Source organism: Myodes glareolus, chromosome 24, assembly GCF_982192425.1.
Source record: "Myodes glareolus chromosome 24, mMyoGla1.1, whole genome shotgun sequence".
Lineage (NCBI taxonomy): Eukaryota > Metazoa > Chordata > Mammalia > Rodentia > Cricetidae > Myodes > Myodes glareolus.
In genome coordinates this window covers 12,290,548-12,362,636 of record NC_142049.1, presented here as the reverse complement: position 1 = coordinate 12,362,636, position 72,089 = coordinate 12,290,548, and the positions used below count along the sequence as shown (strand labels likewise).

Genomic DNA, 72,089 nt, shown 5'->3' with positions numbered 1-72,089 from the left:
CATTGGTACATTGGGAAACTGAGTTGTCATTTCTTTAGTTTACATTAATGAAATAGTTTATGAAGTTATATTTTATTTTCATCTTTGACTGCATACAGGGGTTGAATATATTTTTCTGAATCATAACAAGAAACTAAAATGTGACTCTTGTGTCATAGAATTATTTTAAAGTTTGCATAAAATTAATTAGCTGTGCAATCCCATTGTTAGGTTGATAGTAATGTGCATAGTCTCTCTTCAGTTCTTATTATCATGACTCCCCAAGGATATTCAGGAGTAGTATAAACTACGTACTAACCGCTCATTTGAGTCTTACATTCAAGTGGTGAGTTTGCTTTTACCTACTGATGTAACTTGGTGGTCAGGTCATTTGCTTTAACTTGCTGAATTCTTTTTAATGGCAACGTGACCTACTTTTAAAGCAAAATTTGCCTATTTCACTAATGTTGCTGCAATAAATCAAATGCAGTTTTAATTATGCTAAGTTTTGAGACTTATATTTTATTTTTTGCTTAATTAACAACTAATTGTTTTCTCTCTATAACGGAAGCTTGGATATTTTCTGAAGAGAAAAGCTTCATGTAGCTGGCATTTACTATATTAAAACTGGTAAGGGAGACTAATAGTAAGAAAGTGTAAATTCTGGGATGTTTCTAACAGATTGTGAACACTACCTATACATGCCAATTCCCATTAATAATCATACATTGTACCATGAACCAATTAAAGCACATGGAGTGTATTTCATTCTTGATTCCCAGAATCTCTGGTTTAAAAATTACTCTTCTGTCCATTGTGTGCTGCATAAACTCTTCTTGAGAAACGTACGATGGGAAACATGTCACACTTCTAATTCATTCAAAAATGCTTAATATTTATTTATTCATGTTTGAATTTGGAAGAGGAGGTTGTTTTGATGAATACAAGCACTGTCTAAACATGAACAAGTTCTGTACTGTATATATTAAGTCCATGTGTTTCATTGAATATTTTCAAAAAGTTAAGTGTAAAATGAAGGGACGATGTGATTTCAGGTACAATGGGCATAAATTTATCATATAATTTTGGAACCAATGGAGTATATTGATTAATAAGAATGCTATTGATGAATCTATTATAGCCCTTTTTAAAAGGTCAATTTTAATGTGAGGGAAAATAGAGGTAATTAATTGTATAAATTAGAATTTACTCTTAAGACATTACTCTTGTGAAATAGGTTTCATCTTTATATACTTACATCTTCTTGCTGTTCTCAGAGACTAATTGTACTCAGTTGTGAACAGTTTAGCATTCTTGCAGGGTGGTGTGCATTTGGGAGCTTAAGAACTAATATGGCACAGTTTTGTTTTAACCTTTGTTATTCGCTCATTAACTATCCTTCAGTTGCATAATGGTATATACATCTATTTATTGTTATAGTAAATTTCTTTGTTATATTTTATGATTTTAATAGATAATTAGTTAAAATTATTTTATTCAAAAATTTTCCATAACTGCTCTTGCTTCATTAGAAAAAAAAGTTATTCCTTCAGAGCTTATTCTTAGCTTGCTTTGTTTTGAAGCAAGGCCTTGCTTTGTAGTTCAGGGTGGCTTCAAATTCAAATTGCCCTTGTCTTAGCCTCTTGATATAGGAATTAAAGTCACATAGCACTATGACTACTTTGTTAGGCACTCCCAGAAATCTTAATAGTCTTTATTTACATGTTACCTAGGAAAATTCTTCAATGCCTTTGTGAATAAAAATCATTACATACAACTCGCATTATTTACCTTATGCATTTTCATTGACCAAAGAAAATATTTATTGTTTTTAATCAAAAAATGGGCAGGATAGTAGAATATTCCTCTTTATTTTATTTTAATCAGGTTTTATATAAGAATTTCCAAAAAATGACGCTAAAGAAAAAACTGTTTCAAAGTGCCAACATTTTGCATTTGCAGTGCTTCACACTGTTATTGTGAATCCAATTAAGTTAATGCTAGTGACTGTATCTTACACATACGAACTTTAAAGTCATAAGAAGATTTCTGTATTTATTACTTCCAAGTAGAGATACTTGGTTTAAGGAAGAAATTGTCATTCATTTATATTCTTTACCCCATTATTGACTTAATTTTCCACATATCTATTAACTCCTAGTATTTAATAATGTTTATGTATAGGAAATCTTTGTTATGATAATTATATAATAACAATGAAATATACAATGAGTGTTTGACACACCTTTTTCTGTGCTCTATTAACTTAACTTGAAAGTGAGCCTAAAATTACGGATACTAAGGTGAGACTAAATGAAATAAATATCTATGGGGATGTGAGAAATGCATCAGCTTTCATGAACAAAATCACATAATTGAAGGTTGCTAATGTCTATAATGGAAATATACTTTTATGTTCTTATTAATGCCTCAGAGGACTTTCTAAAGGTTAGGAACAAAAGATAAGTATTTTAAGAAAGAGTATGTATGACTAGTTCAATTTTAGGCAGAAATTTTAAGAAATTAAAACCTTAATTATTAATTCATTATTAATTATTAATTCATCATTAGTCTGATATTTCTATTGTCTATGAGTTCCCTGCTATTTACCCTAATCTGAGTTTTTTCTTTCATTTCCCTTAGAAACTGCCTTTAAGAGAGAGGACATGGATGTCTACAATCTTACCACAGTGACACAGTTCATCCTCACAGGGCTCTCCGACCTCCCTGAGGTGCGTTATCCCCTCTTTGTGGCCTTTGTCATTATCTATCAGATGACTTTGCTGGGAAACGGGGCCATCCTCTTGGCCATAGTGACTGAGAGAAAGCTTCAGACTCCCATGTATTACCTGTTGGCAAATCTGTCCGTGCTAGACATATTCTGTCCATCAGCCACTGTCCCCAAGATGCTCAAGAATCTCTTGACTGATGATCACAGCATTTCTTTCGTTGGGTGTGCTTTGCAGCTCTATTTCCTGATAGCCCTAGCTGGGACTGAAGTTTTCTTGCTGGCTGTGATGGCTTATGACCGGTATGTGGCCATATGCTTCCCTCTCCGTTATTCCCTCATCATGACCAAGGTTCGCTGTGTGCAGATGTTGGTGGGGACCTGGGCAGCTGGGTTTCTGAATTCTTTCATGCATACAATGACAACCTTCAGCTTATCTTTCTGCAAGTCCAATCGAGTTAACCAGTACTACTGTGATATCCCCCCTGTGGTGGCCCTGTCCTGCTCATCTACCTTCATTGCAGAACTGCTTATTTTATTGATGGGCAGTATTTTTGGTGTTGGTGCTTTTCTGATCACTTTGATCTCCTACATATACATCGTGTCCACCATCCTAAAGATCCAATCAGTAGAAGGGAAGTGCAAAGCCTTCTCCACCTGTGCTTCCCATCTTCTTGTAGTCTTCTTGTTCTATGGCACAACAATATTTACCTATATCCGCCCCTCCTCCAGTCAACACTCTCCTGCCAGAGACAGACTCATCTCTATGCTGTATGGGGTCATTACCCCCATGTTAAACCCCATTATCTACAGCCTGAGAAACACAGAAGTCAAAGGAGCACTCAGAAAAGTTTTACATCTTAGGATATGTTCACAGAAAACATGATGTAAGAATTGTCACAGTCTCCCTAGAACAAATGCATAGAAGCATGTACTAAATAGAATATGTACACAAACAGGAATTGATCTTATATACATGTAACTGCAAATATAATTTTTCATACATCTGTATATACTAGAAATTAAAATTTGATTTTAAAGATTTTTTTATTTTGCCATTATTTTTACGATTGTTTTTCCTGCGCATGTTCTTGTACACAACTCGTGTTCTTGATACCTGTGGAGACATTAAGCGAATGTTGGATCTCCTAGACCTGGAGTTACAGATGTTTGTGAACTGCCATGTGGATGCTGGAATCAGAATTTTCTTTCTTTGTAAGGGCAGCAAGCACTCTTTACTGTAACCCATCTGTCTAGTCTGAGAAGCAAAAATTTGTAATCCAAAATTAAAAATTTTGGAGATTGAATACATTTATTGGGCCATCTGAAATAACTTTACATCTATTGCTGCTTTTTCTCTATCAATATCCATATGTACATGCATGCCTACAGCTGTATTTACAAGTATCTTCTTATATATTCCTTTTTATTTTTGTTTGAAATCTACATTTATTCATGTAGCTACAGATCCTTATTTGAAAAATTTGCTCCTTTTATTTTGACAATTATAAAGATTTAAGTGAGACAACATAGTGTTATTGTTCATTAACACTTTCCATATAATTAAGTAATGCTAATCAGCATTATCCTAGTGAGAATTCCTGAGATTTATATAATTTAAACTAAGAAATACACATGTATTATCATGTACTGCATTCAACATACTTTGAAATAAATCTTATTGAAGAAAAATACTGTTTCTCCTGAGAATATGAATATTTATGCTCTCAGGTCCCCAATTACCTCTTGTCTCCACATCCCTACATTCTGATAATTAAATTCTTTTGTCTCCAGTGCAATTTCCTCTAATTCCATGTGTAAGTTATAGCTTTTAGTATTGATCCTTCTGTTATCAGTATACTTTATTGAGTTTAATCATCTGCACCCATTCATGTTGAAACATATGATATTTATATGTTTAAAGTAGAACCTGTTCCATGGCACATTTATGTCAATGAATCTTTAGTATTCATCTGTTAAACACACAATTTGATCTCATCATTTGACTTTTGTATTATATCTTGCTCAATATTAAACGTGGACATTTATTCTTCTTTAATTTCAAGTACTTTTACTAAATACTTATATATGAGATTTTTAATTATATAATTGTTCCATTTTGGTTATTTAAGAACACCACTGAATAAAGAGTATCCAAATTAACAAACCTTGTATAAATGCCCCTTTTTCTGAACATCTTCAAAAGCAATTACATGTAGTATTTAATTTTTGTTTGTTTTCTTTTTTAAATTTATTTTTATCCTTATGCACACTGGTGTTTTGCCTGTATGTTTGTCTGTATGAGTGTATTGGATCACAGCCATATGGGTGCTAGGAATCCAACCAAGGTCGTCTGGGAGAATGGTTCATGTTTCTAACCACTGTGCCATCTCTCCAGCCCCTTTTTCCTTTATTCTGCTCTCATGTAATACATCTCAATCACAATTTCCGCTCCTAGTTCTCTTCCAATATCTATTCCACCTCCATTTCCCTTTAGAAAAGAACAGTCCTCCCAGGGATATAAACTGAACACAGTGACACTAGTTACAATAAGACTAAGTGCAAACCCTGATATCAGAGCTGATCGAGGCAACCCAGCTTGAAGAAAAGGGTCCCAAGAGCATATAGAAGAGTCAGGGACATCCCTACTCCCACTGTTAGGATTCTCACAAAACACCAAGCTAAGAAACATAACATATGTGCAGAAGACCTAGTATAAACTCATACAGGCTCCATGATTACCATTTCAGTCTCTGTGAGCCACTAAGAGCCCAGCTTAGTTGATGCTATTGATTGTGTTCTCCTGGTAGCCTAACCCCTTTGGCTTCTACAGTCCTTACTCCCTCATGTTCAGGAGTGTTCCCTGAGTTCCTCCTAATGTTTGGTCATGGGTCTCTGCATCTACTCCAGTCATTTTCTGGATGAGGCCTCTCTGATGATGATAGGACTAGGCAATGATCTAAAAATATGTCAGAATATCAGTAGAAATAATTTTACTGACGTTTTCCCAGTCATATTTGTCTCTATACTAGGTGTCTGGGTTATCCAGCCTCTATTTCAGTGTTGAGAATGGGATATCTCTGTGAATTCAGCCTCAAGTTAAACAAGTTATTGTTTAACTACTTCTACAAATTCTTCACCACCATCACTCCAGCATGTCTTGCATACAGGACAAATTGTAGTCCAAAGGTTATATGACCTGGTTGATGTCCATGTCCCATCACTGGAAGCCTTGCTTGGTTACAGAAAAAGGCTGGTTCAGGCTCAATATGTTGCATTACTAGGGGTCATGAATAGGGTCATCCTTGTAGATTCCAGGGAGTTTTCATGGCATTAGGTTCCCAGATCACCCTCCAAATGCCCCCAGTTCCAGTCATCTCTTCCCATACTCTCTCCCTCTTTTGTTCCCCCAACATGATCCCTCCTCTTTTAATACCCACACATCTCCAATTCCACTGGAAAAATCTATTCTATTTTCCTTTCACGGGGGATCCATGTACCTCCCTCCTTTTGAGCCCCTCTTGTTATTTTGTCTCTGTATGTCTGTGTGTATCATGCCTACTTTTTTTCTATTTCTAATGGATTTAAAAATTATTATTATTTAATAGTAATTCTTCTTATTCTTTACATCATGACTGTCGTTTTCTATCCTCACCCCTCTCAGACACCTTTTTCAGCAGGGCAGGTCACATCCTGCTTCTTTGGTGATCTGGGCAGGACTGGGGAAAGAGTTTTCTTTTTTCCCAGAATACTCCTATTCTCATTGCCCCACCTTTACTTCCTGTCTGATTTTCCTGCCTATACTTCCTGCCTGGCTATCAGCCAATCACTGTTGATTTAAAATATAATTGAAAGAATATAGAATTGTCCTACAACATTGCCCCCCCCTTTTTTTTAGAAAACAAGAACATCCATAGTCCATTTTTTGGGAACGTGGGTGTAATTTTTCAGGCTACTTCCGGTTTGTTGGGGGGTGCTGATAATCTTATGGGGACCTAAATAAAATTTAGAATTATGATCAAGTCCTGATTGAAGTATCCTGTGAGGCTTGATCATCTCAGGCAGCAGTGTTGAATCTGTTTTGGATGAAGAACTCTCACATCTGAGCCATCTGTTCCTACTGACGTGGTCTTCCTTGATCAAACCTGATTTTTCTTAACTCAGAATGAATCCACAGCCTCTCATTTCCTGCAGAAACAAAAAATCTCTTCTCCAAAGTAACATACCTTCTGACTTCAATTTTGAAGTCAAGGCATATTCAAAATACCTATTTTGTATTAATTCAGCAGCATTTATAAATAAATGTATTTTAGCAGCTGTTGCTCCTTCCTAAGCATTCAAACAATTCAAAGAGAATATAATAATATACAGTATCAAGATTCTCTGTGTGTCTTCCATCTTTATGCAGCTTTATTTTAAACTCTATTTCTTTTATTTTTAATTTTTATCTTCTTGAGACAGGGTTTCTGGAACTCACCCTCTAGACCAGACTGTCCTTGAACTCACAGAGCTCTGCCTGTCTCTGCCTCCCCAGTGCTGGGATTAAAGGTGTATGCTACCACACCTTGAACTCACAGACATTAGCTGTCTCTGCCTCCCAGGCATTGGGATTAAAGGTGTGTTCTATCATACCTTGAAGTCACAGAGGTCAGTCTACCTCTGTCTCGCAAGTGTTGGGATTAGAGGTGTGTACCACCACACCCAACTACTCTTTTTCTTTCTTTTTTATTTTAAGGCTTTAACCTTTTTTTTAAAGCCTGCATATATTTTTAACACATTATAAATCATTTAGAGATTTTCTTCATCTTTGAATCTCTCTTTACTGTATATCTCTCTTTTTTTGATCACAAGTCTTTACTTTGCAAAGCAATATGGAGAGGATTAAAGCTCTGGCTTTGACAGCCAGCCCATTTCTTAGCTTTCTGAGATTTCAGCCTCATGACAGAGGTACCGTATGGAGCCATGTTTATTGCCACATCTCTATGGCATTTCAAGGTCCTTGCCAGCAAGCAAACTGCAACAGTATGTCCACAAACAACACTCAAATGCTCTCTCTGTAGCCAGACCTCCTGCCTCAAAGAGTCAGAGTTTTTACTGGCAGGACAGGCCAGAAAGCTGGCATTTTAAAATGATACAGCTTTTTTTCTGCTACAGCTGACATCCAAAAAGTACGCATTCTGCTTTTCATCAACACCATTTAAGTGTTTTGTGGCAGGACCTCTTAAAATAGCTGCAAGGTTTTACAGCTAAAGCTGAGTCAGAATAATGGGAGAGGGAAGAACAAGAAAAGGAAGAGAGGAAGATGTCAGGGAGCAGCCATCCAGCTACACAGATATGAAACAAAAAGAAAAGATACACAGAAATACAATAATACAAAAGCCCAGAGGCAAAAGTTAAACAGGAAAATTTAATCTAAGCAAAGGTAGTTAGAAACAATCTAAGTTCAGGAATTTATAAGACAGAATAGGACTCCATGTGATTATTTGGGATCAGGATGGTAGATCAACAACGGAATAAGAACAAAAATCAAAGAGAAAAATTAATACCTTTAAATCCTTACTTACAGATATCTGCAACTTTCTATTTCCCCTCTGTCATGACCTGACTATACTTGGTTTACAAATGGAAGCTCATCTCTCAGGTCCACTGTCTCCTACAAAGCAGACAATGCCATAGTCTTCTCTGGCCAGGTTGTATGATCTTCCCTCTATCATCAGGAAATATTCATCCCCCTCACTAGAGCCCTCACCTTAGCATGAGACAAAAACATCAACATATAAAAAGACTGTATTTATACTTTCAACAAGCACCATGATTTGACTTTTCAAGAGTGAAGTTTTCTCTCCACTAGAGTACCATCAACTACCAATGGCTCTCAACTTCTAAAGCTTCTTGAAGTCTTTTATCTCACCAGGAATGCCATAATTATTTATTGCTGTGATCACAAGACCCTTACTAATAATATAATTCTGTAAAAGACTTTTACTGACAAGACTGATAAATAAGAAGGCCAATATTCCTACTTTTCTTCCTCTACTTTCCTCCTGAACCCTTCAAACATAATCTATACCTGCTTTGAGTCCCAGTGACAGGCTGTGCATGCTATGGGAGCTATCATGGGTCCTTGGTGGTGTTTTCTTCTCTGAACTGATACTGCCTCCCAAACCCTCAATCAAAGTCCTCCCTGATGGCTATTCTCAAGTCTTTTCACATCAGAGTTGAACTTCTGTCCTGATTCCTATAACTCCACTTCTTCCACCCAACCTTTTGGCCTTCCTTAGGGCTATCACCCTGAAACCCTCCATCTGTATTTAATTTTCCATATGTGGGTCTTGCAACCCCACTTCTCTTTACCCACACCAAGTTCCTGGTAGTCTTTCATGGGAAAACTGATACACAGAGTTCACACACATCTCCTAAAAACTACATGAATGTCTTACTATAGTAGACACTTTCGCAGGTTGGGTTAACGTTTTCTAAACAAGGGCTGAGACTGCAGATGTTGTTTGTTCTCACCTCACAAGGATATTTTATCGAGATTTGGACTTTATAGATTTATGCCACCAGATGAATGCCCCTGAATTCATTTTTTTTAATTTTCTAAGTGTTTATTTTTATTAAATTTTTTAAAATTTTTTTCCTGTTTTTTTTCCTTATTTATTTATTTATTTATTTAAAGAATTTCCACTTCCTCCCCTCCTCCCAATATCCTCCCGCTCCCTCCACTCCCTCTACTCCTCCCTCACCATTCCCAAGAGCAGTCAGGGTTTCCTGCCCTGTGGGAAATCCAAGTTCCTCCCCCCTCCCTCCAGGTCCAGGAAGGTGAGCATCCAAACAGGCCAGGATCCCAAAAAGCCAGTCCATGCAGACGAAACAAGACCCAGTGTCATTGTCAATGGCTTCTCAGTAAGCTCCCATGTCAGCCACATTCAGAGAATCCGGTTTGATCACATGCTGGCTCAGTCCCAGCCCAGCTGGCCTTGGTGAGCTCTTATTCGATCAGTCCCCTTGAATCAGTGAGTGAACGCACCCTTCGCGGTCCTGACTTCCTTTTTCATGTTTTCCTTCCTTCTGCTCTTCATTTGGACCTTGGGGGCTCAGTCCAGTGCTCCAATGTGGGTCTCCGTCTCTATCTCCCTCCATCGTCGGATGAAGGCCCCCTCTGATTTTGCTTTTCTTGCTCACGATCTCCCTCCCTCTGCTTCTCATTTGGACCTAGGGAGTTAAGTCCAGGGTTCCAATATGTGTCTCTGTCTCTATCTCCATCCATCGCCATATGAAGGTTCTGTGGTGACATGCAAAGTATTCATCAGTATGGTTATGGGCCAAGGCCAGTTCAGGCACCCTCTGCTCTGCTGCCCAGAGTACAATCTGGGGACCTCTCCTTGGGCCTGGGAACCCCTCCAGAATCAAGCCTCTTGCAAACCCTAAAATGGCTCCCTTAGTTGAGATATAAACTTCCCTGCTCCCATAACCATCTTTCTTCCCTCCCCCCTCCCATTCCCCCAAGCCATCCCCAATCCTCCCCCTCTCCCCTCTCCCTAACCATCTCCCCTTACTTCCACCCCCCCACCCCCCACCCCCGTGCACCCAAGTTTGCCTGGCAATCTTGTCTACTTCTAATATCCAGGAGGATGACTATATGATTTTCTTCAGGTTCACCTACTTATTCAGCTTCTCTAGGATCACAAATTATAGACTCAAAGACCTTTAACTATGGCTAGAATCCACTTATGAGTGAGTGCATACCATATTCCTCCTTTTGGGTCTGGGTTACCTCACTCAGTAAAGCGTTTTCTATTTCCATCCATTTGCATGCAAAATTCAAGATGTCATTGTTTTTTACCGCTGAGTAAAACTCTAATGTGTTACTTAGTATCAAGAACCTTAGGGGCATGTTACATATCAACCTCAGTCCTTGGGAAAGATAGAAAGGGATAATGGACCTATTAAGAGTCTTTTACCAAACCTGTCTTCTTTTCTTTTAATTTATAAAAGTTTATTAATTTATAAAAGTTTCCATTTCTGCCCCTCCTCCCAACACCCTCCCACTCCCCCCACTCCCTCTCCTCCTCCCTCTCCATCCCTAAGAGCAGTCAGGGTTTCTTGCCCTGTGGGAAGTTCAAGTTCCTCCCCACTTCCTCCAGGTCCAGGAAAGTGAGCATCCAAACAGACTGGATCCCAAAAATCCAGTATATGCAGAGGAAACAAGTCCCAGTGTCATTGTCAATGGCTTCTCAGAAAGACCCCGTGCCAGCCACATTCAGAGAATCTGGCCACACTCAGAGAATCTGGTTGGATCCCGTGCTCATTCAGTCCCAGTCCAACTGGCCTTGGTGAACTCTCATTAGATCAGTCCCCTTGTATCAGTGGGTGAACGCACTTCTGAAGGTCCTGCCTTTCTTGTTTATGTTCTCCCTCCTTCCGCTCCTCATTTAGACCTTGGGGGCTCAGTCCAGTGCTCCAATGTGGGTCTCTGTCTCAATCTCCATCCATCAAAGGGTGAAGGTTCCCTCTGATCTTGCCTTCTTTGCTCACGTTCCCTTTCCTTCTGCTTCTCGTTTGGACCTAGGGAGTTAAGTCCAGTGTTCCAATGTGGGTCTCCATCCATCGCCAGATGAAGGTTCTATGGTGATATGCAAAATATTCATCAGTATGGTTATGGGCCAAGGCCGGTTCAGGCACCCTCTCCTCTGTCCAGAGAACAATCTGGGGATCTCTCCTTGGACCTGGGATCCCCTCTATAATCAAGTCTCTTGTAAACCCTAAAATGACTCCCTTAGTTGAGATATATACTTCCCTGCTGCCCTATCCATCCTTTCTCCCTCCCCCCATCCCAATCCCCCGAGCTTTCCCCATTCCTCCCCTACTCCCTTCTCTCTAACCCTCTCCCCTTCCAACACCCCCCCCCCCCATGCATCCAAGGTTGCCTGGCACTCTTGTCTACTTTCAATCTCCAGGAGGATAACGACACGATTTTCTTCAGGTTCACCTTTTTATTTAGCTTCTCTAAGATCACGAATTATAGACTCAAAGACCTTTAATTATGGCTAGAATCCACTTATGAGTAAATACATACCATATTCCTCTTTTTGGGTCTGGCTTACCTCACTCAGTAAAGCGTTTTCTATTTCCATCCATTTGCATGCAAAATTCAAGATGTCATTGTTTTTTACCGCTGAGTAAAACTCTATTGTATATATGTTCCACACCATTTTTAACCATTCTTCTATTGAGGGGCACCTAGGTTGTTTCCAGGTTCTGGCTATTACAAATAGTGCTGCTATGAACATAGTTGAACAAATGCTTTTTTTAGTATGATAGGGCATCTCTTGGGTAAATTCCCAAGAGTGGAATTGCTGGGTCCTGAGGGAGGTTGACTCCTAGTTTCCTGAGAAACCGCCACACTGATTTCCACAGTGGCTGCACAAGTTTGCATTCCCACCAACAAAGGATGAGTGTTCCCCTCTCTCCACATCCTCTCCAGCATAGGCTATCATTGCTGTTTTTGACTCTAGCTAATCTGACCGGTGTAAAATGATATCTCATAGTTGTTTTGATTTGCATTTCCCTGATCGCTAAGGATGTTGAGCATGACCTTAAGTGTCTTTTGGCCATTCGAAGTTCTTCTGTTGAGAATTCTCTGTTCAGATCAGCACCCCATTTTTTAATTGGGTTAATTAGAGTTTTAATGTCTAGTTTCTTGAGTTCTTTGTGTATTTTGGAGATTAGGCCTTTATCTGATGAGGGGTTGGTGAAGATCTTCTCCCAGTCAGAAGGTAGCCTTTTTGTCTTACTGACAGTGTCTTTTGCTTTACAGAAGCTTCTCAGTTTCAGGAGGTCCCATTTATTCATTGTTTCTCTTATTGTCTGTGCTACTGGGGTTCTACCTAGGAAGTGGTCTCCTGTGCCTATGTCTTGTAGACTACTTCCCACTTTCTCTTCTATCTGGTTCAAAGTGGTCAAATTAATGTTGAGGTCTTTAATCCATTTGGACTTGATTTTTGTGCATGGTGATAGATACGAATCTACTTTCATTCTTCTACAGGTTGACATCCAGTTATGCCAGCACCATTTCTTAAAGATGCTTTCCTTCTTCCATTGCATACCTTTAGCTCCCTTGTCGAAAATCAAGTGTTCATAGGTTTGTGGGTTGATATCTGGGTCTTCTATTCGATTCCATAGGTCGACTTCTCTGTTCTTATGCCAGTACCAAGCTGTTTTCAATACTGTAGCTCTGTAATAGAGTTTGAAGTCAGGGATGGTTATACCTCCAGAAGTTCCTTTATTATATAAGATTGTTTTGGCTATCCTGGGTTTTTTGTTTTTCCATACAAAATTGATTATTATTCTCTCAAGGTCTGTGAAAAAGTTTGATGGGATTTTGATGGGGATTGCATTGAATCTATAGATTGTTTTAGGTAGAGTTGCCATTTTTACTATGTTGATTCTCCCAATCCAAGAGCAGGGGAGATCTTTCCATTTTCTGGTATTCTCCTCAATTTCTTTCTTCAAAGACTTAAAGTTCTTGTCAAATAGGTCTTTCACTTCCTTGGTCAGAGTTATCCCAAGATATTTTATGCTATTCGTGGTATCGTGAAAGGTGATGTTTCTCTGATTTCCCTCTCTGCTTCTTTATCCTTTGTGTATAGGAGGGCAACTGATTTTTTGGAGTTGATCTTGTACCCTGCCACATTACTAAAGGTGTTTATCAGCTGTAGGACTTCTTTGGTAGAGTTTTTGGGATCACTCATGTATACTATCATATCGTCTGCAAATAACGAGAATTTAACTTCTTCCTTTCCAATATGAATCCCCTTGATCCCCTTATGTTGTCTTATTGTTATTGCTAGAACTTCAAGCACTATATTGAAGAGGTATGGGGAGAGTGAAGAGCCTTGTCGTGTTCCTGATTTTAGTGGAATGGCTTTGAGTTTCTCTCCATTCAATTTGATGTTAGCTGTCGGTTTGCTGTAAATAGCTTTTATTATATTTAGGTATGATCCTTGTATCCCCAATCGCTCCAACACCTTTATCATAAAGGGATGTTGAATTTTGTCAAATGCTTTTTCAGCATCTAATGAAATGATCATATGTTTTTTTTCTTTCAGTTTATTTATATGATGGATTACATTGATAGATTTGCGTATGTTGAACCAGCCCTGCATCTCTGGGATGAAGCCTACTTGATCATAATGGATAATTTTTCTAATGTGTTCTTGGATTCGGTTTGCCAGGATTTTGTTGAGAATTTTTGCGTCGATGTTAATGAGTGAGATTGACCTGTAATTCTCTTTCTTGTTTGTGTCTTTATGTGGTTTTGGTATTAGAGTAACTGTAGTTTCATAAAAAGAGTTTGGCAATAACTCTTCTGTTTCTATTTTGTGAAACACATTAAGGAGTATAGGTATCAGCTCTTCTTGGAAGTTCTGGTAGAATTCTGCATTGAAACCATCTGGCCCTGGGCTTTTTTTGGTCGGGAGGTTTTTGATAACAGCTTCTAATTCTTCGCGACTCACAGGTCTATTTAGATTGTTCACCTGGTCTTGATTTAACTTTAGTAAATGGTATTTATCTAAAAACCAATCCATTTCTTGTACATTTTCCAACTTTGTGGCATATAAACTTTCGTAGCAAGATCTAATGATTCTCTGAATTTCCTCTGTGTCTGCTGTTATGTCCCCCTTTTCATTTCTGATCTTATTAATTTGAGTGTTCTCTCTCTGCCGTTTGATTAGTTTGGCTAGGGGTTTGTCAATCTTGTTGATTTTCTCCAAGAACCAACTTTTTGTTTCGTTGATTCTTTGGATTGTTTTCTGTGTTTCTATTTTGTTGATTTCAGCCCTCAGTTTGATTATTTCCAGTCTTCTACTCCTCCTGGGTGAGTCTGATTTTTTTTCCATAGCTTTCAGATGTGCTGTTAAGTCTCCAAAGTGTGCTTTCTCCGTTTTCTTTAATTGGGCACTTAGTGCTATGAACTTTCCTCTTAGCATTGATTTCATAGTGTCCCATAGGTTTGAGTATGTTGTGTCTTTATTTTCATTAAATTCAAGGAAGACTTTAATTTCTTTCTTTATTTCTTCCTTGACCCAGGGATGATTCAGTAGTTGACTGTTCAACTTCCACGCATTTGTAGGCTTTCTGGTGTTCGAATTGTTATTGAATTCTAACTTTCTTCCATGGTGATCTGACAAGATACAGGTGGTTACTAATATTTTTTTGTATCTGTGGAAGTTTGCTTTTTTACCGAGTATGTGGTCCATTTTCAAGAAGGTTCCATGAGTTGCAGAGAAGAAGGTATATTCTTTCCTATTTGGGTGGAATGTTCTATAGATGTCTATTAAGTCCATTTGATTCATTACCTCTAGTAATTCTCTTATTTCTCTGTTGAGTTTCTGTCTGATTGACCTGTCCATTGGTGAGAGAGGAGTGTTGAAGTCTCCTACTATTAGTGCGTGTGGTTTGATGACTGCCTTGAGTTCTAAAAGTTTTTCTTTTACATAAGTGGGTGCTTTTATATTAGGGGCATAGATATTCAGGATTGAGACTTCCTCCTGATGAATTGTTCCTGTTATGAGTATGAAATGTCCATCTCCATCTCTTCTGATAGATTTTAGTTTGAAGTCAATTTTGTTAGATATTAGAATGGCCACACCCGCTTGTTTCTTAGGTCCGTTTGCTTGGAAAACCTTTTCCCAACCCTTTACTCTGAGTAAATGTCTATCTTTGTGGTTGAGGTGTGTTTCTTGTAAACAGCAGAATGTTGGATCCTGTTTTAGTATCCAGTCTCTTAGTCTGTGCCTTTTTTTAGGTGAGTTGAGTCCTTTAATATTAAGTGATATTAATGACCAGTGGTTGTTGATTTCGGTATTTTTTGTGTGTGTGTGTGTAGTAGAGTTTGTGTGTTTCTCTTCTTTGAGTTGTGGTTGTGAAGGGTCGCTAGATGTCTGGGTTATTGTAGGCAGTGTTGGCAATGTTGGATTCCTTGGGTTGCGATTTTCCTTCTAGAACTTTCTGTAAGGCTGGATTTGTGGCTATGGATTGTTTAAATTTATTTTTATCCTGGAATATTTTGTTTTCTCCGTTGATAGTGAATGATAGCTTGGCTGGGTATAGTAGTCTGGGCTTGCATCCATGGTCTCTTAGTTTCTGCAGTACCTCTATCCAGGACCTTCTGGCTTTCATGGTTTCTATAGAGAAGTCTGGTGTAAGTCTGATAGGTTTACCTTTGTAAGTTACTTGACCTTTTTCCTTTGCAGCTCTTAATATTCTTTCTTTAATCTGTATGTTTTGTTTTTTGATTATTATATGGCGAGGGGATTTTTTTTTTGATCCAGTCTATTCGGTGTTCTGTATGTTTCTTGAACCTTCATAGCAACATCGTTCTTTAGGTTGGGAAAGTTTTCTTCTATAATTTTGTTGAATATATTTTCTGGGCTTTTGATCTGCAATTCTTCTCCTTCTTCTACCCCTATTATTCTTAGATTTGTTTTTTTATTGTGTCCCAGATTTCTTGAATGTTTTGTGATGAGAATTTATTGGATTTGTTGTTTTCTTTGATCAGAGCGTTTATTTTCTCTGTGGTATCTTCAGAATCTGAGATTCGTTCTTCTATCTCTTGTATTCTATTGGTTATGCTTGATTCTGTAGTCTCCGTTCGTTTACCTAGGCTTTCCATATCCAGCCGGTTATCGGTTTGTGTTTTCTTCATTGCCTCCATTTCAGTTTTCAACTCTTGAACTGTTTCCTTTACCTGTTTGATTGTTTTTTCTTGGTTTCCCAGGGTATTATTCATGGATTTACTCATTTCTTCAAACTTTTGTTATACTTCTCATCCAATTCTTTAAGGGAGTTATTCATATCCTGTTTAAGGGACTATTGCTTTCATAATGGCACTTTTTCCCACTTCTTCTGGATTAAGATGTTCAAGTCCTTCTATTGTAGGGTCATTGGGATCTGGTGTTTTCATATTGTTTTTCAGATTGTTGGAGGAGGTCTTTTCTTGGCGTCTGCCCATCTCTTCCTTCAAATGCTCTCTACTGAATCTTCTGGTACTGGGTCAGGTTTCCTTGTTGGGCAGGGACTTCACAGACAGAAGGCCTACCTTTCCTTAGGCAGGCTATTGAAACACAGGCCCTCCCTCCTTCCAGGTTGCACCTACAGCCCAGGTCCAGTGCACAAGGCAGCTGAGCTGGGGAAATTTTATGGCCCCAGGGGGAAGGGAGAAATATAGGAAGGTGTACCTGGATGGAAGATGTGATGGCAGGCGGGAGAGCTTAGCAGGGTGGAGCCACCATTGCAGGGTGACCTGGGAGTCAAGAGGGTTGGGGAAAGTCTGAACTCTTCCTGGCCGGGCTTCTGCCGCGGGCCAGAAGCAAACTCACCCCTCCGATGGATGTCTGCTAGAAGTCAGTGCCCCTTGCTCGTCAGGAATGTCACTGAGCTGACACAGGGCCCACTTGTCCTCAGGCAGGCTTTTAAAACACAGGAACTGCCTCCTGCCGGGATGCGCCCCTCCGATGAATGTCTGCTAGAAGTCAGTCCAAACCTGTCTTCTGAACTTTATCTTCTTAGACTCAACTTCTACCTCTTACCCTTGCTGACATTCGTATAACACCACGAGCCCCTCATTCTTCAGCAGTTTTGAGTTAATGGGCAGCAGTGTCTTTCTTCTCAAAGGTTTACCTCCTCTGGTATCTTTACCAATCTGTGAGTATTTATTCAAGCCACATTGCCAGGTGATTGAGATTTTTTGCCTATTATCCTTCAACCCACAGTGGGTAGATGCACATCTAGTCATCCTTACCACACCAGCATTGGCTAAGCTTCAAGTAACTAAAACCTCTATCTACCTATCACAACTCCAACTTAACTCTGTTAAGCACTGCTGCCCTTGATAAATAAAGGAACTGTTTTGGATCTACAGCAGAGCTGTAGGGGAACAGTACTAGGTGAGGACAACTAAACAGAATGCTAGAGAAAAGAAAGGCAGAGTCAGGCGAAGCCATATGGCTCCTACAAGAGCAGGATGGAACTTTACCAAGTAAGCCACTGCCATGTGGCAATATACAGATTAATAGAAAATGGTTTAAATTAATATGTAAGAGATAGCCAATAAGAATCTAGAGCTAATGGCTAAGCAGTGATTTAATTAATACTGTTTCTATGTGATTATTTTGGGGCTAAGTGGCCGGGAACCAACAAACAGCCTCCTCCTACACATTGGCACTAATGTGGTGAACTAAACCCACATAAAACCTGAGAAGGCTTAGAAAGGAATTCTAGACACTAAAAAACAAAGTTTAGCCACATTTGTTTTCACAAATGGGATTTTCTTACTGCCAGCACACTGTGACTCCTTTAAGAGAGGTTTTCCTGATTCAGCAGTATCAAGAAAAAAACTGTGTTGTTTTGAAATGCCACCTTTCTGGGCTATGCTAGCAGCATGATCTCTGGCTCTTTTGGGAGACCAAGAATTTTGATGGGGTTTGTGAAAAGCATGCTGAGGCTTGTTTGTTGGCAACATTGACAATTGTGTGCTTGGAAATGGGGTGATGTCTGTGGCTGTCTTGGAAGCAACAAGCAGCTCCACCATGTTGGAATGGGCTAGGCAAGCAGACAGTACCATGTACATCCTAGCAATATCACAGTTTAAATTCTTAAGCACTTATTATTTTAAGAAGAGCTTCTGGTCAGAAAATAATTACAGATATGCAATAAAGACAAATACAGGTAAAAAAGACCTATAAATGGATCACAGTGTTGGATAAATGTAGGTAGGCTTGGAAGAGAGAAGAAAGAGAATGTAGACAGTTATAAAAAGAAGTAAATGGTTTTAAAAAGGTAAATTTTTAAAGATACAGAGTACAGAAATTCATAGATTGAAAGGAGTAGAAAAAAAGGCCATGTAAAGATTGAAAATTCACAGAAATTCTGGATAATGTATATTATTGTGTTTTCTTTGAATTTTTGATTGTGAAAAAGCTAAGTACAGAGAGTCAATTTAATGTATGGGCTGATAAGCTAAACTTACATATGTATCTTAAATGCATCTTGATTTCAAAATATGGATCTAAGGATATGGTGGTTTTGAAAAGAGGTTCTTTTTTTTGTTTCCACAGAAGATGGAAACTTGTGGAATCTTTCCTGACTAGTGTGGCTAGATGGACCAAGAACACCTAAAAGTTTGCCTTGAACACACCTCAAATATTACTTCTCCAAATAAACAACAGGAAGAAGTTTGGACAGAACTATGTCCATATTCTCAAATATTGTCTATAAATATTTATTTATATTTAAAGGAGAATAAGCTATAGAGATTTGCATGGGTCTGGATCTTGGTTTATTGACACAAATTTAAGGACAATTTTGTTATACTATGTATATATAAATTTCTGCTCCTGATTAATGTATTGTGTTTGTGCAGCTCATTTAAAAATGTAATGTAATAGATAAACATCTATATTAGTCAAGTTTGTAGTCATGTTAGTTAGGTTTTCTAGATGTACAGAGATGTATTTCAGATGGATAGACATTCTTCAAACCTTTCAAAGACTACAGAATATGGCATTTAAAATGTTTAAGACTTTAGGACTATTCATGAGAATGAGACACATCTGCTCCTGCCAACACCAATAACTTCAAGAGGAAGTGGGCATTGAAGAGGCTCCTCATGGAGTTGGTTAGCCATTTGGACAAGAAATTGCTCTTGCCTGGACTGTTTGATGAATTGGACATGCAGGACTCACAGAGAAATGACTGCTAAAATTTCTTGCTTCATGGAAACATCTGCTGGATACTATGGGCCTGTACAGAAGGACTTTGGGTGACTGTCCAGGTAACAAGATGTCTCTGTCTATTCTAGAGGTTTAAAAGTTGCTTACAATGAACTTATTGTTTACTTAGGTTATATTATATCCTTCTGGAATCTTTGATGGAGTTGAAGAATAGATATGGTTTCCCTTAGTTATGGTAAAAGATAAAGTAATTTTAAATATTGTAACTGTAATTCTTGCTTGATACCTATTTTGTTATGTGTAATTTTACTATGTTAAATTTGAAGCCTTCCATTTTTATTCAATGGAAATGGGGAGGTGATGTGGGATTTCCATCTGTATGTTGTGATTACCTTTGATAAGTAAAAGAACTGCTTTGGGCTTACAGTAGAGCTATAGGGTAACAGAGCTAGGCAAGTAAAACTAACTGGAATGCCGGGGGAAAGAAGCGCAGAGTCAGAACAAGCCATTTACCTCCACTGGAGCAGGATTGAACTTTACCTAGTAAACCCACTGCCACGTGGCAATACACAGATCAATAGAAAATGGGTTGAATTAACATGTAAGAGTTAGCCAATTAGAATCTAGAGCTAATGGCCTAAGCAGTGATTTTATTAATACAGTTCCTTTGTGATGAATTCAAGGCTAAGTGGCCAAGAACCAACAAGCAGCCTACTCCTACACCGGGGGTACCAGGTGACTGCTTCTTTAGTAACTACTTTAAATTCTGCCCTTCAGCAACTGGTCCTAACACATCAATTTCAGGAACTTTCCCAGCCATGGAAGAGACTCTCTTTTTGTGACAATTCATACTTTACCAATGTATAGGCAAATCCATTCATGGGAATTGTTTTCCTGCCCTGTTATTTCTCCGACTCACCCATTCCCTCACAGTGAATTATATATGCCTCCAAGTCTCACACAGGAACTAACAGTCCATAGCTGTACAAGTCATGATTTGAATTTGTCTGGCAAATTTCAATATATGGGTTTGGCTGTCAGTGACTTGATCCATAGTCTGTATACATTTCAGCAGGTTTACTTCCAGCTAGCAGATAAAATCCAGGAATCAATATTGACTCTACAATTATTCTAAAACCAGATCCCTTTTCTGCACTTGGCTGTACTTTAAAATCAAAGTGTCCTCAACTTGCTAATTGCTGAAAGGAAGGCACTTGTATCTTCCTCAAAGAAAAATACTGCTACTTGGTGTAGGAGTTCTTTCTGTTTGTGTGTTGCTTTCATTGGTTAATGAATAAAGAAACTTTCTTGGCTTAGTTGATAGGGTGGAACTTAAGTAGGTGGAGAAAACAGAACTGAATGATGGGAGGAAGAAGGGCAGAGTCAGAGATGCCTTGGATTCTCTGCCTGAGAGGGACGCAGGTTAGAATTTTTTCCATTAAGCCACTGCCATGTGGTGATACACAGATTAATGGAGATGGGTAAAACTAATTTGTAAGAGTTAGCCAATAAGACCTTAGAGCTAATGACCTAGCAGTGTTTTAATTAATACAGTTTCTGTGTGGTTATTTCAGGAGTAAGCTAGCTGGGCAGCTGGGATAAACAAGCGGCCTCTCATTGCAACAACTACTAGGTAAACCTATCTGGCCAGGTAGAAGAAATATTAAAATCTCATATGTTCTGGAAAAACTCTTTTGTCTCCAGAACCACTGTTTTTTACAACTCTATTTTTGTCTCATTTGAGTATCTGGCTCTTACCTCCTAGGTCAACTGATTTCCAATATTCTTATTCTAATCATTGCTCTCTGTATCATCAGACTGTTTTAGAAAAGAGTTAGCAAAATTATACAAAGGTCAGTAACTAGATGGGTCTGATGGAATTTTTCCTAGGTGCCCATAGGCATCACTTACAAGCCCATACTCCAAGTCTCAGGTACAAATTCCTATACAATCCAGAGGATTTTTCCCCACTACTACTTTCTGCTTTTCATAGAGACAATTTGACAGTTTGGAATAAATGTCTCCCCTTCTCAGTTAAGGATCAGATATTTTGGTTAATTTATTGCACCCATCCACTAAGCAATGAGTGTTTTGTGAATTTGGAAAGCCATTGGATAAAAAAGCTATGTACAATGAAGATTACAAGTATCTTGTAACCTTTCTGGGACTAGGTTAATTAAAATAACAACAACACCAAAAAACCCCCAAAATGTATTATATATAAGCAAAGATAAAAAAAAAGATACTCCAGATGCCATTAGGTTACTGAATGAAAATTTCAATGCTAGGGATGTGTTACCTTCCTGTATGTTTTTGTATGATTCCGCATAGGGTTCCACAAATCATAAAAGTTACTGCTAATGCTGGTTATCATGTGTTAGGGCTAAATAGTGAGGCCCTGTGGGTAAAGATATTGCATGTACATATTTTGATATCAGGACATGGAGAAATTAGGCTGGACCACTTCAAACTTCTACCACACTGGAGGGATATTGTATTCTTGGGAGTAGGAGAAGGAAGGCTGCTGATGGAAAATTGTAATAAAACTTCTTGCTTGGCTCTAGCCCCTGCATGCTATCCCTTAAAATTCAAGCCAGGATATCTTTGCCTTTGCAATAATGGCGTGGTTACCATGGGTAAGACCAAGTCTTCCAATTAGATTTAAGTCTCTCTCCACTAGAGGGCGCTTAAGGTTGGCGTTGTAAACCAGAGCAAAAGGCTGTGGCTGAGAAAACAATTTCTATAGTTTTCTAGATATATGAGACGTTTCTGTCAAACTGCCTTCATCAAACATGTTTGATGTGGCTTACACTCATAATTTACAGCGGTTGTCAACAACAACTCATTACCACAGGTGAAGCTTCTGAGAACAAGTATCTGTTACTGTGACATGGTGGCCTTTTATACAGACCTTGGTATGAATCTGTAGATACTCCTCCAAGTCTCAGGAATAATTGAAGAACAAGGGGTGGTAAAATTTAAGAGCCAGAGGAAGCCGCAGGGTGCTGTCTAATGGTTTCCCTGAGATTAAATCTTCCTAACCTGTGAAAAGCTCCTCAAGAAGAAAGGTAAACAGCTCAAAATAGCTTCAGTAGATCCTAGAAACTGCTCAGATTCACTAGTTCACTACCCACCCCAGTTGACAATAACAGCTGAGTGTTGGTCTCAGACAAATAGAAGCCGAGCTGCAAAGAGGGCTCCCAGAGGGTAAATTTTGAAAAGTAGACTCTGGAACCAGACCAACTGCCTTGAAGTAGAAACCAGGAAAGCTGCCTGCAAGAGGTTAAGACAAGCATCATCTGGACTAAATCCTCCCTCTCCAACCATTTGATCTGCTTGCGGGCTGGTAAGTGTACTCCAGGTTTTTCGTTCTGTGAGTTGCCTCCTATAATTGGGTGGATTCTGTTGAGTTATTTCTTTCTCTGTAAGTAACCAACCCTTCACCCGTATTCTAGTAAGCAATCCTCAAAACTTATTGGATTGCAAAATTGCATTTTCATGCTATCTGTATTTTTTTTTTTATCTGTTGTGGGTTCACTATCTGGGGTGTGTATACGTGTGTGTTGCATATTCTCAGAGAAAGTTTTGTCAGACAAATTAAGGACCATATGAAAACATTTGAGACTCCAAATCCCTATCACATTCTTAACATTATTCCTTCTATTTTGTAAAGTTCTGTCCTAGATACAGGTCTTCCTTAGTCTGCCTAGTACAGAAACACATTCTCCAACAAGTCCTCCCAAAAGTGTTGTTTCCAAAGGGGTATCACATATCTGGAATTTTACTAATAGCTCATTCCTGTCACAAGGTTCTTTTAAGGAAACCACTGACTTTCTTTAAAGGCCCAATAATATTTATTTCATAAATTTGGGAAATATTTATAACATCTTTGTAAATTATTGAATATTAGAAACAATACCTATGGCACACTTCAATCCAACACTTTATTGTCCACAAAAATGTTACTGTAAGCTTATGTACTGGTTGACAGCTAGAGGGCCATAAATGACAGTGTGGTCCCAGTCTACACTACAGTTGTTAGCCATAACCATGTTCAGAAAAATGAATACAAGCTGGACGGTGGTGCTGCACATCTATAGTTCCAGGGAGGGAGGCAGATATCTGTTAGTTTAAAGCCAGCCTGGTCTACAAGAGCTTGTTCCACAACAGGCTCCAAAACTATAGAGAAACCCTGTCTTGACAAACAGATGCAATACAAAAATAAATAAAAAAGAAAGTGAATAAAGCACCCAGTTTTATAAATTAATCAGTATTATTTTTGCCTTCCTCTATCTCTAATCTAAGCTCCTAGAAGAATCTCCCTATTTAGATCACTTAATAGATTGTCTAGCTTAGTTGAACTTAAGAATTCAATATTGTCTCAACATTTTAGCAGGAGAATTGTCTATATTCTGTCAATCATGTTTTAAATAAACGCTGATTGGCCAGGCAGGAGGTGTAGGCGGGAAAACTAGACAGGAAGTGGAAATGATGCAAGGAGAGTAGGAGAATTCTGAGGAGGAGGAAGTTAATTCTTCCCACTCCTGCCCAGGCCACCGAAGCAGAAGGATGTGAGTTGCCACACTGAAAAAGGTACTGAGCCACATGGCTAAAATAGATCAGATAAATGGGTTAATCAAGATGTAAGAGTTAGCTAATAAGTAGCCTGACCTAATGGGCCAATCAGCATTATAACTTATAGAGATCTGTGTGTGATTTTTCTCTGGGACTAAACAGCTGGGGGTCCGGGCAGGACAGAAAAACCCAAACAAACAGGCCCCCTCATGTTACATAATGGTGCCCAACGTGGATAACTGCATCCACAGAAAGCCTGAGAAAGCTTGGGAAAGACTAGAGTAAAACATTTTGGTTTTCAGCCATAGCAGGAAAAAAGTTGCACTGTTTTAAAATGTGGGCTTTCTGGGCCGTCCTGCCAGGGAAAACTCTGACTCTTTCAAGCAGGCTGTCCAGACCATGGACACAATGTTGCAGCTTGCTTCCTGGCAAGGACCTTGAAAAACCTTAAGAGCTTTTGACTGTTGTTTTCTCCATATTCCTTAGCAAATTAAAGACCCATGTGGTCAGAAAAAGAGAGAGATACAGTAAAGAGATTCAAAGAGTAAGAAAACCTCTAAATGGTTTACATTGTGTTAAAAATATATACAGACTAAAGGTTAAAGTTCTCAGAGGAAAAAAAAAGAAAAAAGAAAGAACGAGTAGCCTGGGAGGCAGAGACAGACGGATCTCTGGGAGTTCAAAGATAGCCTGGTCTACAAAGGGAGTTCCAGGACAAAGATATGCAGAGAACCTGTCTCAAAAAGCCAAAAGTTGAGCCGGGGTGGGCACCGCGGCCCGGGGCAGGCGGTGAGTGCAAAGAGACCGGAGTCCCTTTGTTCGGATAGCCGGCCTGCAGCAAGCTAAGACCGCAGGCAGCAAGTCTTCTGACCAACGAGGGGCTCTGATCCTGTGGAGGGATCCTTCATCTGGCAATGGATGGCGATACAGACGGAGTCCCACATTGGAGCACCGGACTGAGCCCCCCAAGGTCCAAATCAGGAGCAGAAGAGGAAGAAAATGACGAAGGACTGTGAGGGATGCTATCACCCACTGATACAAGGGGTCGGATCTAATGAGAGTTTACCAAGGGCAGTTGGACTGGGACTGAACGAGCACGTGATCCAACCAGATTCTCTGAATGTGGCCGGATTCTCTGAATGTGGCTGGCCCGGAGTCTTTCTGAGAAGCCATTGGCAATGACACTGGGACTTGTTTCCTCTGCATATACTGGATTTTTGGGTTCCAGTCTGTTTGGATACTCACCTTCCTGGACCTGGAGGGAGGGGGGACGAACTTGAACTTCCCACAGGGCTTGAAACCCTGACTGCCCTTAGGGACAAAGAGGGAGGAGGAGAGGGAGGGGGGAGGAGTGGGAGGGTGTTGGGAAGAGAGGCGTAAATGGAATCTTTTATAATTTAATAAAATTACTTAAAAAAAGCCAAAAGTTAAAAGTAAAAATAAAAGAAATAGAGGTTAAAACAAAGCCACATAAAGATGGAAAATACACGGAGAATCTTGATACTGTTTGCTATTATGCTCTCTTTAAATCGTTTGAATGCTGAGGAAGGAGCAACAGCTGCTAAAAGGTTTTGCTTATAAATGCTGCAGAATTAACCCAAGATAGGTATTTTGAAAATACCTTGGCTTCAAAATTGAAGTCAAAAGGCATGTTACTTTGGAGAAGAGATTTTGCTTTTGTTTCCACAGAAAATGAGAGGCTCTGGATTTATTCAGAGTTAAGAAAAATCATCTTTGACCAAGGGAGACCACCTGAAAAATCTCTGACAGGAATAGATGGCCCAGATGTCTGAGTTCTTCATTCAGAACAGGTTCAATACTGTTACCTGAGATGATCAAGACTCACAGGATACTTCAGTCAGGACTTGATCATAACTCTAAATTTTCTTTAGGTCCCCATAAGACTATCAGCGCCCCCAACCAGCTGGAAGTAACCTGGAATACTACGCCCACTTTCCCAAAAAATGGACTATGGGTATTTTCTTTTTTTTTTTTTAAAAAAAAAGAGGGGAAGTGGTGCAGGAGAATTGTCTATATTCTGTCAATCATATTTTAAATAAACACTGATTGGCCAGGCAGGAGATGTAGGCGGGAAAACTAGACAGGAAGTGGAAATGATGCAAGGAGAGCAGGAGAATTCTGGGGAGGAGGAAGTTAATTCTTCCCACTCCTGCCCAGGCCACCGAAGCAGAAGGATGTGAGTTGCCACACTGAAAAAGGTACTGAGCCACATGGCTAAAATAGATCAGATAAATGGGTTAATCAAGATGTAAGAGTTAGCTAATAAGTAGCCTGACCTAATGGGCCAATCAGCATTATAATTTACTGAGTCATCTGTGGTTGATTTTCATTGGGGCTAAACAGGCTGGGGGAACCGGGCGGGACAGAAAACACAAACTAGCAGGCCTGGCCTTCTCATGTTACAGAGAAACCCTGTCTTGACAAACAGATGCAATACAAAAATAAATAAGAAGGAAAGTGAATAAAAGCACCCGGTTTTATAAATTAATCAGTATTACTTTTGCCTTCCTCTATCTCCAATCTAAGCTCCTAGAAGAATCTCCCTATTTAAATCACTTAATAGATTGTCTAGCTTAGCTGAACTTAAGAACTCAATATTGTCCCAACATTTTAGCACAGGTGGTAATGAGAAGCACACACTTTCTCAAATATGACAATAAGAAAAGACCAGTCAGAAGGTTTGGTCCATAGAACTGATGTCATGTGTTAAAACTTTATTACACAGCTCATTTTCTACATTTTACACGCAGAATCTTCATATGTTTGCAATATTTAATGAGTAGATAGCAACTTTGTCATCTTGTGGACGTGTTTGCAGTTTTTTAATAAGCTAGATAAATTTAATGAACATTTTCAGCTTTATCATTTGTGACTCTGAACTTGCGAAAAGAATTTATCTGTGGTCTTAACAAAATAATGTAGCATTTGGGGGCAAAAATGCAAAGAAATAGCCCTGCACTTGAGGCCAAGATGCAGAAGACCTCCACAGCCACCAGAGCCTTGCCTTTGGTGCTGTGGTAGACAGCCAGGAAGGTGATCCAGACACTACAGAACACCAGCATGCTGAACGACAGGAACTTTGCTTCATTGAATGTGTCCGGCAGATTCCTAGCCAGGAAAGCTACAATGAAAGTCGCTAGTGCGAGAGACCCCAGGTATCCCAGGACAAAGTAGAAGAAGATTACCGAACCTTTGTTGCAAACAATAATGATGTGGCCGTGTTCCATATGTACATCAGTGTTAACAAATGGAGGGGAAGTTCCTAACCAGGTTCCACAGAGAATCATTTGAATCACGGTGCATATGGGGATGATGAAATTAGGTGCCCCTGATATGAGCAGTGACCTCATCCTTCTTTCTGGAGCAGTGACCTTGAACGCCAATACTACAGTAATTGTCTTTGCCAAGACAGAAGAGGTGGCCACAGTGAACACAATTGCGAATGTGGTCTGCTGCATTATACAGCTGGGTGTGTCTGGATGGCCAATGTAGAGCAAGGGACAGAGAAAGCAACAGATGAGGGAGACGAGTAGGACATAGCTGAGAGCTCTGTTATTTGCCTTGACAATGGGAGTGTCCCGGTGCTTCAAGAAGACATACAGTACAAAAGCTGTAAGAGCTGAGAAGCATAGAGCCAAGCAGGTCAGAGACATTCCCAAGGGATCTTCATAAGCCAGAAAGCTCACAACTCTTTGGAGGCAGTGAGTTTGATCTTTGTTGGCATACTGGTCATGTGGACACTTCACACATTCATCCATGTCTAGTAGAGGAAGGGTATTATTATCAATTTTCATTTTTCTCTATTATGTACAACTTATGCTAAACTAATGCATTGGAAAACAATAGCTCGACTATTATTACCTCTTTCTGTATAAGGAAATTTAAATGTTGTTTATTCATAGGATTTAATCTGAATTATTTTTATGAAAGGCTTTGTTAATATTTATCTTTCAGAGTCAAGAGTCTTTGATATACTTCCCAAAGAATGAAATGCTGTTGTATCATATTCATGTTTCTACAATAGCATATTTTGGTAAGATCAGTCATGGAATCACACTGTTGCTATTCATACTTTTGTATATTATGCAGAACAAGAACTTAGAATGAGCAGTTTCCATGCATGTTATGGTAGATCTCTGAACCTCAAGTATGGTCCTGACCAAGGACCAGAACAAGAGACATGATAAAGTGGATGGGAGAAAGACCATCAGACAAAAGCCCTATACAAAGAACTACAGGCAACTAAGGAATACTGAAAATGGGAGATACAGTCTTCCACAGAGAAGAGCATACCAACAGATGATATTTGGATAACAAAAAGTTCAGCCATGAAAGCAAGCAAGAAAAAAGCACTGATATGTCAAGCAAGGCAGTGATAGCACGAACAAGTTACCACACAAATTCTCTACATGGCAAAAATATCACCTTTGGTTTATGTTTCAGTACATGAATTTTGGTAGGGCATATTATTTGCCAGTTTTGCTAATTTCTGTGAGATTCAACTACTCAATATTCCCAGAAGTGTAGACTTCATTGAGAAGCATTATGTGCAAGATAATTTTCCATATTTTAAGGACATAATTTTGAAAGAAAATAAGGGGTAGGGACTGAGACCTTCCTTCTAGCTGTGTCTATGTAATTTACAGCCTAATATATTCAGTTTTCTTTCAGTGACATTGAGTCAGTGGATCAAACTGAGAAGTGATGCTGTCTTACAATTACTGAGTCACTAAATTGATGAGTGTACATTCTCTTTTGATTTTTATATTCTCTCTGATTGTGAAAAACAGTGTTTCCTAAACTAGTAAATAGAACTATCAAAATACTTCAACTCTTTCTATCCATTTAAAAATGATTATATATTATAAAATATTATGTTTTAACGTCTTTAGAAATACATATAGAAACAAGGGGAAATTTAATAAAATTTAGTTTAGCATCCATGTATTCAGTCAACACAAATTCACTAAACTTAAACTTTTAATTGAACTTCATATATATTCTATAGAATCATTTGAATCAATATTTTTATTAATTTCTTTTTTATGCTTTATTCTATGCAAGTGGTTTATATTCTTGAATAGTTCACTGGTTTCTGTTACCAAGTATGTTTAACATTGTTGTGTAATTTAAATTATGTACTTCATCTTCATAATACTTGTGTCCAAATCATATGAAACCATTTGCGTTCTGGTATAGCTCTTAAATGAATTTAGAAGGTAATAATTTGACTGTTTCTAATTATTCCAACTGCAATTAATTCTGTATATTTTTACCAGATAAACTGCCAATAATATAATTTTCAAAGTTTCTATGAAATTCAATATAGATATTATCACATTTTTTTCAGCAGATTGTGAGTCCAGTGCACAAAAGTACCTCCCAGGGTTCACGTCAGATGCTCCAACTTTGTGAAGGGAACTGAGAAGATGTCTAGTCTGAAAGATAACAGAATAACTCACACACATGCTGCTGGGGTCCTGCTGTTTATTCCTCTGTTCTATTTCCATGTCTGTAGCATCTCGTTTTCCTTTGCTTCAATTCTCTGTTCCAGTTCTCTAGTTCTAAATATTTTTCTAAATCTGTTTCAATTCTCTGTTCCAATCTCCCTGCATTTCTGTTCACCTATCTTAAAAATATTGTTTTTTCAGGAGATCCGAGCAGTCAGAAAAAATTTTACAAGAGTTACATCTCACTGGCCAAAACTGCATTTCTTTTGGAGATCAATAAGGGCAGAACCCCTTTTCATGGCAACACAAAGTTTTAAGTTTCTTGGACTAGATTGTAACCAGAGGGTGGGGGCAGAGTTCCCAGAGAGGTAAGCTGTGAGACACAGGTCTTTTATCAGCTAGACTTAGCAGACAAAGAATTGGCATGTTTTTTCAGGCTGCTTTATGTTAATAAGAATGGTTAGAAACCTGTGACTCTGACCTTGTGCATAACTGTAAAGTTTTAAACTTATGATTTATTTACAAAACCTTTAGTCTAGTTTGAACTTACTCTTAGTTAAAAGTGAGCTAATTGTGTGTACTTTGCCTTTTGACATTGGAGAATTTGTTGATTTCAGTTTTAGTCTAGGTAAAGAGAACGAAGCAGACTTTGAGTGTCTTACATCTTTGTGGAACAACGTATGTAGTTATGAAGCATGCCCTATTATTTTTCTATATATCAAAATTATACTGCTTAATTAGAAGTCATCTTCTTGATCACTCACAGATATTTGTGTGCCTAGTACATATATCCACAGATATATGTGTGCCCGGTGGAATAGTTTCACGGGATAAACACACAAGCAGTGTGAAGACACCCAAAGATACCATTAGGAAAGAAATGAAGTGACTCATGAGAGAAATTACAGATACAGGAAACCAGATTTCAGAGTCAGTGATTCTGTAAGTTTTTGTAGACATGATTGTCTCCATTCAAAATTTATTTGTCTTGTGGGTTGACACTTAAATTTTCTGTTGTCATATGCTGTGTATGCCCATGGCCACTGACAATATTCAGTTAAAAATTGTCCATGAATACATGTTATGGTCATTCCAATAAAAAAATAATTCAGAGATCAAAATTTTGGCATCCAAACTCATGTGTGTACTAGGATATAATGAAAATGAATCTTACCAATAACTGTATTGATCTACCATAGCACACGATAAAAACACATGTTTCTAAAGCATGATACAACAGTACCAAGCATTCATTTCTTGTTAGAGACATTGATTAGCATTGGAAAATATGGCTGTTGTGGTAGTTTGAAACAACTGGTCCCATAATCTCATAGAAAGTGGCACTTGTGAGAAGTATGGGTTTTTGGAGTAGTTGTGGCCTTGGTGGAGCTGTGTCACTGAGGAGTGGGCTTTGAGCTCTCCTTTGACCTAGCTCAGTGTGATTACCAATTCAATTCCTGATCAAAATGGAAAATTCTCAGCTTCTTCTTGAATATTATGCCCTATCCAGCACCATGTCGGCCTGCATGCTACTATGTCCTAGCATGATGAAAATGGACTAAACTTCTGAACTGTAAGCCATCCCAATTTTTTTTAAATCATATTTTCCATGGTTGTGGTCTTTTACAGGGATAGAAACCATAAGTAAGGCAGATGCGTAGCAACTATATCCTTAATAAAAGTGAAAAGTAGATATAATTTAATGCAATATGCAGAATTCTAAGATAAAGATGAGATGCTATAGTAATTTTATTACTAAAAAGAAATGATTAAGGAAAAAATACTTCACCGCTTCTGGAATGATGAGAGAGAAATAAAGTTCATGAGCAGTATAGTTTAACATAGGCAGTATTGTTTTCCAAATTGCAGTATTATTATTTTTCTAACTTTGTAATGAGTGTTTTTACTGTTCCTTTCCCCTGAAAGGCTCTTTAAAAACTTTATAATTGAGACAGAAAGTATACAGTCTGTTGATTATTTTGGTAAAGTATATTCTTACTTGTCATGTTTGAAATTTCATTTTCAGGACACGGGTTGCAATCAAAACAGCAGATAGCCCTTCCCTCTTGAGGGAATTTTCTTAGTCCTGGACGGCAAGGTGGGCTGCATACCGAGGGTGGAGTCTGTAGTAAATCATATACATTTTACAAATTGAGTTTAATGCATATGAGAAAAGCAGCAGTGATTGACAGCGTGGCATAACTGGAAAAAAAACCCTTTTACAGACATGTATACTATTATGAAACAATTTTCATGTCTTTTCCTGTGTCTCTTTTTTCCCAAAAGCAGTTCCACAGGATGCTCCTAGATCCTGCACTAGAACACCAGTTGCAGCCCCACTCCCCCTTCCCACACCTGCCATGGATCTCACAGACCATTGCTTCCTAACCTCCCTGTTCTCATTCATTCCTGTCTCAGCCCTGAACTATACAGGTATGTCCTATTAAAACAGACTTTATCTTTTCCAGATGACCCTGTAGGCTTCTCACCTTCATCTCTCTCCCTGTTCCCCTAAACACAAACCCGATTTCTTGACCCGAGGGCTGCAATAGAACATCCTCTGCAGACTTCCCTCATTTCTGCCCACATCTCCTTTGGGTGGCAAAAACTATCCTCTCCTATTCTTCCTCCCCAACTCATTTCTGATTCCCAGCCCATAACTCCAGTAGGCATCCCCTGCTAATCCAAGTGTCCCCCTCCAGGTCAGTGAGTAGGCTGAGGACAATCATACAGTTCTCCTGCTGCTCATAAGACACATCGTTTTAGTCCCATCCCCAGCTCTGCAACTGAAAACCTGTTCTTGTTTCCATTTCACCTTTCTTCTCTGATCCTACCTCAGTGGATCACAAAGACCTTCAGCTCCAGCCTTCCTGTTCCCAACTCATTCCAGTGACCCAGCCTCAAACACCAACAGGAGTTCCCTGTGAACATAGTGACTGAACAAGTCAGGACAACTGGCAACATACAGACATCACTCTCTGAAAATTCAGAGAGAAAACAGAAACCAGGGAGCAAAATACACAGCAAGCAAAGACAAATCCAAAAATTAGCACCTAGAATTTTTTCATCCAAAATCCAGATGACAAAATCAAGCAATCAAAAAATATTAGCATCAGCCAGGAAAGTATGTCTTCATCAGAGCCCAGCTTTCTTACCTCAGCATGCCCTGAGTATCCAAATGCAGCTGAAGCACAGGCAAAAGATATTAAAACAGCCTGTTTGAATATGATAGCATCTCTAAATAAGAAATTAAGAAAAATTTTTAAAGAAACCCAGGAAAACACAAATAAATACTTTAAGGAATAAGCAAAACTGTTTAAGACCTGAAAACAGAAATAGAATCAAAAGGATAACCCTAAGTGAGGAAATTCTGGAAATGAAACATTTCGGAACTTGACATGAACTGCAGAGGAAAGCTTCACTGGCAGAATAAAAGACACGAGTGAGAGAATATGGGGCATTAAATGTGTGACAGAGGGCATGTGTACATATGTGTGACAGAGGACATGGGCACATATGTGTGACAGAGGATATGGGCACATATGTGTGACAGAGGACATGGGCACATATGTGTGACAGAGGACACGGGCACATATGTGTGACAGAGGACATGGGCACATATGTGAAATAAAATATTAAATCTAAAAAAACCTGACATAAAACAGTGAATAATTAGAGACATCACTATGAAAAGATCAAGACTAAGAATAAGAGGTAAAGAAGAAAGGGAACATACCTGGCTCAAGGCTCAGAAAATATTTTCCATAAAATTATACAAGAAACTATTACTGATGAAACAAAACAGATGACTGAAAAGGTAGGAGAAGCCTACAGAACTCCAAGTAGATTGATCCAGAAAAGAAAGGGCTTTGGTTTGTCATCTAAAAATCAAAACACTAAGCATACCAAACAAAGAAATAATATTATAATTGACAATGAAATGTTCAATTAACAAATAAAGGTAGTCCTGTTCGAATTATACCCAGCTTCTCAATGGAGACTCTAAAAGCCAGAAGGGCCCAGACAGATGTCCTGAATAATCTAAGAGACCACATATGACTGTCCAGGCTACCATGCAAAACAGAAAATTTTCAGTGATCATAATATAGAAAATAATATATTCTATCATAGAGTCAAATTCAAACAATATATCTACAAATCCAGTTTTATAGGAAGTGCTAGAAGGAAAAATCAAAACCAAAGAAATTAACAACACACATAAAATCATAGAAAATTATTTTACACCAGAAAAATCAAAAGATTGGAAATACACACACATAAACACACACACACACACACACACACACACACACAGAAAAACACACTCACAGACATATACACTCTAGTCTTCCCACTCAGAAAATTAGTATGAATCAACAAACATTGGAAATTAATATCTCAATGTCAGTGATCTCAGTTTCCCAATAAAAAGACATGGACTAACAGATTTACTGTGTAAACATGATCTATAACTGATGCATCAAAGAAACACCTTCAATTTTGAGGTTAGATATAACCTCAAAAAAAAAGAGTTGGAAAAAGATAATCTAAGAAAATGTACCTAACTCTAGAGTTGGTGTAGCTACTTTAATACCTAATGAAACAGACTTCAAGCAAAAACTATGCAAAAGAGATTGGAGAACATTCTACATACTCAAAAGGGGGAAAACCCACTAAGTTGATATTTTAATTCTTAACATCTATGCTACAAACAAAGAGATACTAGGTGTGTTAAAGACACTCTACCAAATCGTAAAATATGCATTGGTCCTCTTATACAGAAAGCGGGTGATGTTAACATTCCACTCTCAAAAATGGATTGTTCATCTAGAAACAAACTAAACAGTGAAATCCTTGAGTTAACAGACATTTTAATCCAAATGGACATAATTGTTATATACAGAACATTTCACCAAAATACAAAAGAATACTTCTATACTCAATACCTCATGGAACTGTCTCCAAAATTGTCAGGATACTCAGACACAAAGCAAGCCTCAACTGATAGAAGAATATTGAAATAACTCCATGTATCCTATCAGACTACCAGGTATTAAGCTTAATATTGACAACAACAACAGAAAAAAATAGAAAATCTACAAACTCATGAAAACTCTCTACTTAATAAAAAATGACTCAAGACAAAATTCGGGAAAAAAATTAGAGGTTTTCTTAAATTCAAGGAGATTAAAAATTTAACAAATGCAGACTTATGGGAAGCAGCGAGAGTGGAGCTAAGAAGAAATTCCTAGCACTATGTACCTTCATAAAGACACTGGAGAGATCCCAAACTATCAACTTACTAGCATACTTGAAAGCTCTATAACAAAGAGATATAATCACACCAAAGAATATTAGATGGCAAGAGATAATCAAAATGAATGCTTAAATGTATTAAAGAGAATGATGCAGAAAACCAGTGAAACAAAGAGATGGTTCTTTGAGAAAATCAACATCATAAAATAAATCCCTTATCCACTCTAAACAGCAGAGAGAAAATAATCAAATTAATGAGATAGAAGAAAAGGAGGACATATAAACAGACACTAAGGAAATTCAGAAAATTGTAAGTACATAACTTGAAAACCTATCCAGAGGACATACTTTAAAAACGTGTACTTCACTAAATTCAAAAATGTAAAATCAATCAGCAGTTCTCTCAAAAGGTACAGCTTACAAAAGTTAAAACAAGTTTAATTTAACAATTTAAACAGAACTCTCACTCCTAATGAAATAGAAGTAGTCATTAACATTATTACAACAAAAAAGGAAAAACTCAAATCAAAACTACAAACACAGAAAAAACAAAAATACAAAACACAAAAAAGCAAGCAACCAACAACAACAAAAAACCCAAACCAAACAAACAAACAAAGAAAACCTCATGACTTCAAGGTTTCAGGAGAGAATTCTACCATACTGTTCAAGAAGAGTTAATTCTAATAATCTCTGAATTATTCCACAAAATTGGAACAGAAGGAACATTGTCCAATTCATTTTATGAGGCCACATTTATCCTGATATGAATAACAGCTAAAGCCTCAGCAAAGAAAGACAATTACAAATAAATTTCTCTATGGACATAGATTCAAAAACACTCAGTAAAAGCATTCAAACAAAATCCAAGAACACATTAAAAAGATTTTCCTCCATCACCCAGTAGGTTTTATCCGGGAGATGCCTGGATGGTTCAATACAGGAAATCAGTAAATGTAATCCACTATATGAATAAATACATGGAAATACCACAGCTTTATTTCATTAGATTCAGAAAAAACCTTGCAAATCCAACATTTCTTTGTAATGAAATGTCAGATGAGATTAAGGATACAAGGGACATAATTAAACATAAAAGATAATTTATAGCAAGCTTATAGTTGTTATTAAAATAAATGGAAATAAACTGGAAGTCCTTCCACTAAAATCAGTAGCAAAACAATGTTGTCCACTCCCTCCATATTTATTATATATAGTATTGGAATTTTAGCTAGGAAATTAAGACAATCAAATAGATGATAGAGAAAGACAGAATCATTATTTGCAGAGAATTTTATAGTATGCCAAATTGCATTAAAAAGTCCACCAGGGAACCCATACAGATAATAAATATTTTCAACTAAATGGCTACATACAATATTAACTTAAAAATATCTCTCTTGTATACAAATGTTGAGCAGAAAGTACTCAGGGGAACAACACCTTTCATAATATCTTCAACTAGTATAATATATCTTGAGTAAACTCTAAGTAAGCAAGAGAAATACTTCTGTGATAAAACTTCAATCTTTGGAGAAAGAAAGTGAAGACAAAATCAGGAGATGGAAAGTGCTCCCATGCTCATGGATTGGAAAGGATAACATAGTAAAAGTGGACAGCCTACAAGAGCAGTCTAAAGATTCAATGCATTCCCAAGAGAAATTTCAACACAATTCTTTACAAACCTTGAAAGGACAAGTCTCTGGTGCGGGAGAATTATCTGTATTCTGTCAATCATGTATTTTAATAAAACGCTGATTGGCCAGGCAGGAAGTATAGGCGGGTCAACCAGACAGGAAGTAGAGGCGGGGCAATGAGAATAGGATAAGGCTAGGGAGGAGAAAGCTCCCTCAGCCATTCCTGTGCCGACCACTGAAGAAGCAACATGTAAACTTGCCCAGCTGGAAAAGGTACTGAGCCATTAGGACTAACATAGATAATGATAATGGATTAATGTAAGTTATAAGGACTAATAAGAAGCCTGACCTAATGGGCCAATCAGTTTATAGTCTTATGGAGTCCTGTGTGTGATTTTCTCTGGGACTTGCCGGTTGTGGGGTACCGGGCGGGACAGAAACCCCAACAAGCCAACCCGTCATGTTACAAGTCTCAACATCACGTGAATAAATAATAACCTCAAGAGACCTAAACCAATCTTGAATTGCAAAAGAGCCGAGGAAGTATCACCAAATCTATACCTTTCAGATTGGGTAAGTTTAATAGCACAAGTAATATCTCATGCTGGTGAGGACGTGGAACAAGTGAACACCCCTCCACTGCTGGTGAGAGTGCTAATTAAACATCCAGCATGGAAATCAAAATGTCAGTTTCTCAGAAAAATGAGACTAGGTCCATCTCTAGACCCAGCTAAACAATTTTGGGGTATATACATAAAGGACGCCTACAAAACATTTGACCTAAAATCTGTCCTGCCAACAAATATGGTAGGGTCATAGTGGCACAGATTTCATAGGAGTAGACAACCATTGTTTGGTTTGAATTTTATCCACTCCATGGGAAGGAATTCATACTTAACACAGCTTGGGTAACTATGAGCCAGAAACTGGAAAGAACAGAGAACAAATACTCATTGGTCTGAAAGAGGGATGGAGATAGAGACAGAGACCCACATTGGAGCACTGGACTGAGCTCCCAAAGCCCAGATGAAGAGCAGAAGGAGGGAGAATATAAGAAAGGAAGGCAGGACCGCGAGGGGTGCGTCCACCCACGGAGACTGTGGAACTGATCTAGTGGGAGCTCACCAAGGCCAGCTGGACTGGATCTGAACCAGCTTGTGATCAAACTAGACTCTCTGAATGTGGCTGATAATGAGGGCCGACAGAGAAGCCAAAGATAATGACACTGGATTTTGATTCTACTGCATGCACTGGCTTTTTGGGAGCCTAGTCTGTTTGGATGCACACCTTCCTAGGATGGGGGACTTGGATTTCCCACAAGGCAGGGCACCCTGACTTCTCTTAGGACTGGAGAGCGACGGGGAGGGGGAGAGGGGGGAGTGGGACGGAAATGGGAGGATGGGAGGAGGTGGAAATTTTAAATTAATTAATTACTTAATTAAAAAAACACAAAAATCAGTAACATGATTCTCAATGGTTCCCAGATCAGTCCCTTAACCAGTCATCAGCAAAAAAACTTCCTCCATTAGGAGGTCAGAACTGATGCAGAAACCTCAGCCAGGTATTATGCAGAGGTCCTCCCCCTTGAGTTCAAGGAATCCTGTGGAAGTGGAAGTAGAAAACTTCTCAGAGGCAGAGGAGAGAGAGGACAACAGGAGCTGAGGTTCTGAATCTACTAAGGAGGGCACAAATGAGCTCACAGGGACTGAAGCAAGAAACACAGGGCCTGCCTGGGTCTGTAACAGGGCCTCTGCATATACGTCAAAATATTATGTTAGAACTTTTGTGAGACTCGTGGCTGTGAGAATAGGTGGGTCACTATTCTTGTTCTATCTCATGGGACTCTTTTCTTCCTGTTGGGCTGACATGACCAACTTCAACATAATAGTTTCTCCTTGGTTTTATTGTATTTAATTTTACTATGTTTGTTTTTTATTTCTAAGAATCCTGTATTTTCTACTGAGAGACACAAAGGGAATAGAACTGGATAGGAGGGAGGGAAGGAGATGGAGAAATTGGGAGGAGTAGATGGAGGGTAAACTATAATCAGTATTGTATGAGAAAAGAATCTGTCTTCAATAAAAAATTAGAATAAAATTTTATTATTTTTTAAAATAAATATGAAGGTTTGGTCATTTATATCTTGTCAAATAAGAGAAAAAGAGAAGAGAAGAGAGAGAAGGAGGGTTGGAAAGTGAGTCATGAAATGAATAAATGACAAAATGCTTTATTCCATGAGGAATCATGAGCAGACCATGTGATTTTAGGTATTTTTGATACACATAAAGCCTTAGAGTTAGGAACAACTCACCTGTCTAAAACCTGTAGCCCACTCTATCATTTCATCAGACATATATAACTGTTGATAATTTGGAAAATGACTGGAAAACTTTCCTATTTTCATCTTAAGTCCAAAATTTGGTGGAAAATCCATGATGTAGAAAATGTCATATTCTGTATTCAGTTTTACTTTCTGGTTCATGGCCACAAAGTCTCCAGCAGGATTTTCAAATTGTATGTTCTTCAGAAAAGAGAATATCTAAAATACATTTGTCATTTTAGTTTCAACTATGATAACATATTAGGCAGGAAAATAAAATATTTTAATGACCCTAATTTTCATTAGCCTCTCCTAAAATATAATTTATTAAAAGTTCTTAGTAATAAAAAAGAAGAAATTCCATGTATATGGAAAGATTTCTATGCTTTAAAAATACAAATTTCTTACTGGAGTTGATGTCTTAAAACATGCACATCTGTATTGTATGCCTGAAATGTAGTTGCACATTCTCAAGTTTTTTCTACTAACAGTGTTATTTAATCCTGACTTAGGGAATTGAAATCCTTAGTTGGTAAAAGTCAAAGCCATTTTATATTTGTATTATTTCACTACATTGATAAGAAACTTTTTGATCACATCAAAGGGGAGTCATTTTAGTATTGCCATTTAATAATTTCACGAGAAAATATTTCTTTTCAAATGTAAAAAACTGTGTGGTTAAACTGAACAAAATTTCTTGACTGAGATTGTAAAATGCTGACTTGGGTGCCAGTGTTAACTGTATGATATTTCGTGACACTAACATGATCTGACTCATATGCAGTGCCAGGGTAAAGACACATGTGCATGCAGAAAAAAGATTCCTTATTTGCATCGATTTGGACCTTGTGGTTCCTTTAAGAACATCATCTCTGTGACATTCATGCCTTTCTGTATAAGACACATTACCTTCCAGGAGTCAAGTTCCAGCTTCTTACCAGCATTCTTTGGCCATGTGTCTACTTGTAGATGCATCTCATGGAGTGTGTGGGCCACAGCATACACTGCATTATATAAGTTATAAGCTACATCACTCATGGACATTCCGAACGGTGTCCTAAATAACCATTTCAATAGGGTTCTTGTTGGACAATTCTTCAGTTTGTCACAATTAGATGATGGTAAAGAACATTTAAAATAAGACCACCATAGTTTTACAAGAGAAACTTCATCACTGTAGTTTAAAGGACGCATTGTCTGCAGAAATTGTTTAAAACCAGACATCTCAGAATGCTGATGGGAAAAAATGAGAATCCCATCGGGGGAGTTAAGCATGAAATCTCCTTCTATGAACATATCAAATTGTGACACACTGACCCAGATTCTCTGAATCTTTAGAGGTTTCCACATCCAAAAGTTGAATGCCATATTAGTATCTCTGTCTCCATAGACAATCACTACTTTTGCTGACGATGTCATGACCTTGTTATAATTCTTCATATACATTTTCCAGTATAACTCTCTATTCAGTGGGATAATAGCCACAAATGCTAAACAGACAATGTTTCTTTTCATCATTCCTCTCCATTCAGAAAGAAAATGATTTCCAAGATCTTCATCTGAGATGATCATTCCCACCCAGTTCCATCTGAAGTAAACCACTAGGGACACAATGGCCAGTGCTAGAGATGTGTCCTTGGGCGATATCTGGGAGAGATGAGGAAATTGTTCATGGACACTCAGTTGAGGGTGAAAATACCCATAATAAAGCTGAAAGACATAGAACACAAGCAACAGTGTGAAGAAGATGGAAGCGTGACACTCAGTCTAAGATCTATGTGTGCTAAGCAGATGCTGAGAGAGCTAGAAATTGTGAATTCCTCATTTATTATTAAAATCATATCAAATTTCTCATGATTATCTAAACTATTATAGATTAAGAGTTTTGATAAATGTTTCACATTTTTTGCTTCCTCCCATGTTCATTTCTTATAAAGTTGTGTTTCCCACAGTGTTTGAGTATTTATGCTTTATGAAGCAGAAAATACATAAACCCAATCTCTGTCTTCCCACCACCATTTGTACTCAGAATAGCAGCCTGAAGGGAAAATACTTCATTAAAATTAATCCAGCCAGGCTTACCTCTGGAGTTCTAGAAAGGTAGAGGAGGAACCCAAAAATGGCAGATGCTCGCCACCGTGGTCCTGTAAGTGTAATTAAATATCTTCTCTCTTTTGAGCAGTAGTAGTTAGGAAAGTATTCTCTTCTTCTTGAAGAGAAAATAGATTTAATGTGACCATAAGACACATTACATTTGATGGTAGCTAGCAGAGAAATGTTGGGTAAAATATGAGGATTCCTATTGATTTCTTCCATGGCAAAATAAAGAGAGAAAATCAAGTTGATGTTGTCAGGTGTCAACCTGAAATCAGAGCACAGTAATCATGAAAGATTAGGCTCCAAACATGATAATCTTCATTATACGCAGTGTGGGTTCAGCACTGAATTATCTTTTTTTGACCCATTGCTAGGATGATATACACAAGTCCTTGTATTGTTGTCTATTATGATGTGAGGCATGGGGAGGAATATAAAGATCATATTTTTTTATGTTTGTTTCTTTGGGTTGGTGGGTTCTTTTTTTCTATCAATGGGATTCTGTCATTTTGAAGTTTTCTATAGATTCATCCTTTTTTTGCTGAACACCATGAGAATCTTTGTGCAGTCCATGGAACAGAATAGATGAATTGATCAACATTGAATCTGCTCATACATGTGTACTGTAATTCTAATACATGACATATTTGCAAAATAAATCGATATCATCTGCTATCAAGGTAGTTATACTCTTTTACACAGAGGCAGAACTGACCAATGGCATGATGTTGTTATAGCCATAGAGAATATGTGGACAAATAGTTCTGTGTCAAAAGCTCTGAACTCTCCAGCATATTCATAGGTAATGCAAAGAGCATGATCATTATTACTCTTCCTCGCTGCTTCCACACAGTTTTGCTTTTATTCTCTATTTGAGACTTTGCAATATTGAATGATATAAGATTAGTTATAACTACAACTTTTCCCTGAGAGGAATGAACTTTAACCTCACGATGACCCTTAGATTGTACTGATGCATTTCATCCTGTGTTCACAGCTGGTTACCAGAGACTTGTCCCTGGATTCTAGTACTTTCATTTTTGTTGTGATATGTTAACACCTCTCTAACATATTCACTTTTATTTTGCCTTTCATTTACATATTTAACTGGTCATAACTGCATTGATATAGTTTTTGTATAGTTTGATGATCTTATTTAACAATAATGTACCATTTCAGCATTTTGTGTATTACTGTCTTTGTTTTGACTCATTTACTGTATTTTCTGCATGGCTTTCTGACTATAGTAAGTGTTCAAATAACAAGATATGACGTGTGGCTGGTACTGAATTCTGAATCATCTATGCTCCCTCTACTTGTCTGTTTCTCATGCTGAAAGAACTTTCTTGTCCTGTGTATTATTTTCTCTTTTTTCAGAAAGACCTGGAATATTCCACATTTTCTAGGTCCTTGCCATTCTATATTGGAGACTGATATGTGCTTTTAAAATTGAGTTCTTTCATTAACCCACTATTATTGCTGTTCTGTTAAAGATTCATGATGGAGCATGTGATCAAACTGGACACTCGGATGTGACTGGCAATGAAGGCTAACTGAAAAGCCAAGGACAGTGGCACTGGGTTTTGATTCTACTGCATGAACTGACTTTGTGGGAGCCTGGTTTGTTTGGAGGCTCACCTTTGTAGACCTGGATGGAGGGGGGAGGACCTTGGACTTCCCACGGGGCAGGGAACCCTGACTGCTCTTAGGACTAGAGAGGGAGGGGGAGGTGGGAATGGGGAGAGTAAAGGGAGGCGGGGAAGAGGTGGAAATTTTGAATAAATAAATAAATAAATTTTAAAAAGATTCACATTTCAAATAATATAGGACATTGTTTATAAATTAGCTTTTTTACATCTTCAAAGAATTTTTAGTTTCATGTGGAAACAGAGAAAAGCCCAGGACAGCTTAAACAATCCTAGACATTGAAATAACTGTTGGGGATATCACTATCCTAATCTTACATTGTACGACATAGCTATTGTAAAAAAAAAAAGCAGCAAGATATTTTTACAAAAATAATATGTTGATTAATAGCATGGAATTGAGGACCACTACAGAAGTCCATACACCTATGGACAACTACTTTTTGATAAAGAATCTAGAAATACACAGTGGAAAAAATAAAAAGCATCTTCAATAAATGGTGTTAGCCAAAGGGGTAGCTGCATGGAGTAGAACACAAATATATCTATAACTATCAACCCTCACAAAACTCAACTCTAAACGGATAGAAGACCTCAGATTAAGAACAGATACACTAGCTCTGATGAAATAGAATGCAGTGAAAGTCTTGAATTCATTTGTACGACAAAAGGGTTTTTTTGACAGCAGATTGCAGCCCAAAAACAATAATAATAGATTAGTAGGATCTCATGAAACTGAAAGGATTTTCTATGGCAAAGAAAGCTGTCTTTCAGACAGAGTCACAGGCAACACAATGGAAAATATATTTTTTGCCAAGTAAACATCCAATGGAATGCTAATATCAACTGGGAAAGTAAGTAAATAATCTTGATAAGAAACATAAAATATTTATAAAATATTTATTTAGCACAAAATACTGCTGAATAAACAATATTGATTACCCATAAAGTAAACTCTTCTGTACAGGCAGAATATAAGAAGAAAAAATACACTGGTTTGGAAACATTGTTTGCAACTTAGAGATAATATCCCCCTCTATAATGAACATATCTGTATATTAAGAAAATCAAGGAAATGGCAAGGACCGCATAACAATTTTCTATAACTGCGGAATGTAAGCATCCATGAGTCAGTTTCTATATTAAGACATCACTTTTTATTAGTAAAAAGAGAAAGACAGGAATCTATATTGAATATATTTGCCTTACCATTTTCTTTTTTACTCTTACATAAGGGAAAATTAAATTCTTTGGCCTTCTCTTATCTTAAGCTATGTAAATATGTAATAATAGATCCTGCAATTTCAAGGATCATGTACTAGCAAGTGTCAAAGTTTTATGTGTAAAATATCTCATACTCTTAAAACAGGAAATGACATCACTGAGGCATATTGATTCATTAGCTGGAGAAACTTGAGAGTGGAAATGAATTACAAATATCTTCCTGATTTCCAGGTCAAAGCCCCACTGCTCTGTCGAGGTTATCACAGGCTATGGGGGAAATACCACAGGTTTTTGTGGAGATTTTCTTTTTCAAACTCTTCTCACTTTTCCCTTCATGCTCTTCATTGCAGTCTGATAAATAGGTCTACTATGTCATCTTCTCTGTGTTGCAATTTCGTGCAAATATTGTTTTTTAGTCTGTTACATGACAGCTTTCCCCATAATTCCACATTCTACATCACCCCGTGGAATTTTCTGATGAACAAACTAGTGTTCAACAAAACATACATTGTTGCAATTCTACAGCAACTTTCCATTTTTCCAAGATATTCACTTATGTAGCTAGTGAGCAGAAACATTTTCTTCTACCTTGAATTTCATAGCATGATAGATTACTAAAAGCTGAACACAAACTTTATGTAAAACTGTAAAATTCACTCTAATGATCCTCATACATACATTGTGTTTCATCTTGAAATATGTTGTTTGCTAAAAATTTAGAAACTCATTTTGGACATTTTCCCTAGCATATTTCAGGAGAAATTGTCACAATTTTCTCAACTGAAACCTTAAACCAAGCAATATCATTAATAAAGTAAAATTATTGCCAGATGTATAGATCAAAGATTATATTCCCGTAATACACAAATAAAATTTATATGATTAGGAAAGAGAATAAAAATTTAAATGTATTGTCTTATCACAGACCCAGTTTTCAGGATCAGCCATACTGCTATCACAGAATTTCTTCCTGGTACCTCACCTTTCTCAGCTTTAATCACTAGCAAGTATTCTCCAGGAACACACCAGCAGAGCGGGGCAGTAAAACTGGTAAGATACAGCCAACATGTTTTCTGAAAATCAAAACAGGGATCAGAAACCAATGAACGAAACAAAAATTCAGAAAAGAAATTAAAGAAATAATCTCCTAAACCAATAATCATGCCAAACCAGGTCTCACAAAAACACAATCAACAGAAGTACAAGGTCTCCACCAGACCCCAGCTATTCTGCCACAGAATGTCATGAATATTCCAAGACAGGTGAAGCAGAAGAAAAAGATTTTAAAATCAACTATATGAATGTGATAGCGGTCTTTTAGCAGGAAATGAATAAATTGCTTAAAGAAATTCAGGGAAAAAAAGAAAATAGAAGGAAATGTAAGAAAAGTAGAGAGATCATGTACTAGCAAGTTAACTGCACCACACAAACTCTTGAAAAGAATAAGAAATCAGATACAAGAGGAGCTGATGACAAGGAAAATCAAACATAGGGATGAAATTAATAAAATAGAAACAACGGAACAATAAAAAGAACCAATTTAGCAGAGTTGATGCTTTGATAAAATCAACAAGATAGACAAACCCTTAAGCAAACTAACTGAAATGCTCAGAAACAATATCCATCTTAATAAAATAAAAGGCAAAATGGGGACGTAACGAAAGACAAATGAAGAATCCAGAAAATCGTAGCAATATACTTTAAAAATTTGTACTCTATAACTTTAAAAAATTTAAAATAAATAGTTAATTTTCTTAAGAGGTATCATTGATCATAGATAAGACAAGCTCAGATAAAAATGTAGATGTACCTATAATCCCTCATGAAATGTAAATTATCATCTAATTCTTTCACAACAAATAAGTCAAAATAACAAACAGAATAAAGCCCACGAAAGCCTGGCGGTGGTGGCACATGCCTTTAATCCCAGCACTCAGGAGGCAGAAGGCAGGCGGATCTCTGTGAGTTCGATACCAGCCTGGTCTACAAGAGCTAGTTCCGGGACAGTCTCCAAAGCTACAGAGCAACTCTGTCAAAAAAAAAAAAAAGCCCACTAAACACAAAACAATTCTACTAGACATTCAAGAAAAAGTTAATTACTAAGCCCCTCATCCCATTCCTCTAAATAGAAAGAGAAGGATCATTGCCCAATTCATTTATAAGAACACAACTATGCTGATACACATACAACCAAGGACTCAGCAGATGAAGAATTATAGAACAATTCTCCTTATGAATATGATGCAAAATATTTTAAAAATGCTTACAAACTGAATTTAAAAAAATAACAATAAGCCCATCAACCATGATCAAATAGACTTCTTCCCAGAGATTCTGGGATAGTTCACAATAGGAAAAACAGTAAACCTAATCCACCATGAAACTAAACTGAAAGAAAAAAAATCTCCATCTTATTAGATATCCAAAAATCTTTTGAAAAATAACGCACTCCATCATCACTAAAGTCCTGGAAAGTTTCAGGTTACAGCAGGCAATAATAAACACAATAAAGGGAATTTAGATTATGTGGCCAATATCAAATTAAATAGAGAGAAGCTCAGAGCAATTCCCCTAAAATTAGAACATGACAGAGATGTCCAACTCTCTCCATACCCATTCAGTGTCACCCCTCAAGTTTTAGCTGGAGCAATAATACAACTGACAGAGATGAATAGGATACATATTGGAAAGTAAGAAATTTAAATATTCTTATTTGCAGATGATATGAATATCATATATATATATATATATATATATATATGGCTGAGAAACTTAAGGAAACATTCAAAACTTTAACCATCAGGACAAGGCCATCAAAACTTTTTGAGATTCAATCTTAAGCCTGTCTGAATGGCTTAGTAAATAACATGGAGAACAGCTCATTCTGGCAAGAATGTAGAGCAAGGCAAATACTCTTCCATTGGTGGTTGCAGGTCAACTTTTACAGCTACTATAATAATAATTATGGCAGTATTTCAGAAAGTTGGAAATCTACTTCAATATCCATTTATACAACTCTTGATCATGTTCTGAAAAGACATTCCATCCTACCACAAGGACACTAGCTCAACTATGTTCATTGTGGCTTTATTCACAATAGCAGGAAACTGGAAACAATCTCAACCTAAGAATGGATAAAGAAATGTGTTTGGATAAAGAAGCACACAATGGAGTATTACTCAACTGTTTAAAAAGTGACATTATGAAAATTTCAGGCAATCAGTGAAACTGATTAATTATAATTATAATTATATTAATTATAATTTATATAAATATTAATATAATTATAATCAATTATAATTAGACGAAATTATCCTAAGTGAGGTAATCCAGCCTCAGAAAGACAACTATGGGATGTTTTCTCTTATAAAAGGATATTAGTTGTTAATTAATTAATAATCAAGGTACAATTCACACATACAAACAGGTTGTTTAAAGAGTATATTTCTAGTCATAGTATTTTTTGGGAAGGGGAAATAGAATAATAGTTTGACTTGAATGGGGACAGGTTGGTGATGGGAGTGGGAAGGATAAGGTCAGGGTAAAGGGTTGGAATGAGAGAGTTCAGGGATTGACAGTTGGAACTGATTAGTCTTTTTGGTTGCTTTGGAAACAGAGTGGAAACTTCTTGATATCTTTGAAGGTGACTCTATTGAGGAATCCCTATAAGGGAGAATATGCATTGTGCAATGGCCCTGTTTGTAGCCAGAAAAGGTTACCAGTTGTGGAATTGTGTTGTATTTGCTTGAAATTTTGATTGACGGGTTCCTATGGAGATCAACAAACAACCCAGGATGTTGCTAAGACAGAAGTTAGCTCTCTGAAAACAGACTGTCTCCCTATGGCCCAAAACAACAGACTCACAGCTCATTGAACATGGTGAGCTTAACTGGGCCCTTTACTTCTGTGTTCTAGTCTCTTTGGTGAAAGAAGGTACCACGGAGGCTACTGCAAGATAATACCAAACACTAACCCAATGACAAACCGTTCCACATCTCATCATTCCTGCCTGGAATATATGCCCAGGCAATGGCAGCACGGAATTTGTGGGAGTAGACAACCAATGTACACCTTAAAAGGAGTCCCAGGCCACGAGGGAGTTCATGTCCTACACTATGTGAATTTCCAAGACATGGAGACTGGATAACCCAAAGACCAAGGGTGGAACCAAACACTACTGCATAAAATGATATCATTTCCTAATGATATTATACTGTATTTATAGATTAGTGTCTTGTCTAGTAGACTTCGGAGAAGTTTCTTCAATCACCAGATAGGAGCAGGTGCATATATCTACAACCAGATACTATGCTATATTTGGTTCTATGCTTCTGAGGAATAACACATGAGTCTATGAGTTGCAGAGGTCATCTTAAGGTAATCTCTTAGGAGCATGGTATAAGTATGAGCCATTCATTCGGCTTCTACCTGGAAATGTTGACTAAAGAATGACAAACAACAGCTTTCCCATAAATCATTAGACTTAGTGAAATAACCAGCAGTAAAACAGTAAATAAATTTGGGTTGTGCTGTAGAGGAAGAAAGACAACACATATTGAAGACACACAGAATTATGGTCTATTTCTCAGTACCCAAAAAATACAACATCTCCCATACTTAACTACAATTAATGACTCAAAGATGTACTTACTTCTTGTTTAGATTCTCAGTGAAATCATTATTCTTTACATACCCATCCTCTGTATAAATAGAAAAGAAACAATGTTCCTCTATATCTTGTTCTTTGTTGTTCTTTTTTATTCTCATGAAGCACTTGGGGTCAGTCAAACTGCAGAAAATGAGGGAAAGATTCAGGACCAAAAGGAAAAAGATCAAAGAGAGCATCTTTGTTATGTCTCTAAGTTAGGAGCCTAAGCAGAGTGCAGCATGAAGAGTCAGACGGAAACCCGTGTATCAGCTATGCATGCACACATCCAGGTGTCTCTTTTCATCACTGCAGATACTACTAAAGAATGCCTGTACTTCTCTCAGTAGTGTTTTTCAGCCCTTTGTTCACCTCTGAGGGATTCTTAAGTGTTCTCTGTCCCGAGGCTCTGCATCTGAGTTCCTATGTTCAGGTGACAAGAAATGGATAATTATTTTGCTTACAATTATCTTTTCCTCTGTATCCCTCATGGTTCCATCTGTTTCAGTGGATCTGAAGGCCCCAGAGATGATTCCTCTTGGGCAAAATGCTAAAAAGCCTCATTCATCAAACCAGTTCTCTAATTCCCATTTGAATAGCTGACTTGGATTCCATAACACATTTAAAGCAGGTTTTGAGATGGAAGTGGAAGAGATCGTTATTCCTAGACAGATCTTATTACAGACACACAGGCAATATGAACAATAATGTTCAGGATCGGAAATAATATTATTGCATTGGTGTTGTCCTACATCAGTGGAGCATGCACTGCATGATTCATTCAAGTCTGAGTGCCTGCTAATGCACACAGTCCCATGTATCTCCCTGTGTTAGAAATTTAGTCATTATTACTAATCCAGAACTAATCAATACTACCTGACTATCAAGGCTAGAAACTACTGGACATTAGAGTTCTAAATCATGACCTAGACCTCAGTTTTCAATAATGTGTATTTTGTGATCAACCATTTCTACATCTACAGCATTGATTTCTTGTGGAGGTCCAGTATGTGGGCCTACTTCCTCCTTGTCTGATGGTCAGAGAGTTTTAGGTTTCTAAAAACTGTTGACAACAACCAGGGCTACACATACTGACAAAAGGTGTGGTTACTTGGTCATTTTGACATTAAGGTGGTCCATACAGATATGATATGATGTGATAGTTTGCATAAGCAACCCCAAAACTTCTACCAAGTAGCTTCTACAACTCATAAATACTTTCAGTAATGTATCAGAATACAAGATTAACTAAAAAAAAAGCAATAACCATCCTGTGCAGATGATACATGGGCTGAGAAAGAAATCAGAGAAACATCACTCTTCACAATAGCCACAAATAGTATAAAATATCTTGTAGTGATACTAACCAAACAAGTGGAAGACTTGTATGACAAGAACTTTAACTCTTTGAAGAAAGAAATTGAAGAAGACACCAGAAAGTGGAAAGATCTCCCATGTTCTTGACTAGGCAGAATTAACATAGTAAAAGTGGCAATCTTACCAAAAGCAATCTACAGATTCAACACAATGCCCAGCAAAATCCCAGGAAAATTCTTCACAGACCTCGAAAGAACGGTACTCAACTTCATATGGAAAAGCAAAAAGCCCAGGATAGCCAAAACAATCCTGTACAATAAAAGAACTTCTGAAGGCTGACTTCAAACTCTACTACAGAGCTACAGTACTAAAAACAACCTGGTATTGGCATAAGAACAGAAAGGAGGACCAATGGAACTGAGTAGAAGACCCAGATAGTAAATCCACACACCTTCGAACATCTGATTTTTGAAAAAGAAGCAAAATATATCAAATGGAAAAAAGAAAGCATATTTAACAAGTGGTGCTGGCATAACTGGATATCAACATGGAGAAAAATGAAAATAGACCCATATCTATCTCCATGCACAAAACTCAAGTCTAAATGGATCAAAGACCTCAACATAAAGCCAGCCACACTGAACCTTATAGAAGAGAAGGGGGGAAGTACACTTGAATGCATTGGCACAGGAGACCACTTTGTAAATGTAACCCCATTAGCACAGACACTGAGAGAAACAATAAAGAGGACACCCTGAAACTGAAATGGTGTAGGAGGTTTGTCTAGTTGTGTGTTACTTTCAACAGAGGAATCTAAAATGACTGAAAGACACTTAAGGAAATGTTCAACATCCTTAGTCATTAGAGAATTGCAAATCAAAACAACTCTGAGATTCCCTGTTACACCTGTAAGAATGGCCAAGATAAAATACACTGATGACGACTTATGCTGGAGATGTTGTGGGGAAAGGGAACACTTCTGTATTGCTGGTGGTAATGCAAGCTGGTACAACTCCTTTGGATATCAGTATGGTGATTTCCCAGAAAATTAGGAAACAACCTTCCTCAATACCAGTAATACCAATTTTGGGTAGATATCCAAATGATGCTCAATCATGCCACAAGGACATGTGCTCAACTATGTTCGTAGCTGCTTTGTTTGTCATAGTAAGAACCTGGAAACAACCTAAATGCCACTCGATTGAAGAATGGATAAGGAAAACTTGACACACAATGGAGTACTACACAGCAGAAAAAAATAATGACATCTTGAACTTTGCAGGAAAATGGATAGAGCTAGAAAACATTATTTTTAGTGAGGTTTATTATAATAAACTCATTATTTTAGTGAGACACAGAAAGACAATTATCACATGTACTCACTCATAGGTTGTTTTTAAATATAAAGCAAAGAAAACCAGCCTACAAACCACAATCCCAGAGAACCTAGACAACAATGAGGACACTATGAAAGACTTACATAGATCTAATCTACATGGGAAGTAGAAAGTAGAAAAAGACAAGATCTCCTGAGTAAATTGAGAGCATGGTACCTTGAAGGAGGGTTGAAGGGGAAGGGAGAGGCAGGGAGGGGAGCAGAGAAAAATGTAGAGCTCAATAAAATCAATAAAAAAGTATCAATAAAAGTCCCATGAAAATGTCAATATAATTTCTAAAGACAATGAAAAGATAAAAACAAGAGAATGATAGTTTTTAAAAATCTTCTTTACATTCAATTCATTTTCTTGTTTTCACATGCCAAACAAAACTTTCTCTTCTCTTCCCAGCTCTCTGTATTTTCCCTCAGTACCTTTTTCCTGAAACCAGGAGCAGGCATATCTCTGAAACTTTTGCCTATTCTTGAGATTCTTTTCCTCCTGTTGGTTTACCTTCTCCAGCCTCACCAGGGTGGCCTTATATATTGTTTCAACTTATATAGATGTCATCTATTAGAGACCTGCTCATTTTGGAAAAGAAATTGGGGGTGTGGATCTGGGGGAGACTATATGTAGTGTGGAGCTAGGAGCAGTAGAGGGTGGCAAAACTGTGGCTGTGACGTGTTGTATTAGATAAGAAAATAGTTCAATAAAAACAGAAAAATATGCTATATATCCTATGAGTGTATTTTGTATATGAATTGTTCTCTTTTGTTTTCGAATCCTTTATTTCTTGAGTATATCTAGTGGTTTGTCTATTATATGCATGGGAGGTTGATTTTATAGTACTGTCTATTTGGTGTTCTGCATGCCTCTTGGATTTGATGGAGTCTTACTTAGAGTTTTTATTTCTGAGAAGAGTCACCATGATCATGGTGAGTCTTGTTAAAGAACTGTGTAATTAAATGGTTTACAGTTTCAGAGGTTTAGTCCATTATCATTATGGCAGGACATGGTACCACACAGTCAGATACTGTGCTGGAGAAGGTTCTGAGAGTAGAAAAAGAGCTACATCTTGATCGACAGGCACTAGGAAGTGAACTGAGACACTGGGCATAGCCTGAGGGTTAAAGCCCCTCTCCACAGTAACATACTTCCTCCAACAAGGCCACATGATTTGAAATTTACTTTGATTGTGTAGTCCACTTCTTCACTACCTCAAATTTAAGACTTGATGTTCTCTCTCTCTCTCTCTCTCTCTCTCTCTCTCTCTCTCTCTTTCTCTCTTCCTCCCTCCCTCCCTCCCTCCTTCCCTCCCTCCTTTCCTTCCTTCCTTCCTTCTGTGGACACTTACTGTTTTGATTGTTCTCATTTATACTTCATGTGGAACCTAGGTAACCATAATTAGTAGTGAGTTCTTTTTCTTTGTTATCTTAGTCTTTTATCTGTTGTGCTGAATTGCTGTTTGAGCTTCTGTTTCATGTTACTACAAGTTAAAAAGTGTTTGACCTGTTATCAGGATTAGGGTCCAGTGATTTGAATATTTACTGTTTATGATCTAAATGAGTTTCATAAGATCGCTTTGTTACTTTAAGACAGGTGAGACATATTAGTCTAAATGAAGACATTAGAAAAATCTGGTGGTTTAAGTGGAGACCAGATGAAAAGGAACAGGATCAGGGGGCAGATAGCAAATGTGGAACACATGGTTTTCTGGCTAATTTGAGTTGGGATATATATGCGTGTACGAGTCTAGTGCATTTCCCTGAGTAGAAGTAGTCCTGCAACTGAGAAGATGAGTATGTTTGCCTGCAGAAGCTTGGCATCCACTTAAAGAGAGGAGTGGAGAATGGGTGATCTCGCAGAATTTGTGGAGTTGAATTAGTAGGAGATCTGGACACCTGATTAGGTATGAGTAAATGTCATTCCAGCAGGGGCGGATGTGATTAGTTATTTGGGTGATGTCTTTCTTTCTGATGAGCATTTGACTGGCCCATCATACAGAGACAAGAACATGAGAACAGAAGCTACATAGGATTTTCTCACAATCGTGCTGTATAAACAAACTTGCTCCAACATATAGTGAACCATTTCTTGTGGAAACTATATGAAGGAAGCAGTTTTACATATCTAAACCATTGCAGCATGAATGTTCAGTTATCATGCACTTTGCTTTGGTGATGTGACCCAGTTACACATCCTCTGGAAGAAGATCATCAGGATGATAGAAATAGAATTGACAAGAAGACAGAACATTGAGCAAAGGAACCAGAGTGAGTTGTGTCACATGTGATACCCCTAAACAATGTTTCATGTCTTCATCTTATCTCCATACCCACTGGCTTAAACTAAGAACTAAGCTTTTACGTAGTTAAACATTTGGAAAGAAATGGTAAACAACAACTGAATTCTACAACACGTGTTCTGTTTTAATGTGGTGACAACAATAAACTTCATTTGCTCCATTTTAATAATATATTTGAAGATCTATTAATTTCCTTCATTACATGTATTTTAAACAAAATCATTTTTGGTAAGCTCAGTCAACATGTGCCCAACCAATATACCCCAGTTGCAGAAAATGTATCCTATTAAGAAAAATATCTTCTTAGTAGATATATCCTCAATAATTCCTGAATTGATGACTGGTTAATGTTAACATGACTTTAAACATGGAAGTTCTTATTTTCTTTCATAGCTTCAAGGTATAATCTGCCTTGGTTGGGAATTTATGTGACAGGATCTTGAGGCAACTAATTTCATCACATTTTTGGACAGGAATCAGACAAGAACAGTTGCTTATTCCATTTCATGTTTTCCTTTTATATTCAATCAGTCCAGGAGCCCAGACATTGTACTACTGCCACCTACATCATTCAACCCAATGTCATTCGCCAATGTAGATAATGCCTGATATAAGTTCTCAGAGTTTTTTTATTATACTGTTTCAAAGTTCCATCTAGTTAACAATCAAGAGTAACTATAACAATCTTAGTTTTCCAGCAAAGTTCTGTGTTTAACTGATATGTGGATTCTTAAATATATTCATTACTACTGTGTTCTCCAGTCCTCAATAGATTCAAAATCTCCAACAACTTATTTATACATTGAAATAGGAGTAAAAATCCAAAGCTATCAAGGGGTTAGATTCCAGAATCTACCAGTCCTTTTCTAGTTTTTTAGCTACACCTTCACCCAAAGTCCTTGATTCAACATGTTCCAAAATCTTCTGATATTCCATTTGTTTGTTAAACTAACTTAATCAGTCACAGCCTAATTTTCCCTTGAGTATTGCAACGTTTTTTAAAAGAGTTTGGTAATATGACACATTTTCCTTGGACAAATCACTGTACTGTGAGTCACCTGTTCATCAGGTTTGCTAAGATAGATGCCACTTTATTATAAGCATTTTATTGTGGTATAGAGAAAACTGATTTCACCCACGAACCTATAGAAGCTTAAGTATGGCACGTGAAATGAATAACAAGATAGCAAAATGAATGCTATCATTTTAAGGACATTTAAAGACAATCCAGTGTTTTCTGAAAAGCAAGGCTATAGAAAGACAGTTGCGTTCATGTTTTGTAAAAAGTGAGAAAAAATTTGAGCATTTACAAGAAATTAGACCAAATTTAGCATGCAGTAAGTGGTTAGATTTTGGAGGCTTGTTTAAAATTTACCAAATATAGATAAATATAATTTGATAAATATAGATGGTGGCTAGAGAATGGAAGGAGCTTGTTCTTTTAGGAAAAAGAATAGACATGTGAAAAATCAAAAAGAAGGAATCTTTATTGGTCCTGATAGCTTTAGCAATTCTCTGAATCTATTTTTCATCATTTTTCATTCTGGTTTAGGAGCTTTCTGCATGTTGGAAATTTTTATCTCAGGAGAAATTGTTAGAGAACACTCCACCCCTTCTGCTGTCCCTTATATTATTCCTGTCACCTCTTCTACAATAATTCTGAGCCTTGGAAGGGGTGACTATGGATGTCCAAAAATGTCCAATTAAAAGGAAATTGTGTCCCATATCAGAAACTTTTTCTCGTGAGCTTTACCAGTGGCTGAGTTGAGCCTGACAAGAACAGAGATCTATGGGTATAAACACACATGTTTAGAATGCAGTTTGACAACCACATCACATTCCTCAAGAAAAAATATAGAAGTTGCATCTTCAGCCACAAATTTTTTTCTCACTTACATTATCAGACGTGAACTCCCTCTTATATATTAATCATTAAATTCAATTGGAAGACTGTATTAACCCATGGCAGCCAAACCACTATTGTATAAGAAGTTGCCCTTTGCCTAGAATGTTGGTGGTTTAGAAGACAGAGCCCATATACCAGCAGGTATGTTGATGGCAGTTCTGAACTGTAAGACTGCACATCTGCTCTCAGAGACTCCATAAGGAAGATAGAATTATTAAATTAAATATTTAGGCCTAGTGCCTGAGGCCCACAAGTCATAAAAGCTATTGCTTAGGCTCTTGATTGTATGTCAAAACTAGATGTTACACCCCCATGGATAAAGACACTGAACATACATACTTTCATTGTCGGACACAAAGAAATTAAGCCGGAGCTAATCTGGAACTTCATAAGAAAAAGCTTCATATTGTGACATATTTGGTCAGTAGAAAGGAGCCTTGTGATCTTGTAGGCATATGTACTATAGGAATTAAATTAGTTAAATTTAATGGATATTTTCTGTAGAAATAATTAAGAAGTCCATGAGAGCCCAGAATAAAGATAACATGTTTATTTGGGAAACACTCACAATAAGAAAGATACACTAATCTACCTATTATTCCATCCCAATTATTCCCCTTTTTACTTTTCTTTCCCAAATGAGAGTCCAGAGCCTTCAAAATTTTTCAGCTTTAGAATGTGTGTTCCTGAACTTATGAAAAGAATTTATCACCTCTCCCTTTTTCGGGGCTTAAATTCCGCCATCTCAGCCGGGGTGGGCACCGCGGGCCGGGTCAGGCGGTGAATGCAAAGGGACGGGAGTCCCTTTGTTCTGATAGCCGGCAGGCAGCAAGCTAAGACTGCAGGCAGGGAGACTTCTGATCAGCGAGGGGCTCTGATCCTGTGGAGGGGTAAGTGTGTTGACCGCCATACAAGTCTGGTTAGGGAACACACAATATTCCCGCCATCCTTATCTCCCTGGCTACTCCAAAGGGGCAGCTTCCCCCAGCTAATCCCTCTCTCCTGCTACGCCATCCCAGCTTTCTGCCTGGAACCCTTCCCCTCCCCTCTCCCTTTTTCGGGGCTTAAATTCCTCCATCTCAGCCGGGGTGGGCACCGCGGGTCGGGACAGGTGGTGAGTGCAAAGGGAAGGAAGTCCCTTTGTTCTAATAGCCTGCCTGCAGCAAGCTAAGGCTGCAGGCAAAGTGATTCCTGGATAGCAAGGGGCACTAATCCAGTAGAAGAAGACCCAGCGGAGGGAAGAGCCATTGGAGAGCATCTGAAGGAAGAGATGGGCAGGCGCCAAGGCAAGAATTCCTCCAACAATCTGAAAAACAACATGAAAACACCAGATCCCAGCGATCTTACGACAGAAGGACTTGAACGCCCTATTCCGGAAGAAGTGGAAAACAGTGTCATTATGAAAGCAATAGAGTCTCTTAAACAGGGTAGGAATAACTCACTTAAAGAAATAGAAGAGAAATATAACAAAAAGATGGAAGAAATGAGTAAAGAAATTGAAGACAAATATAACAAAAAGTTTGAAGAAATGAGTATATTCGTAAATGATACCCTGGGAAACCAAGAAAAAACAATCAAACAGGTAATGGAATCAGTTCAAGAATTGAAAACTGAAATGGAGGCAGTGAAGAAAACACAAACCGAGGGCCGGCTGGATATGGAAAATCTAGGTAAACGAACGGAGACTACAGAATCAAGCATAACCAATAGAATACAAGAGATAGAAGAACGAATCTCAGATTATGAAGACACCATAGAGAAAATAAACGCCCTGACCAAAGAAAACAGCAAATCCAACAAATTCTCATCATAAAACATTCAGGAAATATGGGACATAATAAAAAAAACCAAATCTAAGAATAATAGGAGTAGAAGAAGGAGAAGAATTGCAGATCAAAGGTCCAGAAAATATATTCAACAAAATTATAGAAGAAAACTTTCCCATCCTAAAGAGTGATATTCCTATGAAGGTGCAAGAAGCATACAGAACACCGAATAGACTGGATCAGAAAAAAACATCCCCTCACCATATAATAATCAAAACACAAAGCAGTCAGATTAAAGAAAGGATATTAAGAGCTGCAAAGGAAAAAGGTCAAGTAACTTATAAAGGTAAACCTATCAGACTTACACCAGACTTCTCTATAGAATCCATGAAAGCCAGAAGGTCCTGGATAGAGGTACTGCAGAAACTAAGGGACCATGGATGCAAGCCCAGACTACTATACCCAGGCAAGCTTTCGTTCACTATCAACAGAGAAAACAAAATATTCCAGGATAAAAACAAATTTAAACAATACGTAACTACTAATCCAGCCTTACAGAGAATATTAGAAGGAAAATTACATCCCAAGGAATCCATTGCCAACACTGACTACAATAATTCAGACATCTAGCGACCCTTCACTAGTACAATTCAAAGAAGGAAAACACATACACTCTATTACCCCCCCCCCCAAAAAATGACTGGAGTCAACAACCAATGGTCATTAATATCTCTTAATATCAATGGACTCAATTCACCTATAAAGAGGCACAGATTTAGAGATTGGATACGAAAACAGGATCCAGCATTCTGCTGTTTACAAGAAACACACCTCAACCACAAAGACAGACACCTACTCAGAGTAAAGGGTTGGGAAAAGGTTTTCCAAGCAAATGGACCTAAGAAACAAGCGGGTGTGGCCATTCTCATATCTAACAAAATCGACTTCAAACTAAAATCAATCAGAAGAGATGGAGATGGACATTTCATACTCATAACAGGAACAACTCATCAGGAAGAAGTCTCAATCCTGAATATCTATGCCCCTAATATAAAGGCACCCACATATGTAAAAGAAACTCTTCTAGAACTCAAGGCAGTCATCAAACCACACACGCTAATAGTAGGAGACTTCAACACTCCTCTCTCACCAATGGACAGGTCAATCAGACAGAAACCAAACAGAGAATTAAGAGATTTATTGGAGGTATTGAATCAAATGGACTTAACAGACATCTATAGAACACTCCACCCAAATAGGAAAGAATATACCTTCTTCTCTGCAGTTCATGGAACCTTCTCGAAGATTGACCACATACTCGGTAACAAAGCAAACTTCCACAGATACAAAAAAATATTAGGAACCACCTGTGTCTTGTCAGATCACCATGGATTAAAATTAGAATTCAACAACAGTGCTACCCCCAGGAAGTCAACAAACTCATGGAAGTTGAACAGTCAACTACTAAATCACCCCTGGGTCAAGGACGAAATTAAGAAAGAAATTAAAGTCTTCCTTGAATTTAATGAAAACAAAGACACAACATACTCAAACCTATGGGACACTATGAAAGCAGTGCTAAGAGGAAAGTTCATAGCAATAGGTGCCCAAATAAAGAAAACGGAGAAAGCACACATTGGAGACCTAACAGCACACTTGAAAGCTCTAGAAAAAAAAGAAGCTGATTCACCCAGGAGGAGTAGAAGACTGGAAATAATCAAACTGAGGGCTGAAATCAACAAAATAGAAACAGAGAAAACAATCCAAAGAATCAATGAAGCAAAAAGCTGGTTCTTGGAGAAAATCAACAAGATTGACAAACCCCTATCCAAACTAATCAAACGGCAGAGAGAGCACATGCAAATTAATAGGATCAGAAATGAAAAGGGGGATATAACCACAGACACAGAGGAAATTCAGAGAATCATTAGATTTTACTACGAAAGTTTATATGCCACAAAGTTGGAAAATGTAAAAGAAATGGACATTTTTTTTAGATAAGTACCATATACCAAAGTTGAACCAAGAACAGGTGAACAATCTAAATAGACCTGTTAGTCGTGAAGAATTAGAAGCTGTTTTCAGAAATCTCCCTACCAAAAAAAGCCCAGGACCAGATGGTTTCAATGCAGAATTCTACCAGAACTTCCAGGAAGAGCTAATACCTATACTCCTTAATGTATTCCATAATATAGAAACAGAAGAGTCATTGCCAAACTCCTTTTATGAAGCTATAGTTACCTTAATACCAAAACCACACAAAGACACAACCAAGAAAGAGAATTACAGGCCAATCTCACTCATGAACATCGACGTGAAAATTCTCAATAAAATCCTGGCAAACCGAATCCAGGAACACATTAGAAAAATTATCCATTATGATCAAGTAGGCTTCATCCCAGAGATGCAAGGCTGGTTCAACATACGCAAATCTATCAATGTAATCCATCATATAAATAAACTGACAGAAAAAAACCATATGATCATTTCATTGGATGCTGAAAAAGCATTTGACAAAATTCAACACCCATTTATGATAAAGGTGCTGGAGAGACTGGGGATACAAGGATCATACCTAAATATAATAAAAGCAACATACAGCAAGCCAACAGCTAACATCAAACTGAATGGAGAGAAACTCAAAGCCTTTCCACTAAAATCAGGAACACGACAAGGCTGTCCACTCTCTCCATACCTCTTCAATATAGTGCTTGAAGTTCTAGCAATAGCAATAAGACAACATAAGGAGATCAAGCGGATTCGAATTGGAAAGGATGAAGTTAAACTTTCGTTATTTGCTGACGATATGATAGTGTACATAAGTGACCCCAAAAACTCTACCAAAGAACTCCTACAGCTGAGGAGTTCTATCCAGAAAGTGCTGAGGAGTTTCATCCAGAGTGGGGGAGATGGGCAGGCGCCAATGCAAGAATTCCTCCAACAACCTGAAAGGCAACATGACATCGCCAGAATCCAGGGAGCTCGAAACTAGAAGAATTGAACACCCTACTCCAGAAGAAATAGAAGAACACCTTTAGTAACGTGGCAGGATACAAGATCAACTCCAAAAAATCAGTGGCACTCCTATACACAAAGGATAAAGAAGCAGAGAGGGAAATCAGAGAAACATCACCTTTCACGATAGCCACAAATAGCATAAAATATCTTGGGGTTACTCTAACCAAGGAAGCGAAAGACCTATTTGACAAGAACTTTAAGTCTTTGAAGAAAGAAATTGAGGAGGATACCAGAAAATGGAAAGATCTCCCTTGTTCTTGGATTGGGAGGATCAACATAGTAAAAATGGCAATTCTACCAAAAGCAATCTATAGATTCAATGCAATCCCCATCAAAATCCCATCAAACTTCTTCACAGACCTTGAGAAAACAATAATCAAGTTTATATGGCAAAACAAAAAACCCAGGATAGCCAAAACAATCTTATACAATAAAGGAACTTCTGGAGGCATTACCATCCCTGACTTCAAACTCTATTACAGAGCTACAGTATTGAAAACAGCTTGGTATTGTCACAAGAACAGAGAAATCGACCTTTGGAATCGAATAGAAGACCCGGATATTAACCCACAAACCTATGAACACTTGATTTTTGACAAGGGAGCTAAAGGTATACAATGGAAGAAGGAAAGCATCTTTAAGAAATGGTGCTGGCATAACTGGATGTCAACCTGTAGAAGGATGAAAGTAGATCCATACCTATCACCATGCACAAAACTCAGGTCCAAATGGATTAAAGACATCAACATTAATCCGTCCACTTTGAACCTGATAGAAGAAAAAGTGGGAAGTAGTCTACAAGATATAGGCACAGGAGGCCTCTTCCTAAGTAGGACCCCAGCAGCACAGACAATAAGAGAAACAATGAATAAATGGGACCTGCTGAAACTGAGAAGCTTCTGTAAAGCAAAGGACACTGTCAGTAAGACAAAAAGGCTGCCGTCTGACTGGGAGAAGATCTTCACCAACCCCTCATCAGACAAAGGTCTGATCTCCAGAATATACAAAGAACTCAAGAAACTAGGCACTAAAACTCTAATTAACCCAATTAAAAAATGGAGTACTGATCTGAACAGAGAATTCACAACAGATGAACTTCGAATGGCCAGAAGACACTTAAGGTCATGCTCAACCTCCTTAGCGATCAGGGAAATGCAAATCAAAACCACTTTGAGATACCATCTTACACCTGTCAGAATAGCTAAAGTTAAAAACACCAATGATAGCCTATGCTGGAGAGGATGTGGAATGAGGGGAACACTCATCCATTGTTGATGGGAATGCAAACTTGTGCAGCCACTTTGGAAATCAGTGTGGCGGTTTCTCAGGAAACTGGGAGTCAACCTCCCTCAGGACCCAGCAATTCCTCTCTTGGGAATATACCCTAGAGATGCCCAAACATACTACAAAAGCATTTGTTCAACTATGTTCATAGCAGCACTATTTGTAATAGCCAGAACCTGGAAACAGCCTAGGTGCCCCTCAATAGAAGAATGGTTAAAGAAGGTGTGGAACATATACACATTAGAGTTTTACTCAGCGGTAAAAAATAATGACATCTTGAATTTTGCATGCAAATGGATGGACATAGAAAACGCTTTACTGAGTGAGGTAAGCCAGACCCAAAAAGAGGAATATGGTATGTATTCACTCATAAGTGGATTCTAACCATAGTTAAAGGTCTTTGAGCCTATTATTCGTGATCCTAGAGAAGCTAAATAAGAAGACGAACCTGATGAAGATTTTTTAGCTATCCGCCAGGAGGTAGGAAATAGTCAAGAGTCCCAGGTAACCTTGGGTGCATGGGGGGGGGTGGGAGGGTTGTTTGAAGGGGAGAGGGTTAGAGAGAAGGGAGTAGGGGAGGAATGGAGAAAGCTCTGTTGACCGGGATGGGGGGAAGGGAGGAAGGATGAATGTGGGATCAGGGAAGAATATATTTCAACTAAGGGAGTCATATTAGAGTTTACAGGAAGCTTGATTATATATGGGATCCCAGGTCCAAGGAGAGATCCCCAGATTGTTCTCTGGACAGAGGAGGGGGTGCCTGAACCGGCCTTGGCCCGTGACCATACTGATGAATATTTTGCTTATCACCATAGATCCCTCATCTGGCGTTGGATGACGATACAGATGGAGGCCCGCGTTGGAGCACGGAACTGAGCCCCCCAAGATCCAAATGGAAGGAAGAAAATGACGAAGGACTGCGAGGGATACTATCACCCACTGATACAAGGGGTCGGATCTAATGAGAGTTTACCAAGGCCAGATGGACCGTGACTGAACAAGCATGTGATCCAACCAGATTCTCTGAATGTGGCCGGATTTTCTGAATGTGGCTGGCCTGCAGTATTACTGAGAAGCCATTGACAATGACACTGGGACTGGTTTCCTCTGCATATACTGGATTTTTGGGATCCAGTCTGTTTGGATGCTCACCTTCCTGGACCTGGAGGGAGGGGGGAGGAACTTGGACTTCCCACAGGGCAGGAGACCCTGACTGCCCTTGGGGACAAAGAGGGAGGAGAAGAGGGAGGGGGGGAGTGGGAGGGCGTTGGGAGGAGGGGCGTAAATGGAAACTCTTTATAATTTAATAAAATTACTTTAAAAAAAAATAAAAGAAGACGAACCTGATGAAGATTATTTAGCTATCCGCCAGGAGATAGGAAATAGTCAAGAGTCCCAGGTAACCTTGGGTGCATGGGGGGGGAGGGTTGTTGGAAGGGGAGAGGGTTAGAGAGAAGGGAGTAGGGGAGGAATGGAGAAAGCTCGGTTGACCGGGATGGGGGGAAGGGAGGAAGGATGAATATGGAATCAGGGAAGAATATATTTCAACTAAGGGAGTCATTTTAGGGTTTACAGGAAACTTGATTATATATGGGATCCCAGGTCCAAGGAGAGATCCCCAGATTGTTCTCTGGACAGAGGAGAGGGTGCCTGAACCGGCCTTGGCCCATAACCATACTGATGAATATTTTGCTTATCACCATAGATCCTTCATCTGGCGATGGATGGCGATACAGACGGAGACCCACATTGGAGCACCGGACTGAGCCCCCCAAGGTCCAAATGAGGAACAGAAGGACGAAGAAAATGACGAAGGACTGCGAGGGATGCTATCACCCACTGATACAAGGGGTTGGATCTAATGAGAGTTTACCAAGGGCAGTTGGACTGCGACTGAACGAGCACGTGATCCAACCAGATTCTCTGAATGTGGCCGGATTCTCTGAATGTGGCTGGCCCGGAGTCTTTCTGAGAAGCCATTGACAATGACACTGGGGCTAGTTTCCTCTGCATATACTGGATTTTTTGGATCCAGTCTGTTTGGATACTCACCTTCCTGGACCTGGAGGGAGGGGGGAGGAACTTGAACTTTCCACAGGGCAGGAAACCCTGACTGCCCTTAGGGACAAAGAGGGAGGAGGAGAGGGAGGGGGGGAGTGGGAGGGTGTTGGGAAGAGGGGCGTAAATGGAAACTTTCATAATTTAATAAAATTACTTTCAAAAAAAAAGAATTTATCTGTGGTTTCAACAAAATAACGTAGCACTTTGGGACAAAGATGCAAAGAAGCTGCCCTGCACTCAAGGTCAAGGTACAGAAGACCTCCACAGCCAATATAGCCTTGCCCTTGGTGCTTTGGTAGACAGGGAGGAAGGTGATCCAGACACTACAAAACACAAGCATACTGAATGTCAGGTACTTGGCTTCATTGAATTTGTCAAGCAGATTTCCGTCCAAGAAAGCTACAATAAATCTTGCCAGGGCAAGAGAGCCCAAATATCCCAGAACACAGAAAAAGTCAGTAATTGAAACTTTGTTATAAATAATCAAAATATGGCCATGTTCAGCGTGTGCATCACCATCAACAAATGGAGGAGATGTTCCCAGCCAGATTCCACAGAGAATCACTTGGATCATGGTACAGATGGGAATGATGGAGTTTGGTGCACCAGATGCCAGCATCCACCTCATTTTTTCATCTGGAACAGTGACCTTGAATGCCAGTACTACAGTAATTGTCTTAGCCAAGACAGAAGATGTTGCCACAGTGAAGACAATCGCAAAAGTCGTCTGCTGCAAGATACAGGTGGCCGCATGGGGGTGGCCAATATAGAGCAAGGGACAGAGAAAACAAAATAGGAGTGAGACGAGTAGCAAATAACTGAGAACTTGGTTATTGGCCTTGACTAAAGGAGCTTGATGTTCCAAAAATATTGAGTACAGCAACTGTTACAGAAGAGAAACCTACAGCCAAGCCAGTCAGGCATATTCCCAAGGGATCCTCATAAGCCAGAAAGGTGACAACTTTTTTGAGGCACCTAGTTTGTTTTGTGTTGGCATACTGGTCATCTGGACACTTCACACAATAATCCATGTCTAGTATAGGGAAGGAATCATTTTCAAAATTAATTTTGTCCCAGTACTCGTAAGCATGATAGTTACATTAATGCATTAGGAAGTCATAGCTAAATTTTATTTAACTCTTGTGGTAAATGGAAATTACATGTGTTTGATGCATAGGAATTAATTCTAATTTTCATTGCCTTTCATCATAATTCAAAAGTTTTGTTTATATTTATCTTATTTACCAAAAACCATTTTACTATTTTTCAAAAGCAATTTTGGTAAATCTTATTCTTACTTTTGTCTGGAAACTAAAAAAAGAACCTGAGCAAAGTGCAGCATGAAGATTCAGGAGAAAGTCGTGTATAAATTATGTGACTACAACCATGAGTCTCTCTTTATTATTGTAGGTACTGCTAAAGGATGTATGTACTTCTCGGAATACTTTTCTTTCAGTCTGCTGGTTACCCCCAGAGGATTCTTAAGCACCCTCTGCCTGGGGCTCTGCATCTGAGGTACTACATTTAAGTAACAATTAAGGGGTAATAATTTCATATCCCTTGTGATTAGATCCATGTCATTGGGCACAAAGTTTCCAGATATGATTCCTCTTGTGCAAATTTCCTAACAAACTTACGTCATCAAACCAACTCTTTGTTTATCAATTGCAATAGTTGACTTGTATTACATCAGACATTGCAAATGAGTTTGAGGTAGAAGTGCCAAAGACAGTTCTTCCTACACAGAGCTTATTATAGACATACAGGAAATATGATCATTAGTGTTCGGGTTAGGAGTAGCATCTTAATGGTATGTGATATGAGTATATTCTGTGCCTGCTTGTATGCTGTTTTGTGAATATGTTTGAGAACCTTTTGCATGGTAAAGAACATAGTCATTTATATAATGCAGTAACATACAGAATGATAAAAACATTTTCATCAACTACATTTCAAATAGAAGAATAATGTCCGAAATCTCAAGAAGATACATATGAATAAAAAAAATAGAGTGCAGTCCTTAACAGAATATTTTCTATAGCAGAAACACAAATGGCTGAGAAACAAATCCTTAATAACCATCAAAAGGCAAATCAAAACTATATTGGTATTTTATTTTACATCTAGAATGACTAAGATCCATAACAGAAGCCAAAGCAGAGCTGGCAAGGATGTGAAGTAAGAGTACTCATATATTGCTGGTAGGAGTGAAAACTCATATACACACTATGAAAATCAGTGTGACAGTTTGTCAAGAAGTTGACAATCTATCTCCAGATCTAACTAACCCACTCTTGGGCTTACATCCAAAGGATCTTTTACCCTACCAACGAGATATTTCCTCATTTATTTTCACTGTTGCACAATACAAAACAGTCAGAAATTCAAAGCAGTATAGATTCTCTTCAATAGTAAAATGGATCAAAAAATTGTGGTGCATTTAATTAATGGAGTATTAACAAGCTGTTAAAAAAGTATCATGAAATTTGCAGGCAAATGAAAGGATTGAGAAACAAGTTGTCATGAGTGAGAAACAGATAAACGAGGAATGCATTTGCTTATATGTGGATAATAGATGAGATGTCATTGATAACCTAGCCACAACTGATGGAAGCAAAGAGAGTATGTATCAAATATGGTACTGGAAGCCACAGCTAGATCCCCATAGGAAGGGGGTATAGAACAGACGGTCATGGATGTATTGAGTTGGAAGAATAGAATGGGAGGATCAAGTGACAACCGAAAGGAGAGGGGTAGCTGTGGGAGTCAATATGTGATGAAATAACTGAAATGCTGAACATTTGAGGGATAGTATAGAAACATAATACACTCAAAACTTCCTCAAATACATGTTAATGAAGATGTTCTAAAGGAAATTGCCAATATTGGTGTATACAGAATACCAAATGCCCATGTCTTTTCACCAAAGGAAGCTTTCAGTAACTTTAATGAGTCACATCTAATAGAGTTTTTTGGATAAAGGTGACCCATGGAAATCCAAAAAACCTCAGACTGCGTTGGACAGTGTATTTTGCTATCTACACACTTACAGCAAGGTCCCATTACTGAAAGCAACAACTACACAACTCATTGAAAATGGAGATGTCAAGTCAATTCCCACATACAACCTTTCCTCCTATGTTCTAATGTCTTTGATGAAGGAACTACAGAGAAAGCTCTCACAAGAACACCATAAGAACCAAGCCAGCTACAAACCACTTTATATACAATGGTACACTGCGTGAAAGACGTGCTAGGGCAATGGTAGCCCAAAGTTTGTGGGAGTAACCAACAGATAACTAGGTTGGCCTGAGACCCACTCCACAAGATAAAACTCATACTCTACACTTTTTCGATGATTAAAATCCTGAGAATATGTATCCCAAAGATCTAGGGAAAAATTTAATAATACAGATGTATGAAAATAAATAATGTAGTGATAAAATATTTCCTAAAGACATTCTGGTATACTTAAGAATCAATGCCTTCTTCATCTTACATCAGTGAATCTTCTTCCTGCAGCAGATAGGAACAAGTATAGATATTCATAGCCAGCTATTACACAGAAGGTGAGGAAACTTGAAACACTCAGCCCTAAATAATTTTCTCCCTTCAGAGCTCAGGATACCTCACAAAAGGGGATTCAGAAAGAGAACAAGAGTCTCAATTTTTGTTTAAGAATTTAGTTGTTTGGGCTGGAGAGACCGCTCAGCGGTTAAGAGCATTGCCTGCTCTTCCAAAGGTCCTGAGTTCAATTCCTGGCAACCACATGGTGGCTCACAACCATCTGCAATGGGGTCTGGTGCCCTCTTCTGGCCTGCAGGAATGCACACAGACAGAATATTGTATACATAATCAATCAATAAATAAATGAATATTTTAAAAAAGAATTTAGTTGTTTAAACCATATTAAATCTATATGGGGTTTGCAGTTCTAGCATAAAAATATGCTAAAATATCATCAAAAAGTTAGATCTAGGTTTGTTGTAGAGGAATTGGTACAGTAGTGCTATTGGGATAGCTTGGTGTTGGGACTTATCAGGAAGCCAGGATATACTTAGAGCCGCAATAGGACAGCTCTGGAAGGGTAGAGCCACAGAAGAACAGCTCTAGGGGGTGTATAGCCACAATAGAACAGCTCTGAAGGAGTAGAGTTGCAATAGGACAGCTCTGGGTGGGGGGTAGAGCCACAATAGAACAGCCCTAGAGGGGCAGAGCCACAATAGGACGGCTCTGGGGCTGCAATAGGAAAGGTGTCCTGATGATCAGGAAGCCAGGATACCTAGAGCTACAATGGGACAGCTCAGCCCTGGAGGGAAATGTTGGAGGGAGGTCGATTGTTTGTCCTAGTCACCCAGAACCAAAATAATCACACAGAAACTGTATTAATTAAATCACTGCTTGACTCATTAGCTCTAGCATCTTATTGGCTAATTTTTACATCTTAATTTAACCCATTTTTAGTAATCTGTGTATTGCCACGTGGTTGTGATTTACCAGGTAAAGTTCCCAGCATCTGTCTCTGGAGATGGCACCATGGCTTCTCTCTGACTCTGCCCTTCTTTCTCCCAGCATTCAGTCCGGTCCTCTCCACCTAGCTCTGCAGAGTCAGAGTCAGGGTGCTCAGTGATTGGTCGGTTTCCTACTCCAGCTGTCCCTTTTACCCTGCACTTGTAATCAGGGTTCTTCAGAGCAAGTTGACTTCTCTAAGTAGGAACCTAATAGAGTGAATATTAACCAATATTGTCTTTACTATCTCTGAACATTTAGGCCACTAGTGCAGAGTTTTATATATTAGATAGGATTGACTCAACTGGAGGTTGAAACTTACTTTCCCATGTTATCTTATAAAATTAGCAAATATAAAGATGAGCATAATTTCTAAAAAATATCCGTGAGGGCTGAGAAGATGGCTCATCCATAATGTGACTTCAACAGAAGCGTGGTAACCTAAATTTAACTCTGCAGAATACATGTTAAGGCACAATACAAAAAGAAATTTTTATGTTATTTATTCTATAATAGATGGTTATTATCATAGAAACCCCAAATCAGCCAAGGTAAAAAAAAATTAGGACTTCTGACTTATTTGTTCTGCATAGGCCAACTGAATTACATCTTCTCCTCCTAAAGATCAGAAATCATTATGGGACACACGCGTGGAGACTGTATGAGCCAAAGAGAGTGAATGACTACAGCAAAGCCATTATCCTTCCGCTCTAGTGAACAGATACATTTTAACTCACTGTAGTTGTGTTATCATGCAGAAGACACACATAAGCTTAAGTCATGCAAAATCCAGCAGAGATAGGAATTGGGCACAAATACACCCTCAGACGAGGAACACTTTGTAATTAACAGCTAATTGGAGGTGGGGAATATGTTTTCTTTAAGGTGTGGCTCCGGTGGGTCAACCATGCACAGAAAATGACAAAATATCTATGAATATACACGAAGCACAAAATTGACTGATCAATTTAAAATGATACCACAAAATGAGGTGTGTAACAAAAATGGGCAAATGAGTGGAGTTGTTAGAGGGGTAAATGTTATCAAGATATAATGTACAGAAATTTTGAATCAATGAAAATATTGTGTAAAAATAACAGATATTACAAAGGCCATTCCTATATTCTGCTCTAGTAGGACAGAAACTGGTAGAACATTGGAGCTCTTTGGTCCTAGCCCCCTTGCAAAGCTTCCAGTTCTGAGAGAGATGGTGTGTCAAAAAGTAAGGTGAATAGAAACTGGAGAACTCATTCACCATGGACTTATAGCCATCAGAGGCAAGTACATATATGATCACTGGAACAACTACATGTATATTTTATGTAAGAGAAATAGCAAGATTTTCTACCACAAAGGAGGAGCAGAAGCTCAGTGGGTGGCTGTCCCTAGCACCTAGTTGCCAGCATCTAGCTCTGGTCTTGTGCTCTGTAAATGCATGTGGCATACAGGATTTGCAGCCAGGCAGACCCGAGTGAGGTTCAATTTCCAGCTGTCATTTACTATGATCTTAGACAAGGTCCTTAGCTACCTAGTTTCTCTGACTTTGACTGCCCTCTTGTGGGAATGACTAGAACATGCATTAGAGAGCAATTAGACAGTGCACACCAAGTGTCTAGTGAATACTTAATTCATGAGGTTCTATCACCACTTCCATGCTTATGATGTCTAAGTGAGTTTTGTGACTATTTTAATGCTCAAGTGTTCTGAGGCCTTGATGTTCCCCACTGGGCCTTGGTGTATGCCAGATGAACCTTCTCTCTAAAAGAACAAGCCAGGTGGTGGAGAGGAAGTGGGCAGTCACTAGCTGTTGACCAAGCTCAGCATAGGCTCAGCTCAGCAGTTAGCCAGCCTGTGTTCATTCCCTTGTTGCCCCTTTCTACTCAGACAGTCAATGTCTGGCTTTTGTTCTATCGATTACCTAGTGCCTCTGGGTCAGGACCCTTCTCGTAATCATCCAATACTGCCAGGGTATTCTCAGAATCCGTGGAAACAGCAGAGCCGAGATGAGGGGGTAGCTTGCTGAGAATCCATTTTCCATACGTGGAAAAACAGCTCACACATGGTCCTTTGAATTGAAGTTGCCAAGTGTTTCTTACAGAAGTCTCGTGGGATTAAATGACCGCACCTGGGAAACTAGCCGTCCATCACCACTTCTTACAGATGGCTGTGTCTGGGAGTCAGTCTCCCCGGCGCTAGAACAGGAGCGAGGCTCGCTTCCAGACATCTAAATTAAACAGAGATGTTTTGAGAACCAGCCTAACATGTCTTGCATTTGTGAAAACACGGGTGTTATTAGCATCCCAAAGTGGCACATTCTCTTCTAACATCCATCTTGGTTGCGCAGCCTACAGAAGTAGTCTGTTACCTAAGGTGAAGGGTCCCCCCATACTTGAAAGACCCCCATGTCCACATACTATGTTAAACTCTGCTGAAACCTAACTGAGCCATAGGAAAAAAAAAAAGCCCCCAGGCTCAGCTAATGACTCTGCGAAATTTAGCTGGGCCATAGAAGGAAAGTTCCCCCGGCCCAGCCGATGCTAAAACAGGATATTTATGGGTTGCAGATTCGCTGACTAGGCTGAGGAGAGGGAGTACCCCACGCCCATGGCATTCTATCGAAACTGTCAAGTTGCTGCAGGGTTCTCTATGTAGCTTTGTGATTTGTCAGGGAAATTCGGGAATAGACATGGGGCCATTCCCGGGGTGAGCTAAGCCGGCCAATTTGAGAACCAATAAAATGCTTGTTGCTATGCAGCCTCTTATGTAACTCTTAAATCCCTATAAACACATAATGTGCCTTCAGCCTGGCGTGCTCAGTAACTTGGTTGCTGTAGCATCCACAGGTGCCTGTGTAAATAAACTGCCTCTTGCATCCAGTGGACTGGTTCTTGGACAGAGGGCTCCAAGTGAGACCCCCTGACATTTGGGGTCTTTCAAAGGGAAGCACAAGGCCAGAGAAATGCAAGTGAAGCATCCACAGTGCTGAGGACCGGGTAAGGAGCTGGGGACTAGAGAACAGTGGGTTTGTGGCTGGGGAGGTGGCTACCGAGGGCAGCCGGAGAGCCAGACCAACTGGATCAATGAGCTTAAGGTTCAAGGGAAAGTCCCTGCCTCAAAGAATAAGATAGAAGAGTAACTGAGGAAGTATTCTGACATCGACTTTGGGGCTCTACATGAATGCTCACATGCATGCACCCCCCCCACACACACATGAACATGCAGACACCAATGTACACACATGAGAAAAGGAGGAAGAATGAACCGAGGTTCAGGAGTAGGGTCAGGGTATGCAGAGATGATGATAGTAGGCCATAATTGGCTTCCTGCATATTTAAGCAATGTCATATTGCAATTGAATTAATTTTCTTAAATTCTTTTCGTTATTAATGACCCTTTCAACTCAGCGTGGCTCAATAGCTCCTGCCGATCTATCATCTATCGCTTTGCAAAGAAGACTGTGGCTGGTATTGCCTCCCGTGGAGAGACCACACAAAGCTAGTCTGTTCCATCACTATGCACTCAGAGTTAGCCCACGTGCTAAGCATTACACTGGGTTCTGGTTGTTCGGAAAAAGAGGCCCAGTGCACCAATGTGTAGCAGAGACAAAGACAAGCTATCTAATCTATGCATGCAGCACAGCAGAGCATCTTTGTGTGCACACACAAGTCTCTGTGCCTTTCTTAATCCGTTCTCACCACGTGGACTGTTCTCTACAATATCTCCATGATAAAATCGATAAAATCGTTTCATCCTTTAAAACTGAAGCAAGTTGGTACTGGCATAAGAACAGAGAAGTCGACCTATGGAATCGAATAGAAGACCCAGATATTAACCCACAAACCTATGAACACTTGATTTTCGACAAGGGGGCTAAAGGTATGCAATGGAAGAAGGAAAGCATCTTTAACAAATGGTGCTGGCATAACTGGATGTCAACCTGTAGAAGAATGAAAGTAGATCCATATCTATCACCATGCACAAAAATCAAGTCCAAATGGATTAAAGACATCAACATTAATCTGACCACTTTGAACCAGATAGAAGAGAAAGTGGGAAGTAGTCTACAAGACATAGGCACAGGAGACCACTTCCTAGGTAGAACCCCAGTAGCACAGACAATAAGAGAATCAATGAATAAATGGGACCTCCTGAAACTGAGAAGCTTCTGTAAAGCAAAGGACACCGTCAGTAAGACAAAAAGGCTGCCTTCTGACTGGGAGAAGATCTTCACCA

General features: G+C 38.5%; 2 protein-coding genes across 2 annotated transcripts; one reads left to right on the top strand and one right to left on the bottom strand.

The window, feature by feature from the left end:
* Nucleotides 1-2,645: 2,645 nt before the first annotated feature.
* On the top strand, nucleotides 2,646-3,593 carry LOC125401082 (olfactory receptor 5V1-like). The gene has a single exon (XM_048435312.3). It carries the CDS (start codon nucleotides 2,646-2,648, stop codon nucleotides 3,591-3,593), a length of 948 nt encoding a protein of 315 aa, XP_048291269.3.
* A 23,286-nt stretch (nucleotides 3,594-26,879) lies between these two features.
* Nucleotides 26,880-48,517, bottom strand: LOC125401123 (vomeronasal type-2 receptor 116-like). The gene is made up of 6 exons (XM_048435349.3): nucleotides 48,321-48,517; nucleotides 40,785-41,064; nucleotides 39,612-40,412; nucleotides 38,694-38,921; nucleotides 31,489-31,612; nucleotides 26,880-27,799 (listed from the first exon to the last, which is right to left on the bottom strand). The coding sequence occupies exons 1-6, from the start codon at nucleotides 48,512-48,514 to the stop codon at nucleotides 26,880-26,882; spliced, it is 2,547 nt and encodes an 848-aa protein (XP_048291306.3). The 5' UTR covers nucleotides 48,515-48,517.
* Between the last annotated feature and the right edge of the window lie 23,572 nt (nucleotides 48,518-72,089).

Bases quoted from the DNA above. Each gene is read 5' to 3' on its own strand.
- LOC125401123 (XM_048435349.3), bottom strand. From the start codon at position 48,514: ATGCTCTCTTTGATCTTTTTCCTTTTGGTCCTGAATCTTTCCCTCATT. The intron at 41,065-48,320 runs GTAAGTACATCT...CTCTGATTTCAG, and splicing joins ACTGAGAATCTAAACAAGAA to GTTGACACCTGACAACATCA. The intron at 38,922-39,611 runs GTAATGTGTCTT...AATGTATTTTAG, and splicing joins TGGAACTTGACTCCTGGAAG to ATATTCTCTTTTCTGAAGAA.
- LOC125401082 (XM_048435312.3), top strand. From the start codon at position 2,646: ATGGATGTCTACAATCTTACCACAGTGACACAGTTCATCCTCACAGGG.